Source organism: Rhinoderma darwinii, chromosome 3, assembly GCF_050947455.1.
Source record: "Rhinoderma darwinii isolate aRhiDar2 chromosome 3, aRhiDar2.hap1, whole genome shotgun sequence".
Classification (NCBI taxonomy): Eukaryota; Metazoa; Chordata; class Amphibia; order Anura; family Rhinodermatidae; genus Rhinoderma; species Rhinoderma darwinii.
The window spans coordinates 49,671,223-49,743,311 of NC_134689.1; the positions used below are offsets into that span (position 1 = coordinate 49,671,223).

Genomic DNA, 72,089 nt, shown 5'->3' on the forward strand with positions numbered 1-72,089 from the left:
CCGTGTATGGCGATACCAAATATGTGTGTCTAATCTATTATACGGACCCGTTATATGGCATATCATAGAAGGAGTGCATTTTGTCCTGCTAATATTCATCTAGGGGTATAGTGAGTATTTTTAATAGGTGGAAAGAAATAAAAAATAGTTTTTTCCAGAAAATACAGTATTGCTGCATTTTTACAGTGAAACATTATCCAATAAGCAACCCTCCCTTTTGGTTCTCCCTACAAAAACAGTGTAAAAGTGAATAATGTGGGTAATATCACGGTCCTTGCCTTCATAGATTCTATAGGCAGATGTGTAGCCTGTACCGCTCTCACAGAGCTTGTAGATTTTAACCCCATATTTTGCTCTCTTATAGGGGATGTACTGGTGGAATGAGGGCCTGCCTTTGTAACTCATCAGCAATTCATTCACCGCTAGGTTTTTTAGGGGTTGTACATCGGAATAAATAACTCCTCCAAAATTTTTATCAGGGGCCTTTTTTTATACAGGCGCTCACGGCCTGTATCACTACTGGGGGGGGGGGGCTGGTGTTTGTCGTTAAAACGAAGGAAGCGCATTGGCACCTCATATCTGCTTCTGGTCATAACGGCTGGAAAAACAGGTGTGGCATGTGTAGGGCTTGTTGCCCAATGTGACCGGATAGAGGGCTTTTTCACTAACCCCATGTTGAGGATGAGCTCCAAATTTTTTTTAAGTTCGCCAGTATTTGTGGGGTGCCCCTCCTTTGCATAGGAGGACGTTGGCTTTTCAGCAAAGAATTGGCGAGCATACAGACTGGTTTGGTTGACAACCAGCTCCAATAGTTCATCTGTAATGAATGTTTTTTTAAAAATCGAGGGCTGTAAAATTTTCCACATTAATATTTATCCCTGGTGTGGCAATAAATTCTGGGATATTAGGGGAAAATGACTCTGTGCGTACCCACTCAATATATTATGGGGGAATAGAGTAGGCCGTGTTTTGTGGTACTTCTGCGACATGCCCTGTGCTTGTGGACTCTGCAGCGACACTTGCATTTGCAGAAAGCGTATCACTGTCGTCGCTATCACTGGTAGACAACATTTTACCTCGGACGCGGTTTCTGTATCGCTTTCATCAGAGTCAGAAATTAACATGGCGTATGCCTCTTCCACCGTGAACCTTCTATGGGCCATTGTAATTACACATTACGTACAACAAAGACTGTAACCAGACGCACACGCAGACAAATTTTATTATTTTTTCTTTACTCTTTTTCACAAACAAAAATACACGGACGTCACAAAAGCACGCTCCACAAAAAACTGATGTCGAACAAACACGTAGACTATAAAACTTTTTTTTACCTTTTTTTTTTTTTTGCACAAAAAAAATACACAGACGTCACAAAAACCCTAGGCTAAACCTAGACTAAACCTAGGCTAACCCTAGACTAACTCTAGAATAGAACTAGAACAGAAGAGTAGATGGGATCCAGCGCAGTGAAATAATTCCCAAAGGTTATATTTAAAATGGAAACTTGTTCCAATTTTCTTAGTAACAGAGTAAAAACGGGAGTCAATATCCCACGGAAGAAAGGTGGATGTATGAAAAAATACGCTGCCAACGCGTTTCAGACGATCTCCTCGTCCTTAGTCATGGCTGAAGTGAGTGTTCTGACAACAGGTTTGGGGTTTATATCCGGTCCATCACAGGTGATATTTGATTGCGGTTCAACGGAGTTAAAGAAAGTAACTGGAGAGATATCGGCACGTGTCACACGATAAGAACCAACCACGTGTGCGATACAGTGCCGAAGATCATGGAGCGTGTTTGATAAGTAAAAAACGTTTTTGTATATTTGTTATTAACGGTTGGTTTGTTAAATGACGTTTAAGTTATCAGGTAATATATTATTCTTCAAACAAACTGGTAGTTTGCTGTTTGGACCGGAGATAAGCCCCGAGGTGATGAAAACCTGTGCGCCAGAAATGGTACTTAGGAAATTGTGTGAATACAACATGTTGGTAAATATTTAAAACTTATGTAAAATATGGGATAAAAAGTGACTAACATTGACACGTAGATATATGTACGATAAACAAATTCATTTGTGTTACATTGATTCGAAAATTGCAGGACCTACACAGTAATTGTGTGTATGTATAGGTATAATGTAAACATAAATGTAAATGTAGTGCCGAAGCGGAGGAAAGTTTGATGCCGTGAGCTAATAATTATTAGTCAGATAATTCGAAAGATTTATGTTATGGAGAAGGCTGACGTCTATGATTTATCTTTTTTGGTCAGAAGTTTACCATAAACTAGAATAACTTGGTGTACTTAAAAGAGGTATTCTGTTATGCTTGGATGAATCTCAAAGGTTCTATAATTATGAACTCGTTATTTATGTTACTCTTAAGAGCTTCTATTTCAAACCAACGTGTGCCGACACGAGGATCCGAGCGCATCAGGCAGCGAATTTTCTGCCATAAGGTGAGTTGGAGGTTTTCCTTCTACATACTTTCTATCTAGAATAGAACCTAGAATAACCCTAGACTAACCCTAAGGGCACGTTCAGACGAGTGGAATTCTCCAGCGGACGTTTTTTACATTTGTTTCTATCCTTTTTTAGGAAAGGTAGTTCAGACGTTGCGGAAAACTCTGCTGTGGACCATAGGCTGCGGTGCAGAATTTTCCCTCCGCAGCATGCACTGTCTGTTGCGGAGAAGCGGAGTTTCACTGCGGATTTCATTCTTTGCAATGCAAAAACTGAAATCTGTGGCAAGTTCGCTGTCTTTTCTGCAACGTCTGAATTACCTGTCAAATATGCAAATGTTGGTGCAGATTCGTTGCGTAATTGCCCCAAATCTGCACCAACATTTGCAGCGGAAAAACTCTGCCACGTGTGAATGTGCCCTAAGGATAACCCTAGACTAGGTATACAATTGAAGTTTATATCAAGTTTATATATTAGATTTTTTGTAATTTTGTGTCTTTGGTGTCACAGTAAAATTCTCTCTCTGTCTCTTCTCATACAGAGTAACAAGTGTGAGGAGAGACAGGTAGGAGAAACACTTCGTTTTTCATTTTGTGATCACTGTGAATGGTTCTCACAGTGATCACATGAACGGAGACCACTGTTATTGGTCTCCGATCATCACTCTGAAGCCAAGGCTGTTGCTAACAGCCTTGGCTTCAGAGGCAGATTACCCAATGACCGGGAAAACCACTCCGATGCGGCCCCCTCCCTCCCAAACCACTCAGATGTGGCGCTTGCTATTGAGTGCCGCATCTGAGGGGTTAAAACTGATCGGAGACCACAGCTAGTGCCCTGAAGCCTGAGGCTGTTACCAGCAGCCCGGACTTCAGGAGATCCCCGCGAAAACCACTCCGATGCGGTCCCCTCCCTCCCAAACCACTCAGATGCGGAACTTGCTATTGAGTGCCGCATCTGAGGGGTTAAATATGGTCGGAGACCACTGCTAGTGATCTCTGATCGTTGCCCTAACAGCCCGGTCTTCAGGAGATCCCCGCACGATGGCAGAAAAGTTCTTCTGAAGTGCCGACGTGAAAAGCCGACACTTCAGAAGAACTACCCTGAACGGCCGACGTAAAAACACTTTACGCCGGTCGTTAAGGGTTTAAATTTCATTGCAGAAAATCCACAGCGTTTTACAGTAGCAGCAGGGTGAATGACATTTGAACAAATCTCATCCACACGCTCATCCAAATTAGTAGAGAAATCATTCATAAATTAAACTGGGGTATGATTTTTCAATCCGCTCTTTTATTGCGGTTTTTTTCCCCATTGAATTCAATGAGGAGGTTAAACCCACAACAAATAGAGATTGTTGGGTTTTTTTGAGTTGGAAATGCTGCAATTCTGCCTCACAAATCAGAAAAAAAACCTTGTTTTTGTTTCAAATGAATAAAAAGTTTAATACATAGCCCCCGTGGTTTGCCATAGCGATGCATTTCTCTGTTCTCTGGCCAGGCCGGTCTCCTGGGATGACGGTTCATCCCATGTGACTACTGCAGCCAATCACAGACTGCAACAGTCACATGGACTGCAGGATCATCCCAGGAGGCCGGGCTGCACGGAGAACAGAGGAATGCGTCTCCCTGGCAATGCAAGTAAGTATTGTTTTTTTCTTTTTTTCAAACACAGTTTTCCGCAGCAAAGATTTCTCCTGAAAAACTGCACAACAATTTGGTGTGGCTTTTTGGTTGGAAATTCCTTTGGAACCAAGGGTGGATACGCTGTGTACTTTTACTGTTAGGGATCTGCCAGGTACTACGTCTAGGTATACTCCTGGGATTAATCAATCCACACCTGAGACCAGACCTGTTAGACTGACACCGTCTCCCACCAACCAGGGTGGCAGGCTCAGGAGTGGGAGAGCCTATCGCGGCCTGGTCAGTCGGAGTTAGCTCCGCCCCCTGTCCTTTATTACCTGCCGTGTTCTCTTCCTCAGTGCTTGTAATTCTTCTGGATTCCTGGCCCCACTGCTGCTTGCTCCAGCCTGCTTCTGCCGTGCTTCTGCCTTGCTGCAGTTCCGCTTAACCTGCTTCGCTTTGCCCCTGGCTTGCTTCCTTCTCCGTGCTCACGTTGGTATTCTCCACTTCATCCTGGTCCTGACTATTCGTTCACCGCTCCGTTTCCTCGCTGCGTTCCGTGGGCTACTGCCCCTTCCCTTGCGTGTTCCCTGTTTGTTCTCCCGTGCACTTAGACAGCGTAGGGACCGCCGCCCAGTTGTACCCCGTCGCCTAGGGTGGGTCGTTGCAAGTAGGCAGGGACAGGGCGGTGGGTAGATTAGGGCTCACTTTCCCTTCACCTCCTTCCTGCCATTACATAATTACAAGCCCATACCTAGTCTACCATTCTCCTACGCTGACGCTATCATGGACCCCCTTGAGACCCTGACCCAGCAGATGCAGGGCCTCTCCCTACAGGTCCAGGCCCTGGCCCAGAGGGTCAACCAGGGTGACGCTGCCTTAGTAGTACCCCTCACCTCACCTCTAGAACCCGACCTCAAGTTACCTGACCGGTTCTCAGGGGACCGTAAGACGTTTCTCTCCTTCCGGGAGAGTTGCAGACTGTATTTCCGCCTAAAACCCCACTCCTCAGGTTCCGAGAACCAGCGGGTGGGTATCATCATATCCCGACTCCAGGAAGGGCCCCAAGAGTGGGCCTTCTCCTTGGCTCCTGACGCCCCTGAACTTTCCTCTGTTGATCGTTTTTTCTCTGCCCTCGGACTCATTTACGACGAGACTGACAGGACTGCTTTAGCCGAGAGTCAGCTGGTGACCTTACGTCAGGGTAGGAGACCGGTTGAGGAATACTGTTCTGATTTTAGAAAGTGGTGCGTAGCTTCTCGGTGGAACGATCCGGCCCTAAGGTGCCAGTTTAGGTTAGGATTATCTGACGCCCTGAAGGATCTGCTGGTTAGCTACCCCTCTTCTGACTCCCTTGACCAGGTTATGGCCCTAGCAGTACGACTTGACCGACGTCTCAGGGAACGTCAGCTTGAACGTTTCAATGTGCTCCCCTCTGACTTTTCTGCGATCCCCCCCGAGGTCCCGTCCCCTCGCCCCTCCACGGAGGACTCGGAGGTACCTATACAACTCGGGGCCTCCATGTCCCCTCGACAACGTAGGGAGTTTCGCAGAATGAATGGTCTCTGCTTCTACTGTGGGGACGACAAGCATCTACTGAACACCTGTCCCAGGCGCAAGAATAAAAAGCCGGAAAACTTCCGCGCCTAAGTGATCATCGGGGAGGTCACTTGGGCGCACAGGTATTTCCCGTTAATGTGAAACGCAATAAAATTTTGCTTCCCTTTCAGGTCTCGTTTGCTGGCCGGTCTGCCACGGGCAGTGCTTTCGTGGATTCTGGCTCATCTGCTAATATCATGTCCGTGGAATTTGCTATGTCTCTAAAGATGCCTTTTATTGATTTGCCTTATCCTGTCCCGGTAGTGGGTATCGACTCAACTCCCCTTGCTAATGGTTATTTTACTCAGCATACTCCTGTTTTTGAACTCCTGGTTGGCTCCATGCATTTGGAGCAGTGCTCTGTACTGGTGATGCAGGGATTATCGTCTGATCTGGTATTAGGTCTTCCCTGGTTGCGGTTGCATAATCCCACGTTTGATTGGAATACTGGGGAGCTTACCAAATGGGGTAATGAATGTCTTATGTCATGTCTTTCTGTTAACTCTATTTCTCGCCGGGAGGAGGTAAACACGCTTCCTGAGTTTGTTCAGGACTTCGCCGATGTGTTTTCTAAGGAGGCCTCCGAGGTGTTGCCCCCCCATAGAGATTACGATTGCGCCATCGATTTGGTGCCTGGTGCCAAGCTTCCTAAGGGTAGGATATTTAATCTTTCATGTCCTGAACGTGAAGCTATGAGGGTGTATATCCAAGAATGCCTGGCCAAGGGTTTCATTCGCCCCTCGACTTCTCTTGTAGGTGCTGGCTTCTTCTTCGTGGGGAAGAAGGATGGTGGTCTTAGGCCGTGCATTGATTATCGTAACCTGAATAAGGTCACCGTAAGGAACCAGTACCCACTTCCTTTGATTCCGGATCTTTTTAATCAGGTTCAGGGAGCCCAATGGTTTTCTAAGTTCGATCTACGGGGGGCATATAACCTTATCCGCATCAAAGAGGGGGATGAGTGGAAAACTGCGTTCAACACACCCGAGGGTCATTTCGAATACCTGGTCATGCCCTTTGGGTTGTGTAATGCCCCTGCTGTCTTCCAGAATTTTATTAATGAAATCCTGAGAGATTACCTGGGTAATTTTCTTGTTGTGTACCTTGATGACATACTGGTGTTTTCCAAGGACTGGTCCTCCCACGTGGAGCATGTCAGGAAGGTGCTCCAGGTCCTTCGGGAGAATAATCTGTTTGCTAAGACTGAAAAATGTGTCTTTGGGGTACAGGAGATACCATTTTTAGGGCAAATCCTCACTCCTTATGAATTCCGCATGGACCCTGCCAAGGTTCAGGCTGTGGCGGAATGGGTCCAACCTGCCTCCCTTAAGGCGTTACAGTGTTTTTTAGGGTTCGCCAACTATTACAGGAGATTTATTGCCAACTTCTCGGTCGTCGCTAAGCCTCTTACGGACCTTACTCGCAAGGGTGCTGATGTCCTCCATTGGCCCCCTGAGGCCGTCCAGGCCTTTGAGACCCTCAAGAAGTGCTTTATCTCGGCCCCCGTGCTGATTCAGCCCAACCAAGAGGAGCCTTTTATTGTGGAGGTTGACGCATCCGAGGTGGGAGTGGGGGCCGTCTTGTCCCAGGGTACCAGCTCCCTCACCCATCTCCGCCCCTGTGCTTACTTCTCTAGGAAGTTTTCGCCCACGGAGAGTAACTATGATATTGGCAACCGCGAACTTCTAGCCATTAAATGGGCTTTTGAAGAGTGGCGGCACTTCCTGGAGGGGGCCAGACACCAGGTAACGGTCCTTACGGATCACAAGAATCTGGTTTTCCTAGAATCGGCCCGGAGGCTTAATCCTAGACAAGCTCGGTGGGCACTATTCTTTACCAGATTTAATTTCTTGGTTACCTATAGGGCTGGGTCCAAGAATATTAAGGCTGATGCTCTGTCACGTAGTTTCATGGCCAATCCTCCTTCCGAGAAGGATCCTGCTTGTATTTTACCCCCTGGTATAATCGTTTCTGCCACGGATTCTGATTTAGCTTCTGATATTGCGGCTGATCAGGGTTCAGCTCCCGGGAACGTCCCTGGGGACAAACTGTTTGTTCCCCTGCAATACCGGCTAAGGGTACTCAGGGAAAACCATGACTCCGCTCTATCTGGTCATCCTGGCATCTTGGGCACCAAACACCTCATTACCAGAAACTATTGGTGGCCTGGGTTGCCTAAAGACGTTAGGGCTTACGTCGCCGCTTGTGAGGTTTGCGCTAGGTCCAAAACCCCTAGGTTCCGACCTGCGGGCCTACTACATTCCTTGCCCATTCCCCAGAGACCTTGGACCCATATCTCCATGGATTTTATCACCGATTTGCCCCCATCTCAGGGCAAGTATGTGGTGTGGGTGGTAGTAGACCGCTTCAGCAAGATGTGCCACTTTGTGCCCCTTAAGAAACTACCTAACGCCAAGACGTTAGCTTCTTTGTTTGTGAAACACATCCTGCGTCTCCATGGGGCCCCAGTCAATATCGTTTCTGACAGAGGGGTACAATTTGTTTCCTTATTTTGGAGAGCTTTTTGTAAAAAGTTGGAGATTGATCTGTCCTTCTCCTCCGCCTTTCATCCCGAAACTAATGGCCAAACGGAAAGGACTAACCAATCCCTGGAACAATATTTAAGGTGTTTCATCTCTGACTGTCAATTCGATTGGGTCTCATTCCTTCCCCTTGCTGAATTTTCCCTGAATAACTGGGTCAGTAACTCGTCAGGGGTCTCCCCGTTTTTCTGTAATTTCGGGTTTAACCCAAGGTTCTCCTCCGTTTCCCCTGCTTGTTCCAATAATCCTGAGGTAGAGGATGTTCATCGGGAACTGTGCACAGTCTTGGCCCAGGTTCAGAAGAACCTAGAGGCGTCCCAGAGCGCACAAAAGATTCAGGCTGATAGTAGACGTTCTGCTAACCCCCGGTTTGTCGTCGGGGATTTGGTCTGGTTATCGTCCAGGAACTTGCGCCTTAAGGTCCCGTCCAGGAAGTTTGCTCCCCGATTTATTGGACCTTATAAGATCATTGAAGTCCTCAACCCTGTATCCTTCCGTCTGGAGCTGCCCCCATCCTTTCGCATACATGACGTCTTCCATGCCTCCCTCCTCAAACGCTGCTCCCCGTCCTGGTCCCCCTCGAGGAAACCTCCTGTTCCCGTTCTCACCCCTGAGGGGGTGGAATTCGAGGTGGCCAAGATTATGGACAGTAGGATGGTCCAGGGCTCCCTCCAGTACCTGGTCCATTGGAGAGGATACGGGCCGGAGGAGAGGACTTGGGTACCTGCCCGTGATGTTCACGCTGGGGTATTGATCAGGAGGTTCCACCTTCTCTTCCCTACTAAACCGGGTCCTCTTAGTAAGGGTCCGGTAGCCCCTCATAAAAGGGGGAGTACTGTTAGGGATCTGCCAGGTACTACGTTTAGGTATACTCCTGGGATTAATCAATCCACACCTGAGGCCAGACCTGTTAGACTGACACCGTCTCCCACCAACCAGGGTGGCAGGCTCAGGAGTGGGAGAGCCTATCGCGGCCTGGTCAGTCGGAGTTAGCTCCGCCCCCTGTCCTTTATTACCTGCCGTGTTCTCTTCCTCAGTGCTTGTAATTCTTCTGGATTCCTGGCCCCACTGCTGCTTGCTCCAGCCTGCTTCTGCCGTGCTTCAGCCTTGCTGCAGTTCCGCTTAACCTGCTTCGCTTTGCCCCTGGCTTGCTTCCTTCTCCGTGCTCACGTTGGTATTCTCCACTTCATCCTGGTCCTGACTATTCGTTCACCGCTCCGTTTCCTCGCTGCGTTCCGTGGGCTACTGCCCCTTCCCTTGCGTGTTCCCTGTTTGTTCTCCCGTGCACTTAGACAGCGTAGGGACCGCCGCCCAGTTGTACCCCGTCGCCTAGGGCGGGTCGTTGCAAGTAGGCAGGGACAGGGCGGTGGGTAGATTAGGGCTCACTTTCCCTTCACCTCCTTCCTGCCATTACATTTACATATCCGTCCTGTGTGAACATACCTTATACTGACAGGCTGTTAAGGATCTGCCAGGCACAGCTTCTGTATCACCGCCCATAGGTAATCAGTCTGCACCTGCTTCTATGTCTGGGAGACTGACTCCATCTTCCACCACTCAGGATGGCAGGCTTAGGAGTGGGAGAGCCTATCACAGCCTGGCCAGACGGAGCTAGCTCCCGCCCTCTGTCTATTTATACCTGCCTTTCCTGTTCCTCCTTGCTTGTGATTCTTCTCTGTTGGTTTCCTGGCCCTGCTGCAGCTTCTTGAACTACTTGTCCCTGCTCCATATTGACCCTGGCTTACTGACTACTCTTCTGCTCTGTGTTTGGTACCTCGTACACTCCTGGTTTTACTCGGCTTGTTCACTACTCTCCTGCTCTGCGTTTGGCACCTCGTGCTCTCCTGGTTTGACTCTGCTCGTTTACTACTCTTGTTGCTCACGGTGTTGCCGTGGGCGACTGCCCCGTTTCCCTTTGTTCTGTGTTTCCTTGTCTGGTTGTCTGTCGTGCACTTACTGAGTGTAGGGACCGTCGCCCAGTTGTACCCCGTCGCCTAGGGCGGGTCGTTGCAAGTAGGCAGGGACTGAGTGGCGGGTAGATTAGGGCTCACTTGTCTGTTTCCCTATCCCTGTCATTGCACAGGCACTAATACTTTGGTATATGAAGTATACCAAAGAATTATAGAATCCATCAAAGCATCTCATTGTAAAGTCCCATTGTGGGAGTAAAAGAAATAATGTTGAATAAAACTAATTAAAAAACTGCACAGTAAAAAAAATAATAAAATCACTTTTTATCATTAACATGGTTTTATTTTGTCAAAGTGTATAAAAAAAATACACATATATGGTATCGCTGTGATCAAAACTACCTGAACAATAAAATTAGCACGTTATTTAAACCGTATGGTGGACGGCATAAGAAATAAACGCCAAAACCTTCCCCCTTTCTCAAAATGTTTTATATAATTCAATCAAGAGAACTCTATGACGCTGATTGGACAGCGTCATACAGAAAACATCCAATCAGCCAATGGAAGATCAGCATTAGAGCGTTTTGGGCGGCCGCCCGCCCAGGGCCCCAGGCTCCTGGGGGGCCTATAGCCGCCCAAAGGACAATGCAGTTTTGGTGCGTTTTTGCAGCGAATCGCGGCAAATAATGTGACAAAACTCCATTGTGTGTGTTCTGAAAAATTACCTGCAAACATAAGGTCACATGACCTTACCTCTGCAGTAAGAACACAGTGAAAAGTTTAAAGTCACAACACTAATAAATACAATTTTTGTTTATATTTTATTAAAAGCAAAATAATAATAAAAAAAAAAAAACATGACACCTTCCCTTTAAAGATCTGCTGGTCACATGACTGCAGGTGCTAGAACAACAGCAAGACTCCGCAGAGAAGACTATGGTTAGCTGCTAGGTAAGTATAAGGTGATGGATTTCTTTAAGGGGTCTGTATTTAGGGGGTCTGTTCTGGGGTCTGTATTTAGGGGTCTGGTCTGGGGTCTGTATTAGTTTATGGGGTCTGTATTTAGGGTTCTGGTCTGGGGTCTGTATTAGTTTAGGGGGTCTGTATTATTTAAGGGAGTCAGGTCTGAGGTCATTATTAGAGTTAGGGGTCAGGTCTGGGGTCTGTATTTAGGGGTCTTGTCTGAGGTCTGTATTTATTTAGGGTGCTTGTTCTGGGGTCTGTTTTTATTTAGGGTGCTTGTTCTGGAGTCCGTATTTGTTTAGGGAGGTCTGGGGACTGCAATAGTTTAGAAGGTCTGGGGTCTGTATGTATTCTATGATCTAGGCTGGGGTCCGAAGTCTGAGTAAAAGTATTAGTCTGAGTAAAAGGGGTTGTCCGGGCACGTGGATAGGTCATCAGTTTAAAAAAAACTGGTCCGTTCCCGGACAACCCTTTTAATGCATGGTCCTGCGCTTTGGTGTCTGAATTTGTGTATTTCTATAGAGGCTGGAAATGGCTGCAGAAGCGAGCAAAATGAAAAAATAAAAAATGGCTGCGGCAGCAAGGGGTTAAGATAAAGGAGTAGTAGACCTTTCTGTTTACCATCCATATGCAATGAAGTAGCATCCATGAGACATCACATGATAGAGGCAGCCAATTGATGCCCAAAGCCATGACGTAACATCAATGCTCATATCATGTTATATAATTGTAAGTAGCTACCACAATGACGTAATGTGACCACTTATGGCCGTTACATAACAGCATTTAGATGGCAATCAGAAAAGCCCGTGGACAGGAAGACAATTTTGTTTATTTTTAAGTTCTATTGAAACTCATTTAACCCCTTCCCGCTGCAGCCACTTTTGATCTTCCTGACAGAGCCTCATTTTTCAAATCTGACATGTGTCACTTTATGTGGTAATAACTTTGTAATGCTCCTATCCAAGCGATTCTGAGACTGTTTTCTCGTGCCACTTTGGACTTTAAGTTAGTGGTAAAATTTAGTCAATGTATTCAGTATTTAATTGTGAAAAATACCCACATTTTGTGAAAAATTGCAAAAATTTGCATTTTTCTAAATTTAAATGTATCTGCTTGTAAGACAGATAGTTATACCACACAAAATAGTTGCTAATTAACATTTCCTATATGTCTTTAGATTGGCATCGTTTTTTGAACATCCTTTTATTTTTCTAGGACGTTACAAGGCTTAGAACTTTAACAGAAATTTCTAAAATTTTCAAGAAAATTTCAAAAGGCTATTTTTACGGGGACCAGTTCAGCTGTGGCTTTGAGGGGCATATACAATACAAACCCCCATAAATCACGCCATTTTAAAAACTGCACCCCTCAAAGTATTTAAAATAGCATTTGGAAAGTTTCGGAATCCTTTAGGCGTTTCACAAGAATTAAAGAAAAGTTGAGGTGAAATGTACAATTTTTTTATTTTTTTGCAGAAAATCATATTTAATAAAAGATTTTAAGAAGAAGGTTTTACCAGAGAAACACAACTCAATATGTATTTACCAGATTCTGCAGTTTTTAGAAATATCCCATATGTGGCCCTAGTGTGCTAATAGACTGAAGCACAGGCCTCAGAAGCAAAGGAGCACCTAGAGGATTTTGAGGCCTTCTTTTTATAAGAATATATTTTAGGCACCATGTCAGGTTTGAAGAGGTCTTGTGATGTCAAAACATAGGAAAGACCCTATTTTGGAAACTATGCCCCACAAGGAATTAATTTAGGGGTGTAGTGAGCATTTTGACCCCACAGGTGTATTCATAGATTTTATTAGAATTTGGACGTGAAAATTAAATTATTTTTTTTCTTCCAATAAGAGGTAGTTTTAGCTAAAAACGAAAAAAAAAATTCCACAAGGAATAAAGAAGAAAAAGCCCCCTAACATTTGTAAAGCAACTTCTCTAGAGTACAGAAATACCCTATATCTGGGCATAAACTGCTGTTTGGGCACACGGCAGGGCTCAGAAGAGAAGGAGCGCCATTTGGCTTTTGGTGTACACATTTTGCTGGATTGGTTTCATTAGATAACTACACCCATTGAAGAATTCATATAGGGGTGTTTTGACCACACAGGTGTTTCATAGATTTTATTAGAATTGGGCAGTGAAAATAAAAAAAATCCTTTTTCTTCAATAAGATGTAGCTTTAGCTCAAAGTTTTTAATTTTCTCAACAAATAAAGGAAAAAAAGAATCCCAACATTTGTAAAGCAACTTCTCTGGAGTACGGAAATACCCCATATGTGGTCATAAACGGCTGTTTGACACGGCAGGGCTTAGAAGGGAAGGAGCGCAATTTGGCTTTTGGAGTGCAGATTTTGCTGTATTGGTTTCTGGTCGCAATTGCAAAGCCCCTGTGGGACCAAAACAGTGGAAACCCTCCAGAAGTGACCCCATTTTGGAAACTACACTCCTAAAGATATTCACCTAGGGGTGTAGAGAGCATGTTAACCCCTTTGCAGAAATTAGTGTGAACTAGATGTTGCAGAGTGAAAATGGGAATTTTTCCATAGCTATGCCAATATGTGGTGCCCAGCTTGTGCCACCATAACAAGACAGCTCTCTAATTATTATGCTGTGTTTCCCGGTTTTAGAATCACCCTACATGGGGTACTAATCTTTTGCCTGGACATTGGACAGGGCTCAGGAGTGAAAGAGTACCATGCGAAATTGAGGCCTAATTTGGCGACATATAAAGTATTGGTTCACAATTGCAGGGCTCTGATGTAAAGTAATCATAGAAACCCCTGAGAAGTGACCCCATTTTAGAAACTGCACCCTCAAGGCATTTATTAAGGGGTGTACTGAGCATTTTCACCCCACAGGTCTTTTCCATAAATGATTGCGCTGCGGATTGTGCAAAGTAAAAATTACAATTTTTCCCTACATATGGCATTTCAGTGGAAAATATGTCGTGCCCAGCTTGTGCCACTGGAGGCACACATCCCAAAAATTGTTAAAAGGGTTCTCCCGGGTATGGCGATGCCCTATATGTGGAAGTAAACCCCTGTTTGGGCACACTGTAGTGCTCAGAAGGGAGGGAGCGCCATTTGGCTTTTGGAGCGTGGATTTTGCTTGGTAGTAGTATAATAATGGGTAAAAAAAACAATAAAACAATCCACACAATCCTTTCTGCACAGGCCAGTTTCGCACTGATAAATGGTGTCCTTTTTTTATCCGCCTTTTGGTCCACACTCCGCACTTTTGCAGTCTGGGGAATTTTGCTAGGAAAGTATTGTCCTGGTATAATACGGGCACCCTCGCTTCCAGCAGATATGTTGGGACTTTCCACTTCCTGGTTCCCTAATTTTAAGGCCTTGATAAATCGCCTCTTGAAACAGAAGAAATGTTCCCCTCGGGGCTGCACAACTGGATATTTTTATTTCCTGACTTATTGGAGCCCTAACTAATTTTTTTTTTTCATAGATGTAGTGACATGAGAGCTGTATTTATTATTGGTAGCATTTTGGGGTACATGCAACTTTTTGATCACTTTTTATCCTATTTTTTGGGAGGCAAGGTGACCAAAAACCAGCAATTATGGCATAGTTTTTTTTTAAGCCGCTCACCACGCGTTATAAAATTACTTTTGTAAAAAGAATGTATTTTTTTCTGTCGCCATGTTGTGAGAACCATAACTTTTTAATTTGTTCATCGACGGAGCTGTATGATGGCTTGTTTTTTTGCGAGACGAGCTATAGTTTTTGGATACATGCGACTTTTTGATCACTTTTCATTCCAATATTTGTAGGGCGAAGTGACCAAAAAACAGAAATTCTGGCATTGTTTTTTTTACGTCGTTTACCGCGTGGAATAAATAACATTATATCTTTTTTTAATTCAGGTCGTTACGGTCGCAGCGATACCAAATATGTATGGTTTATATTTTTTTTCAATAATAAAGGACTTGATAAGGGCGAATGTGTTTTATTTTATTACTTGAAACGTTTATTATATATTTTTTCACTTTTTTTTGTCCCACTAGGGGACTTGAACGTCCAACTGGCAGTTTTTTTTACACTGACAGCAAGCCAATTAGTCTTATCCTCCAGGCGGGGTCGAATTGGCTTCCGTAATGGCAGAGCAGGAGGCCATTGTTAGGCCTCCCTTTGCCATAGCAGCAGTCGGCAGACCTGGGATCTCATTGCCGATCTGCTACCAACCTCTAAGATGCAGTGATCGCTGCATCTAAGGGGTTAGTGGCAGGGATCGGAGCAAGCTCTAGTTTCTGCTGTTACAGGTGGATGTCAGCTGTAACATACAGCGGACATCCACCGCTGATGACGCCGCCTCAGCTCCTGAGCCGGCACCATCTTGCCGGCAGCAACGGAAGCCTTTTAGGCCCTGCCTCAGGGCGGGGCCTGAACGGCTACCGTACTAGGCAGACCAGTAGGCCACTATTGCTGGGGTGCCGATGAGCTGCAAACCCATTAAATGCAGAGATTGCTTTTGACCGCTGCATTTAAGGGGCTAATGGTGGGGATCGGAGCTAACTTCAGTCCCCGCCATTACCCCAGGGTGTCAGCTGTAACATGCAACTGACACCAGGGGATGATGACACAGGCTTAGTTCCTGAACCCGTGTCATCCATTTGTCGTATGGATACGGCAAAATGCGGGAAGCACTGGCTTTCCATGACGTATCCATACGACATATTTCACACAGAGTTTTTTGCAGGCATCCTGAAGGAATTTTGAGGCAGATTTTGACCTGCCTGCACTCTGTTTGCCGCGTTTTTTGCTACATTTTTCGGACCTGGCAATTGAGCTCCAAGGGCAAATAACGTGACGAATACTGCTTTCTCTGCCTCCCATCGATGTCAACGGGAGGTCAGAGACGGAAACGCCTGAAGAAAGAGCATGACGCTTCTTTGTCCCATTGAAATTAATGGGAGGCATTTTCTGACATTTTTTGGAATGATTTCCGACGTAGTTTCTACGTCAAAAGCAAAGCCAAAAAACTCAGTGTGAGTTGTATCTAAGGCAGTGGTTCCCAGTTGTATCTAAGGCAGTGGATGAGCGGCACTCCGCTCATCCACTGCAAAAAAAGAAATAAAAATGTAACTTTTTTTTTTCTTTTTGCTACAAGCTCCGCCCCCGACGTTGTAGCAGACGTGACGCGCGGATGTCTATTACGAGTACAGCTCACCGCTTTCTACTAGAAGCCTGACGGAGGTAGAGGAGCCATTAACGCTGGGCAGGGTAAGTGTTTTTTTCCTTTACTTTGTTAGCAGTTGTGTGAGAAATGGAGCCAGGGGAATGCCGGAAGTTGTAGTCCTCTCCTCTTATACCTCCTCTCTGTAATGTCCTCTGATATCCCATAATAACGTCCTGGACATGCTGGTAGTTGTAGTCCTCTCCTCTTATACCTCCTCCTTGTAATGTCCTCTGATATCCCATAATAACGTCCTGGACATGCAGGGAGTTATAGTCCTCTCCTCTTATACCTCCTCCCTGTAGTTGTAGTCCTCTCCTCTTATACCTCTTCTCTGTAATGTCCTCTGATATCCCATAATAACGTCCTGGACATGCAGGGAGTTGTAGTCCTCTCCTCTTATACCTCCTCCTTGTAATGTCCTCTGCTATCCCATAATAACATCCTGGACATGCTGGTAGTTGTAGTCCTCTCCTCTTATACCTCCTCTCTGTAATGTCCTCTGATATCCCATAATAACGTCCTGGACATGCTGGTAGCTGTAATTCTCTCCTCTTATACCTCCTCTCTGTAATGTCCTCTGATATCCCATAATAACGTCCTGGGCATGCTGGTAGCTGTAATTCTCTCCTCTTATACCTCCTCTCTGTAATGTCCTCTGATATCCCATAATAACGTCCTGGACATGCAGGGAGATATAGTCCTCTCCTCTTATACCTCCTCCCTGTAATGTCCTCTGATATCCCATAATAACGTCCTGGACATGCTGGTAGTTGTAGTCCTCTCCTCTTATACCTCCTCTCTGTAATGTACTCTGATATCCCATAATAACGTCCTGGACATGCTGGTAGTTGTAGTCCTCTCCTCTTATACCTCCTCTCTGTAATGTCCTCTGATATCCCATAATAACGTCCTGGACATGCTGGGAGTTGTAGTTCTCTCCTCTTATACCTCCTCTCTGTAATGTCCTCTGATATCCCATAATAACAGTCTGGGCATGCTGGGCGTTGTAGTTCTCTCCTCTTATGCCTCCTTCCTGTAATGTCCTCTGATATCCCATAATAACAGCCTGGACATGCTGGGAGTTGTAGTTCTCTCTTCTTATACCTCCTCCTGTAATGTCCTCTGATATCTCATAATAACAGTCTGGACATGCTGGTAGTTGTAGTTATCTCCTCTTATACCTTCTCCCTGTAACGTCCTCTGATATCCCATAATAACAGTCTGGGCATGCTTGGAGTTGTAGTTCTCTCCTCTTATACCTCCTCCTTGTAATGTCCTCTGATATCTCATAACAGCCTGGACATGCTGGGAGTTGTAGTTCTCTCCTCTTCTACCTCCTCCTCCTGTAAACTTTCTCTGATATCACATAACATCCTGGACATGCTGGGAGTTGTAGTTCTCTCCTCTTATATCTCCTCCCTGTAATGTCCATTGATATCACATAATAATAGCCTGGACATGCTGGGAGTTGTTGTTCTTATACCTCCTTATTTATTCTTTCCCCAGGGGTAAGCACCCCTTCTCTCTGTGATGGTCACTTTACTAGAGGGGCTGATGGTCATTTTACTGGGGGGGGGGCGATGGACGGAGGCTGATGGTGACTTTACTGGAGGGGGCTTATGGTCTCTTTACTGAGGTGTCATTATACTGTGAGTGGGGGGCTGATGGTCATTACTGTGAGTGGGGGGGGGCTGATGGTCATTTTACTGTGAGTGGGGGGCTGATGGTCATTACTGTGAGTGGGGGGGGGGGCTGATGGTCATTTTACTGTGAGTGGGGGCTGATGGTCATTACTGTGAGTGGGGGGCTGATGGTCATTTTACTGTGAGTGGGGGGCTGATGGTCATTACTATGAGTGGGGGGTTGATGGTCATTACTGTGAGGGGGGGGGGCTGATGGTCATTACTGTGAGTGGGGGGGGGGCTGATGGTTATTTTACTGTGAGTGGGGGATGATGGTCATTACTGTGAGTGGGGGGCTGATGGTCATTTTACTGTGAGTGGGGGGCTGATGGTCATTTTACTGTGAGTGGGGGGGCTGATGGTCATTTTACTGTGAGTGGGGGGCTGATGGTCATTTTACTGTGAGTGGGGGGCTGATGGTCATTTTACTGTGAGTGGGGGGGCTGATGGTCATTACTGTGAGTGGGGGGGGGCTGATGGTCATTTTACTGTGAGTGGGGGGGCTGATGGTCATTACTGTGAGTGGGGGCTGATGGTCATTACTGTGAGTGGGGGGCTGATAGTCATTACTGTGAGTGGGGGGCTGATAGTCATTACTGTGAGTGGGGGGCTGATGGTCATTTTACTGTGAGTGGGGGGGCTGCTGGTCATTACTGTGAGTGGGGGGGCTGATGGTCATTACTGTGAGTGGGGGGGGCTGATGGTCATTTTACTGTGAGTGGGGGGGCTGATGGTCATTACTGTGAGTGGGGGCTGATGGTCATTACTGTGAGTGGGGGGGGGGGGGCTGATGGTCATTTTACTGTGAGTGGGGGGGCTGATGGTCATTACTGTGAGTGGGGGGCTGATGGTCATTACTGTGAGTGGGGGGCTGATTGTCTTCGAGTGGTTTCCGCCTCTGACCTCCCATTGAAATTAATAGGAGGCGAAAAAAACCTGCTGCGCTCGTTGGGTGCTTTTTTGTCTGCGGTTTTTGCATTCGCTTCAACGGCTTAAAAAAAATATGGCCAAAAAACACAGAAAAAAAAAAAGTCAAACAACGCTGTCAATTCAAAATCCGGCTCAAAATTCCTAAATGAATTTGGAGGCAGATTTTTAGTTTCTGCCTTACAAAAAAACGTTGTGTGAACATACCCTAAGAGTGTAGTGCTTGTTTTTAGCCATTTTTTGTCATTTGGTAAACAATTTTTGGTAGGGGTGCCCTGAGAATGTTCACACAGAGTTTTTTGCAGGCAGAAAAATCCAGAAGAAATTTTGCCCTTCACGCACTTTCCTTACAGCGTTTTACGGCCGTGGCTATTGAGCACCGCAGGCGGAAAACGTTTTCTCTGTCCCCCATTGATTTCAATGGGAGGTTAGAGACAGAACCGTGGGAAGAAAGAACAGTGTTCCTTTTTTTTTTTTCTCATTTCTTTAGCAACTGGTGCGTGAAAAACACGGACATCACACAGATGTCGTCCACGTGTTCACCGTGTTTTTCACGCACCCATAGACTTCAATGGGCAACGTGGTCCGCAAAAACTGACCAAAATAGGCCATGCAATCAGTTTCACGCAACGGACACTCGCTGCATGAAAAATCACGCATGTGTGAACAGCCCCATTGATTTACATAGGTCCGTGTGTTGTCAGTTATTTCAACGGAAAGAACACGGACGTAAAGGTCAATTCACACAGAGCTCCCCGCACCTCTTCCCCCAAACGCCACCGATCGATTTCAATGGGAGGCAGAGTTTCTTTTGGCCGCAACGGAAAAAGAAGCGGCAAGCTCTTTCTCCAAGCGGTTTCCGCCTCTGATCTCCCAATGGGAGGCCGAAAAAAACATGGTGCTCGTTTTAAGTGTTTTTGGCCACATTTTCTACATTGGATTCAAAGACCGCGGCCAAATAATGCAGCGAAAGCGTCAAAACACAGGCAATTCAAAATCTGGCCGATTTTTTCTGCCTGTAAAAAACTCAGCTGTATAAATCTATGTTAATTGTAGGCCAATCGCCAGCAGACGTGAGGGGTCCGTCATCTACAAGGACAGTAAGCCCCAGTATTTTACTCAGCAACCAGCTCTATGGGTACCACAGTGTCCCCTGAGAAGGGCGGCAGCACTCGTCGCGATTTCTGATTGGAAGATGGCAGCAAAGGGGTGGAGTAGGGGTTATAAATACCGGCAGCCGTCAGCCGTCCATTCACTTCACATACAGACTCGCACAGTGTGGTTGCGTTGTAGGGTTATCTGACGTCACACAGCCTGGTTTCTGCCAGCACGATTCTTCCTAGTTCATCATGGCCGCCTTCAAGACGTCGCGGAGACTCGGGAGCTCCTGGCTGCTCTTTGTCATTGCACTCCTCTTCAACGTTGGTACCGTCTCAGCGGACGTTTTAGAGGAAGAAGAGCGTAAGTGTGGATATTGTTAATTTACTGCTGGTTATACTCACTGCGTTACTAGGGAGGAGTCAATGACTGGACTACATTTCCCATGACGCCTTAGGTGGATGCGCGTCAGACTTGTCTGAAGTTCTCAAATTGTTTGTCGCTTTTGTAATGTCTGACGTGCTGAAGATCGTTGATCGCCCGGATCGCAGGAGATCCCATAGTCCTTGTCACGGCCGTGTCTTTTCTCGTATTCCGGCTTTATAGACTTGACTACTTTATATAGTATGATCATTGGCGTAATCCCTGTGATCGCAACTTGTGTCTCCACGTAATGTTGTTAGGTGACCGTTCATATAGGCCAGATTGAGGTCGTTCCCTATAGACGTCGTGTCTACCAGGGCCGCCCGGGCAGTTGTACTGAGTCAAGTTTTGTCCTATAGAAGTCAGTGGGAAGGCGCTTGTCTCATGTAGCTACAAGCATTTTAACTGCTTGTATGGAATGACTATCCATTCAATAATTAGGTTGTATTCACACTTGCAGGTTAAGGTTATTTGATGCAGTTTTTGAAACCAAAACAAGGAGTGAATGCAAATAAGAGAAGTAGAATATGTCCTTTATACTTTTTCTCCATTAATGACCCACACCTGGTTTGGCTCAAACTGTTAACAAAAAAACCTCTGTGATTACACCCATAGAAATGCTGCATGGACAGTTCTGGCGCTACGTTAACCGCATTTACAAGGGTAGACCAAGGGAACCCCTTCTGCTCTGGAGTCTGTTACTTTTTACATTGGCCTTAGTCACAACTTAGAGGCCCTGTCACCACATTATAAGTGCCCTATATTGTACATGTGATCGGCGCTGTAATGTAGATTACAGCAGTGTTTTTTATTTCTAAAAACGATCATTTTTGACGGAGTTATGACCTATATTAGCTTTATGCTAATGAGTTTCTTAATGAACAACTGGGCGTGTTTTACTATATGATCAAGTGGGCGTTGTGGAGAGAAGTGTATGACGCTGACCAATCAGTGACCAATCAGCGTCATACACTTCTCCCCAATCATTTACACTGCAGATCACTATGTGCAGCCACATAAACACACTATAACGTTACTGAAGTGTCTGGACAGTGAATATACATTACCTCCAGCCAGGACGGGATGTTTAGTCAGAATCCTGACACTTTGCTAACGTTTGTGTGAGATTTACAGCAAGGTAAACTGTAAACTGTCATTTAAAACGAGATTACGCTTGCCTTGCTATAAATATCACACAAATGTTAGCAAAGTGTCAGGATTCTGAACAGACATCACGTCCTGGCTGGAGGGAATGTATATTCATTGTCAGGACACTGCAGTAATGTTAGTGTGTTTATGTGGCTACACATAGCGATATCGCTATATGCTGTGTAAATGAATGGGGAGAAGTGTATGACGCTGATTGGTCAGCGTCATACACTTCTCTGCAACGCCCACTTGGTTATATAGTAAAACATACCCAGCTGTCCATTTTGAAACTCATTAGCATAAAGGTAATATAGGTCATAACTCTGTCAAATATGATCGGTTTTCTAAATAAAAAAACACTGCTGTAATCTACATTACAGCGCCGATCACATCATGTACAATATAAGCCACTTATGTGGTGACAGACGCTAAAAATGTCTAAGTTTTCTGGTTTTTTTTTTTTTGTTTTTTTTTTTCCTCGCCTATTTTGGTTTTAAGAAGAAAAAAAACATTGGGGGAATTGGTCAAACTGGTGTAGAAACGTTGCAAAAGAGCCCAGAAGTTTGCGGTGTAAACTGCGACTTTTAGCCTTTTTTATGCCGCCCTCACTACTTTTGTGGAAAAGGGCGTGGCTTCACAAGAGCGTCACAGCGACCCGACAAATTTATTATAATTGACGACCCATAAGCTCCCCTCTTATTGGTCTACAGCCCCAAACCCTCCCCCTTTTAGACCATTAAATAAATGAAGACTAGATTATACTCACCTCACTGCTCCTGTGTGTCTCATGATGACGCGGCTCATTACATCCTACTGATGCCAACGTCAGGGCCTCGTATGAGCCGCAGCATGCAGAGGGGGACTGGAGGAGTGATGAGGTGAGTACAACTTTTTATTTTATTCCTGATTGGGGGAGGGAATGGATGGCGCATGGCCGCTCTCGCTGCGTCACAATTATGGCGCATCACCCTGATCACCGGCCAGCAGGAGGAGGATGCCACAGATCTATTAAGAGGTGTTAAGGTGTTAAAGGAGCAGGTAAACTGGAGAATGAAATGCCAGTCTTGGTAAATCTGCCCATTGTGTTTGTGAGTTGGCAAGATTATTAGAAGTTCTGACCTGGTCACGCATGGCTGCGTTTACTTCTATAGCATGTGGTTCATGTTCTCTAGTATAAGACGTGGATGATGCCGCTGCTTGGCACTAGCCGCACACTGGGCATGGTGGTGACAGTGGTTTTGTATTCTGTCATAGGTAAACGCTTACTAATCTGACTTTTCTGTGGGTGGTCTGTAATGTTTGTCCATCATGAAGCCACGGATCTGTTGATCGTTGTGTAGCTGCTTTGAATAGCCGGAGACCCTACATGTAGACAGTCTCTTTACATGAGATTACAGATCCTTAGTCTCTGTTGGTAAGTGCAGTCTCTTTTCTTCTTCACTTTCTGCTGATAACCAAATTACAGGTCTTTCACCTCCATTGTTTGGTTAAGACGACTGTAGCCCCCTACTGCTAAATAAAACAGTCCTGATGAAGTGGTGGTAAGGACGGGTTTAGACAGGTTTATTCTCGTGTTTAAAAGCCGCATAAAAATGAACAAACAAAATGGCTGCAGTCTCCTAAAGTTGTAAGTGTTTTTAATGCTTTTGGTTAAGGCATAAGTCTGCCCCCCCCCCCAAAAAAAAATAAAATATCCATTCTATGTCAGATTCTTCCCTAGAAGCAATGCTTGACGAAGCATTGTATGGCAGCATGCGTAGTGCCAGACAGCGCAGCATCATACACGTCTCATTGTTCCAGCCCAGCTTCCTTCACTGCACAATCACACTAACAATGGGCTGGAACAATAAAACGTGTATGACGCTGATTGGTCAGCGTCATACACTCCTCTGTACAATGTCCAGTTGGTAAAAAGTAAATACACGCCCAGTTGGTCATTAACCCCTTGAGTACCCAGCTCATTTTGGCCTTGAGGACCAGACCCATTTTTTCAAATCTGACATGTATCACTTTGTGGTAATAACTCCGGAATGCTTTTACCTATCCAATTGATTCTGAGATTGTTTTCTCGTGGCATATTGTACTTTAGTTTAGTGCAAAAATTTGGTCGATAAATTCATTGCTTATTTGTGAAAAACACCAACATTTAGCGAAAATATGAAGAAATTATGATTTTTCCAATTTTAAATGCATCTGCTTGTAAAACAGATGGTAATACCACACAAAATAGTTACCAATTAACATCTCCCATATGTCTACTTTATGTTTGCATCGTTTTTTGAACATCCTTTTATTTTTCTATGACCTCACAAGGCTGGGAATTTTAGCAGCAATTTCTCATATTTTTAAGAATTTCAAAAAGCAATTTTTTTCAGGGACGAGTTCAGTTCTGAAGTGGTTTTGAGTGCCCTATATATTAGAAACCCCCATAAAACACCCCATTTTCAAAACGGCACCCCTCAAAGTATCCAAAACAGCATTCAGAAAGTGTTTCAACCCTTTAGGCGTTTTACAGGAATTGAAGGAAAGTAGAGGTGAAATTTTCAAATTTCATATTTTTTTACAAAATTCATATGTAATACATTTTCTTCTGTACCACAGAAGGTTTTACCTGAGAAACGCAACTCAATATTTATTGCCCAGATTCTGCAGTTTTTAGAAATATCCCATATGTGGCCCTAGTGCGCTAATGGACTGAAACACAGGCCTCAGAAGCAAAGGAGCACCTCTTGGATTTTGGGGCCTCCTTTTTTCAGAATATATTTTAGGCACCATGTCAGGTTTGAAGAGGTCTTGTGGTGCCAAAACAGTGGAAACCCCCAAAAGTGACCCCCATTTTTTAAACTACACCCCTCAGGAAATTTATCTAGGGGTATAGTTAGCATTTTGACCCCACAGGTATTTTGCTATATTTTCTGGAGCTAGTCTGTGAAAATGAAAATCTACTTTTTTTTCTGGAAAAACGTAAAAATTTCTAATTTTTGCAAGAAATAAAGGAGAAAGCACCCCAACATCTGTAAAGCAACTTCTCGCGATTACGGAAATACCCCATATGTGGTAATAAACTGCTGTTTGGACCCACAGCAGGGCTCAGAAGGGAAGGACCCCCATTTGGATTTTGGAGCTCTGATTTTACTGGAATGGTTTTCAGTGCCGTGTCACGTTTGCAACACACTGGAGGGACCTAAACAGTGGAATCCCCCCAAAAGTGACCCCATTTTGGAAACTATACCCCTCAAGGAATTTTTCTAGTGGTATAGTTATCATTTTGACCCCACAGGTTTTTTGCTGAATTTATTGGAATTAGTCTGTGAAGATGAAAAGAGACTTTTTTTTGGAAAAAACACAGAATTTTCTAATTTTTATAAGGAATAAAGGAGAAAAAGCACCAACATTTGTAAAGCAATTTCTCCTGATTACGGAAATACCCCATTATGTGGTAATAAACTGCTGTTTGGACCCATGGCAGGGCTCAGAAGGGACGGAGCACCATTTGGATTTTGCAGCTCAGATTTTGCTGAATTGGTTTCTGGGGGCCATGTCGCATTTGCAGAGTCCCTGAAGTACCAGTACAGTAGAAATTCCCCAGATGTGATCCCAATTTGGAGACTATACTCCTGAAATAATTAAATTAGAGGTGTAGTGAGCATTTTGAGCCCTCAGGTGTTTTATAGATTTTATTAGAATTGGTCCGTGAAAATGAAAACCTTTTTTTTTTTTCCAATAACCTGTAGCTTTAGCTCAGAATTTTTCATTTTCACAAGGAATACAGGAGAAAAGACACCCCAAAATGTGTTACACAATTTCTCCTGATTACGGAAATACCCCATATGTGGTTGTAAACGGCTATTTGGACATACGGCAAGGGCTAAACGGACAAAGTGCAATTTCGTTTTTGGAGTGGAGATTTTACAAAATTTGTTTTTGACGCCATGTTGCATTGCGCTGAGGTAAGAGTACAGTGAAAACCCCCGAGAAGTGACCCCATTTAGGAAACTACACCTCAAGGAATTCATCTAGAAGTGTAGTGAGCATTTTGACCCCCAAAGGTTTTGCAGAAATTAGTGCACAGTGGATGTCGCAGATTGAAAATTGACATTTTCCACATATATGCTATTTCAGTGCCCAATGCGTTGGGCCCAGCTTGTACCACTGGAGACATACGCCCCATAAATTGTTAAGCGGTTCTCCAGAGTACGGTAATACCCCATATGTGGTCATAAACTGCTTTTTGGGCACACTGCCAGGCCCAGAAGGAGTGCCATTTGGCTTTTGGAGCGCAGATTTTGCTTGGTAGTAGTTTTGTTTAGTGTTTTACTGGTGTTTCAGTTTATAATGTGGGGGCATATGTAAGCTGGGCGGAGTGCATCAGGGTATATGTAATCTGTGCGGAGTACATAAATTTTTTGCGGGACAGTCGTTTTTATTGGTACCATGTTTGGCTACGCACGACTTTTTGATCACTTTTTATTCCATTTTTTTGGAAACAACGTGACTAAAAAAGGAAATTCTGCCATTGTTTTTTATGGTATTTTTTTTACGGTGTTCACCGTGCGGGATAAATATATTTTTTTAGGTCAGGCCGATACGAACGCGGCGATACCAATTATGTCTAGTTTTTGTCTTTTTTTTTTTTCATTTTTTTTCTAATTATAAAGGGCTTGATCAGGGAAACAAGGCGATTTTATTGTTTTTATTACGTAAAACTTGTATGTATTTTATCTAAAACTTTTTTTCACTTTTTTTTTTTCACTTTTTATTTTACACATACTAGGGGACTGGAAGATCTGATCTTCTGATCCCCTGTACAATACACTGCACTACTTCTGTATGTACTGATGTAGTGCAGTGTATTGTAACTGTCACTTTACAACTGACAGTTGAGCCTATTACGTCCTGCCTTGGGCAGGACCTAATAGGCTCCCGTACCTGGCAACCAGGAAGCCGTTGCTAGGCTTCCTGGTTGCCATTGCAACCATCAGAACCCCGCGATTTTTCGCGGGGGGGGGCAATGGGGTGCAGAGGGAGCCCCCTCCCTCTGTATCAATCACTTGAATGCCACTGTCGCTATTGACAGCGGCATTTAAGGGGTTAAACTACAGCGATCGGAGAGGACAGTGATCGCTGTAGTTGCAGTGGGATGTCTGCTGTATATTACAGCCGACATCCGATGGAGCGAGCACAGCTCCTGTGCCCGCTTCATCCTCAGGGCGTTACTATATGCCCATTTTCGGGAAGGGGTTAATAAAAATAGTGGTGTTTTTTTTTTTTTTTTACACCGCTTTCTCTGATCTCCTCACGTATCTCACAGAAGTGAGGAGATCAGAGAAAGTGACAGGAGCTTTCTCCTGCAGACGACGTCACAGACGGCTGTGATTGGTCAGTCTTCAGAGACTGACCAATCACAGCAATCGCCGGCATTGGGGACTGCTAATTGGTCCCCAGGCCGGTAGCAGAGACGGTTAGCTGTCAATGACAGCTGCCACCGCTATTCTGTCACTGTGATTTCACATAGTGACAGTTTATTCCTGAGCCGTAATAGTACGTCGAAGGTACGCTGGAATAAGCGGCCAGCGACGTACTATTACGTCGAAGGTACGCAAGGGGTTAAGAAAGTAATTAGCATAAATCTAAAATTGCTCATAACTTGCAAAAAATGATCGTTTTTCAAAATAAAAAACACTGCTGTTATCTACATTACAGCGCCAATCTGATTATGTAGGAGATAGAGCATTTATAATCTGGTGACAGCCTCTTTAAAAAAACTACTGTAAATCAGAGGCTGGATTCCCTTGAAAACCGTGCCGTATTTTCAGCCAGTTTTAGTTAAAGAGGCTCTGTCACCAGATTTTGCAGCCCCTATCTGCTATTGCAGCAGATCGACGCTGCAATGTAGATTACAGTAACGTTTTTATTTTTTAAAAACGAGCATTTTTGGCCAAGTTATGACCATTTTCGTATTTATGCAAATGAGGCTTGCAAAAGTACAACTGGGTGTGTATTATGTGCGTACATCTGGGCGTGTTTACTACTTTTACTAGCTGGGCTTTCTGATGAGAAGTATCATCCACTTCTCTTCAGAACGCCCAGCTTCTGGCAGTGCAGATCTGTGACGTCACTCACAGGTCCTGCATCGTGTCGGCACCAGAGACTACAGTTGATTCTGCAGCAGCATCAGCGTTTGCAGATAAGTAGCTACATCGATTTACCTGCAAACGCCGATGCTGCTGCAGAATCATCTGTAACCTCTGGTGCCGATGTGTCCTCGCTCGTCTGACACGATGCAGGACCTGTGAGTGACGTCACAGCGTGATCTCTGGAGAACACGGCTGTGTCTGCACTGCCAGAAGCTGGGCGTTGTGAAGAGAAGTGGATGATACTTCTCATCAGAACGCCCAGCTAGTAAAAGTAGTAAACACGCCCCGATGTACGCACATAATACACGCCCAGTTGTACTTTTACTTTTCAACACGCCCAGTTGTACTTTTGCAAGCCTCATTTGCATAAATACGAAAATGGTCATAACTTGGCCAAAAATGCTCGTTTTTTAAAAATAAAAACGTTACTGTAATCTACATTACAGCGCCTATCTGCTGCAATAGCAGATAGGGGTTGCAAAATCTGGTGACAGAGCCTCTTTAAGGGTTTGAACATAACCTTAGAGTTGTTACCTTGTGTAAGGTATATTTTTAGCGTTGGCTTGTATTTCTACCAGAGTAACAGATGGTGGATGACAACAAGTTAGTCTCCATTCACATGGATGCTGAACAGTGGCATTAGTCACCAACAGACTTATCGGTAGGGTCCAACCACTGGGACCCCCACCGATCAGGAGTACGATCTCACCTCGCTGTTCCTGGGAGCCCCATTTGAACAGTGGTACTGCACATGCTTGGCCGCCACTCCATTCAGTTCTATGGGGTTGCCGAGTGCTATCTGTGTAGTTGATAAATATTGATTATGGGATAATCCCTTTAACCCCTTAGTGACCACCAATGTGCCTTTTCACATTGGTCACTAAGGGACCTTAGGCTAGGCTGACGCCTTTTCATGTGAGCCTAGTCTAAGTCCTGCACAGGTCTCCCGTGCAGGCTGGAGCCGGGGCTCTGCTGTCTGACAGCCGGGCACCTGCTCCAACACCCGCGATCAAAGTTTACTTTGATCGTGGCCGTTTAACCTGTTAAATGCCGCCGTCAATAGAGACCGCTGCGTTTAACTTGTTTACAGAGGGAGTGAGCTCCCTCTGTCACCCTTAGGCGGCCCGCAAATGCAATCGCGGGTCTCCGATGGGGTGTCATGGCAGCCGGGGGCTTGATGAAAGCCCCCAGGTCTGCCCTGGACATATGCCTATTAGGACTCGCCGGAGGCACGTCCTAATAGATTGCCTGTCAGATTTACACTGACCGGCAATGCTCTGGTATACGAAGTATACCAAAGCATTATAGCAGCGATCTGAAGATCGCACAGTAAAGTCCCCTAGTGGGACGAATGAAATAAATAATAAATGTGAAATAAAGATTAATAATAATTACAGTAAAAAAATCTATTTTTTCCCATTAAAAGTGGTTTTATTTAGTAAAAGTGTTAAAAACAAAAGTACACATATATGGTATCGCAGCGACCGTAATGACTCAATTAATAAAGTTAATATGTAATTTAATCCGCAAGGTGAACACCGTAAAAAAAACCGCAAAAAACTATGGCGAAATTGCAATTTTTTCCCATTGCCCCCCCCAACAAAGTCATAAGAAAAATGAATCCAGAAGTCCCATGCAGCCCAAAACAGTACCAATCAAAACTACGTCTCGTCCCGCAAAAAACAAGCCCAAAAAATCACTACATTGATGGAAAAATAAAAATTACGGCTCTTGGAAAGCAACGATGCAAAAACAAATCATTTTAGTTCAAAAGTGTTTTTATTGTGCAAAAGTCGTAAAACATAAAAAAAACCTCTACATATGTGGTATCGCCGTAATCGTACCGACCCATAGAATAAAGGTAACATGTTACGCCGCACAGTGAACGGCGTCCATTTAAAAACGCATAGAACAATGGTGGAATTTCAGTTTTTGTATTTTTTTATAATCCCACCCAAAAAGTTAATAAAAAAATTATATGTACCCTAAAATGGTGCTATTAAAAAGTACAACTAATCCTGCAAAAAACAAGTCCTCATACAGCTATGTAGACGAAAAAGTTATAGCTCTTTGAATGCGACTATGAATAGAATGCCGTTTTCCTAATTTCAGGTGTGTGACTTCCTGCAGAAATATACGTTTATTCTCTATATGCAAATGAGCTATTTGGAGCAACAAGGGCGTCACCGCTCCTCCGAACAGCTCTATCTTCTCTCCCCAGAAGGCCGGTTTGTGGTGACTCTTAAGAGATCATTATTGCCTATGGTTAACGATGGCACTGTGAGGCATTTGTTACCGGCATCTGTCACAACATTGTTATCGGTTTAATGTATACATCATGGAAAGCCCAGGATGTATGTTAAACCGATGCCTGGGATGTAGGCTCCCATGTAGAAAAAAAATATATACATGTTTTCTTTAGGGATAACTTTGTATGGAAGAGGATAGTCTACTACGCTATTCCATACTTTTAAAAAAATAAAAAATTAGAAAAAAGTATGCCGATGTATTCAGATGGAGGTCAAAAGAACACACTTTTAGCCATGTCGGACTAATGGATCTCTATGGACACGTTAAGTGTGTAATTTGGGAACTTTCCCGATGTAAGCGCTAAACGTAGGGAAAGCACGTGGTTTTTAATGGCGCCTAAAAGCCATTACCAAGCTTTCCACACACTGAGTGACAAATTTCCAATATTCAATTACATTCCTCAACAATGCCTTGGGAAAGCAGAGTGACAAACCCTCAAGATGCTATTACAGGTTCCTGTTAGATGTCACCTAGCAGCTATAACAATGGAGACCAAAGTAAACAACTGAATCAATGTACACCGTAAGAATTTCTTTAATTTTTTATTAAATCCATGCATTTAGAGACTAGCCCCTTTTACACAGGCCAATTATCGGGCAAACAAGTGTTCACGAACGCTTATTCATTGGCTTATTGTATAGTTTTAAATGCCTGTGAAAACTGAGACGTGCCAACAATATGGTGCAAATTCATTGGACGAGCAATCTTATTAACCATCGCTTGTACTCCTACATAACCAGTCACTGCTTGGTGTGAGAGCAGCAAACAAGCGCCGATCAACGAGCTGAAATGTAAGGGGACGATCGATGGGAGTAACAAGCGCTCTTCCCCATACTAGCTGTCTCGTTGATTGTCGCTCATTTACACGGCCCACGTCGGGCCGTATAGAAGTACTTAGGCCCTATTCAGAGTTTTGACGTAGAAACTATCGGAATTGGCTCCAAAAAATAGACCCCTCAAAGTATTCGCAAACGCATTTAGAAAATTTATGAACCCTTCAGGTGTTTCACGGGAATTTAGAGCAAAGTAGAGGTGAAATTTACTTTTTTTTTTTTTTTTTTATAACACAAAAGGTTTTACCAGAGAAATGCAACTTAATACTTATTACCCAGATTCTGCAGTTTTGAGAAATATCCCACATGGGGCCCTAGTGCGGTAATGGACTGAAGCACCGGCCTCCGAAGCAAAGGAGCACTTAGAGGATTTTGAGGCCTCTTTTTTTTTATTAGGCACCATGTCCAGTTTGAAGAGGTCTTGTGGTGCCAAAACAGTGGAAAACCCCCAAAAGTGAGCCCAGTTTGGAAACTAGACCCCTTGAGGGGTCATGTGACTTTTTGATCAGTTTGTTTATTCTAGTTTTAAGTAGCGTGGTGACTAAAAAACAGCAATTCTACTATTTTTTTTTTTTATTCAATTTTTTTTTTTTTTTTTTACAGCGTTCACCGTGCGCTATAAATGACATATTCACTTTATTCTGTGTGGCGATACGATTACGGCGATACCAGATGTTTATAGTTTTTTTAGGTCTTATGGCGTTTGCACAATAAAATAAGTTTTGTAAAAAAACATTCACTTTTTGTGTTACCTTATTCTAAGAGCCAGAACTTTTTTTATTTTTTTCCCATTAAAGCCGTGCGAGGACTTATTTTTTGCGTAACGAACTGCAGTTTTGATCAGTACCATTTTTAGGTACATGCGACTTCTTGATCTCTTTTTATTCCATTTTTTGGGAGGTGAAGTGACCAAACAATTGTGATTCTGGTACGGTTTATTTTCTTTTACTGCGTTCACCGCACGGGATAAATAACGAAATAATTTTGTAGTTCAGGCCGTTACGGACGCGGCGATACCAATTATGTATAGTTTATTTGTTTGTTTATATATTTTTATTAATAATAAAAGACTGATAAGGGAAAAGGGGGAATTTTTACTTTTATCACTTTGAAAACGTATTTTCTTATTTTGACACTTTTTTTTTTATTTTTTTTTTTTTACTTTATTACTTTGTCCCACTAGGGGACTTGAGGGCAGGAGGCTCGGATCGCTATTCTAATACACTGCACTACATGCGTAGTGCAGTGACTTCGTCAGGACCCACTAGGCTTCCGTCGATGGCGTAGCCAGAGTCCATTGTTAGGATTCTGGTTGCCATAGTAGCCATCGCGGCCCGCTATCGTGGGTCGGGCCATCGATTGTGGCTTAACCCTTAAGAAGCCGCGGTCGCTAATGAACGCGGCTTCTAAAGGGTTAATCGGCGGGGGACCTCCGCGATCGGTCCCGGCACATTGAGCTGTGATAGTCTGCTGTCTGAAACAGCAGCTGTCACAGCTCATAAACACGGTGCCGTTCACGCGGGGCGCGTTCACTCCATGACCTACTATTAGGTCACTGAGCGCGAACACTAGTTAGCATGACCTAATAGTAGGTCATGGAGCGTTAAGGGGTTAAAGGAGTTTTCCCACAATTAAATTTTACCACCTATCCACAGTGACACTTGGTGACGTATTCCACTGTATGCCTATACAGTGAGATACGTCTGTGCCTTCTGTTGGAGGTATACATCAGGACTCCTCCCAGCGTATACCTCTGGAAGGAGGAAAACGAGATGTGAACAGGACTAAGGTGGAGATTGGTCAGGTCACCCATTGACAACTTGGTCAGTTGTTAGGCGACAGGCCAAAGTTATCATAGTTGCTGCTTTTGGTTATAAAAGCATAAAAATATTCATTAGTGTCAGAAGAACTAAATAATTTCACTGGAGTCTCTGCCTACTATCAAAGGATTGTTCTATAGAAAAGATATGGTCACTCTGAAGTAACTTTATTTTTATTTTTTTTTTTTTTTTTAATATAATACATTACCTGCCTTTTTCTTGGTATCAGATTTTGTTGGAACGATTTGTTGTACTTTGACCAACTATTCTGTGCGAGGAAGTTTAACCACATCTGAGGCCATGAAGCCCTCACCTTGACCACAAGGCAACTGTTCAAGAAAGATACAAACTGGTTCTGTACATGAATACAGTACAGCTGGAGATGCCTTTTTCCATGTACATGGCCACTTGTCCTTCCCAAACCACCATACATATTGTATATCAAAAACTATATAGTGGATATACAGATTTATTGCAATAATATCCTTTCTCTAATGGAAAAGGTACAAAGATCCCCTAGAACTTAGGGGAAAAAAAATCACTGCAGTAAAAGGGCCCTGTTGAAGAGGCTCTGTCACCAGATTATCAAATCCCTATCTCCTATTGCATGTGATCGGCGCTGCAATGTAGATTACAGTAAAGCTTTTTGTTTTTTAAAAACGATCATTTTTGGCCAAGTTATGAGCAATTTTATATTTATGCAAATGAGCTTTGAAATGGACAACTGGGCGTGTTTTTTCGTATTTCCAACTGGGCGTGTATTGTGTTTTTAACTGGGCGTGTTTACTTGTTTTACTAACTGGGTGTTGTGAATAGAAGTGTATGATGCTGACAAATCAGCATCATTCACTTCTCCTCGTTCCCACCCAGCTTTCACTAAAGACACACAGCGTGACGTCACCCACAGGTCCTTCAAACATGGTGTTAGAAATACAAAAAAAAAAGCCCAGTTGGAAATACGAAAAAAAAACACGCCCGGTTGGAAATACGAAAAAAAAACACGCCCGGTTGGAAATACGCAAAAAAACCACGCCCGGTTGGAGATCCGAAAAAACCACGCCCGGTTGGAAATACGATAAAAACCACGCCCGGTTGGAAATCCGAAAAAAACCACGCCCGGTTGGAAATCCGAAAAAAACCACGCCCGGTTGGAAATCCGAAAAAAACCACGCCCGGTTGGAAATCCAAAAAAAAACACGCCCGGTTGGAAATACGAAAAAAAAAACGCCCGGTTGGAAATACGAAAAAAAACACACCCAGTTGTCAATTTCAAAGCTCACTTGCATAAATATAAAATTGCTCAACTTGGCCAAAAAAAAACCACGTTACTGTTATCTACATTGCAGCGCCGATCACATGCAATAGGAGATAGGGATTTGATCATCTGGTGACAGAGCCTCTTTAAGCATGCTGTCAGTAACTACGCTTTCATTGACAGGTAGAATGACAAACCGCTTCACTGAAAAGAGTAAGGCTGGGTTCACACGACCCATTTTCAGACGTAAATGAGGCGTATTATGCCTCGTTTTACGTCTGAAAATAAGGCTACAATACGTCGGCGAACATCTGCCCATTCATTTGAATGGGTTTGCCGACGTACTGTGCAGACGACCTGTCATTTACGCATCGTCGTTTGACAGCTGTCAAACGACGACGCATAAAAATACAGCCTCGTCAAAGTGCAGGACACTTCTTTCAGACGTAATTTGAGCCGTTCGTCATTGAACTCAATGAAGCACAGCTCAAAACTTACGGCTGTCAGAGAAGCCTCGCAAAATGCGAGGAGGAGCAATTACGACTGAAACGAGGCAGCTGTTTTCTCCTGAACAGATGTAAATGCCGGCTATCGTGTCCACATACACTTAGGCCCTGTCCACACTGAGTTTTTTTTATTTTTTTTATTTTTATTTTTTTTTTTTTGCAGGCAGGAAAATGCCTCAAAATTCCATCTGGAATAAAACGCCTCCGCCACCCATTGAAATCAATGGGATGCGTTTTCGCGCTTTTTTTTGGTGCGGTTTCCGCATCAAACGTTTAGAGAATCTGTGTAAACTGCCCCTTACATGCCACTTCTTGACATGGTTTCCATAACGTATTCTGCCATGTAAGCAGCGTCTGAAGTCACAAGCCGATTATCCTCAATGAATGGTGATAATCTACATGTAAGAAGTCTGTAAACTGCCAAATAGCGGCAGAAATCCAAGGGTCCGCTTCTGATGCGAAATATCTGCAGTATACTTGTTGTGTGAATGAAGCCAAAAGTTTTTCCTGACTTACTAGTAGGGTTGGTCATAAACCTTGTTTTGTAGAGGGCCATAGAACAAGGCAGTTTGACTTTCAGTCTCTGTAGCGGAGCAGTGACCCCATGCACGCCCTGTCCCAATTATGCTGCTGAACATTTTCAAATTCTCAGCATGCTCGTTCTGTTCTGGATGTTCACTGCGGATTTCACCCTCTTTGATGTAGAACTTAGAACGTGCTACGTGTGGGTACCCTACCTAACTAATGGGATTTCCGTACTGCCTAGAGCTTCGAGACTTCCAAAAACGTTTATATGAAAATCTTCTGCGAGTTTGATGGTCTTAGTTCACATAAGCTTGAAAGTGTTAAATGCGTGATAAGTTGATCCTTGTACATGGGAGTGCCGTGTCTGTGTCACACAGCAATGCGTTAATATTATGCCATAAATAGTTGTAGCAGCAAGTACGGAAGTGGTGTGCCACCTACGTAAACCAGCACTGAAGGAGACAGGTTTGATCATGCTGGATAAAATAGACTGACACTTGCTCATTCCAGAACATGCCCAAGTTTTCCAATCTGTCAGCTTCTATTAGGTGTAATTCGTGGGGTAGATGCTGCGTTTCAGGCTGGACTTGATGGGGGACATTCCTTCACCTATTGTCTACGTCTGAAAGACCTATTCAGGCTTCCTGTCAGCAGCATTATAGGTCAGACTTTCAGATACGTCATCTGGTAAAACCCAAGCATCTGACCTCTTGCACCGCAATACAGTAATATTCCGTATATCTGGCATTGATAGTCCAGCACTTGTTTTCGGTATAGGTCATATGACAGATTAAAGAAATTGTGCTGTATTTGCTGCTAAAAGGAGAAAAAAAAACTTCGTACAGCTCAACAGATTCTCATTCCCTGTGTGCGTGCTACCCAACTTCCCAGACTTGGGGCTCTTATTACATGGACCAATAATCGGGCAAACGAGAGCTCATATGATCGCTTGTACCCAATCACAAGGCAACGATCAGTCAATGAACGAGCAAATGCTCGTTTATCGGCTGAGTCGTTTATGCAGCAAGAAATATTCTTTGTCGGCATCGCAGCTCGCTGTGTAAACTGAGATGTGCTGCCGACATGATAGAAATGTATGGGGAAGAGCGATCGTAATAATGGGCACTTGTCCCTATGCATTACTCATCATACCTCCTTTTGAAAGGAGCAAACCAGCGCCAATCAACGAGCTGTCTCGATCAGTGCTTGTTTTCCTGCGCGGTGTAAGAGGAGCTTAACCCCTTAATGACCAGCCTATTTTAGACCTTAATGACAAGCCATTTTTTTAATTTTTCCATCATTCAAAGAGCTATAACCTTTTTATCTTTGCGTCGACATAGCTGTATAAGGTCTTGTTTTTTGCGGGACAAGTTGTAATTTTTAATAGCACCATTTTGGGGTACATAGCATTTATTTCACTTAACTTTTTTTTTGGGGGGTGATAGAAAAAAAATAGCAATTTCACCACGCTTTTTTGCATCCTAAATTTACACCGTTTACTGTGGTATAAATAAAACTAACTTTATTCAGTGGGTTGTTGCGATTACAACGATACCAAATTTGTATAGTTTTTTTTTTTTTTGTCTTACGACTTACACAGTGAAAGCACTTTTTTTTTTTTTTTTTTTCCCTTGTCAAAATGATTTCATTTTGTGTCTCCATATTTGAAGAGCCGTAACGCTTTTATTTTTTCGCCGATGCAATTGTAGGAGGGCTTTTTTTTTTTTTTTTTGCAGGACTGCTTGTAGTTTTTATCGGTACCATTTTGGAGTAGATGCGAATTTTTGATCACTTAGCAATTTTTGCATGGTTTTATTTTTTACGACTTTCACATTGCTTGTTAAATGATGTAATAAATTTATAGTTGGGGTCGTTACGGATGTGGCGATACCAAATGTGTTTGTTTTTTTTAAACTTTATTTTGTTTGTTAATAAAGCAGTTTGTAAGGTGGAACGGGGGTTTTTCATGACCTAGCAGGCATTCACTACAGGCAGACCTGGGGGCCTTTATTAGGCCCCCAGCTGCCATCAGAGACACACACTCGGTGAACTTATCGCCTGGTGCCGGTGGGATGAGAGGGAGCTGCCTCCCTCTCTCCAAAACCCCTCAGATGCGGTGCACGCTATTGAGCACCGCATCTGAGGGGTTAAACAGGTGAGATCGATACTAATATCGATTTCACACATTCGAACAGGGACACCCCCAGCCCTGAGCTGCCTCTGGCAGCTGAGAGCAGGGAGATTTGACAGCTCTCTGCTCTTGTTTGTTCCGATGCAGCGATTTAAAGTGTCTATTGCATCGGAACAAAGCCTAATAGTGACCGTTGTAAAAACACTATGGGCCGGTTAAAATGGCAAAACTAGGTAGCTATGGAGCGGCACCTTTCCTTTTCCAGGTTGCTGCTTAAATGCCCTATCGCACTGGCCGATTTTTGGCTGTTGCAGCGAGCGCCGTTCAATGAAACCGCTCGTCAATCGACGCTTGTTTGCTCCAGTCACACTGAGTTATGGATGGGGACAAGCGCTCGTTACTACAATCGCTCGTCCCTGTACATTATCATGTCTGTAGCACGTCTCCCTTTTTACACAGCGAGGTGTTCTGCCTACAACATTTAACTTTTTTAGAACTATACGACCAGCAGATCGAGCGTTTGCTCTTTCATCTGATCGCTACGCTGTTTATACAGGGCAATTATCGGCAACGAGCGCTCTATGAACTATCGTTTGCCCGATAATTGCCCAGTGTAAATCCCCCTTTACTATGCATACACCAGTGTTGGAGCTCCGATAATATTATGAAATGACTAAATAGTTGGACAACTCGGACTTTACTGGTGACTTTCCATAGAAATGCTTTAATGTATGAATTAACTGCAGTAAATGTATCGAGGTTCTTCTCTTCCAGTCAGATGAGCGCACCAGTACATACATCCAGTAAAAAGTACCACTTGGTATGTCATAGATGCATAAGATATGATCATGTTCATGTAGCCTGCAATCTTAGACCACCACTGATTTCTAGAAATAAATTTGATGTGCTCCATAACTATTTTGTGGGGAATACAAGTATTTACTAAAACTGATGCGTCAGAAGAGCTGATGGTTCCCCTTTACGCACTTTTGCCCCAGAAATTAATGGTGGTCTGAGATCAGACTTCACCGATGTGATCATCTTATATGTATCATCTTTTATATACAGATGTAGCAAACTTACACTTGACATTTAACGTATTAAATACCATGACGCAGCTAACTTTAACCTGACGTTTTGGCATGTGATGTGTTAAGTAGACTTTTTCTGCATCATGGTATGTAGCTTGTTAAATGTCAAGTTTACGTTTGCTACATCTGTATCAATAAACTATTTTAACTGGATGTTCTCTTTAAAACACATGAAAACAAAACTATCCTATGTTCGGAGCCGTTTATGGTAGTGTTCGGATTGTAGTAATAGACTTCAATCGGCTTGTCACCACAGCTAAATATTGCTTGGTCTGTGGCTGCAGTATACAGTGTAATAGCCGTATATATCACTGTTATAACCAGTTTTATTAACTTTCTTTACCTGTACACACATTCTACACCTTACACTGCCTCTGCCATATGTATAACAGTCCCTGTCGAACAAATCACTGTTATTAGCCGTGTAGTAAGCACAAAGACCTAGTGCCGCAGATGGCACCGTTCAGCATCTGGAATTTTGTAAGAATGAATTTGAACATCTGGACGCACATAACCAATAGCTTGTAAAAAGGCCATTTAATAGCTCTGAGGGCCTGTTCACATCAGCGTTGGCTTTCTGTTGAGGGGTTCCGGCAGAGGTTTGTCGTGAACCCCTCAACGGAAAGGCAAACGGAAACCTTGCATCATTGGTGACAAACATTGCTAATGGCTTCGGTTTGTCACTATTCTGTCAGGTTTCCGTTTTTTTACAATAGCGCAGTCGACCGCTATTACTAGGAACTACTAGTTCTCTTGCTGGCTGTCAGCAGCATACTCACCGATGCAGCGCAGTCTTCAGGTGTGGTCTCGTCTTCACGGGTTCTGTAAAGGCGATGCGTCTGACATTGTTATGGGGCACTGGCTGGCATTGTATTGGGGCGCTTTGGTACCCTATTGTCTCAATATTACCCAGGAAATGTACAGTTAAAGACAACCTTTTTTTCATCTTTTATTCTACAATTTATGGGTGCATCTTATGGTCCAGTGCTTCCTATATTCAGTAAAATAAGGTAATTAACATATCAATACATATTTCGTTATGTTGTGTAGTTGGCGATGGGTCCCGGTGTCCTCACCACGGCAGTTTGTAGACACCGCTATTGCACATGTCAAATCTCCCCTCTCCCGGTTTTCAGTCAGTTGCTAGGATACCTCTACAGACATTGCTGCGCTTATCATATTCTCGAATTCCTGACCCTCAGCATGTTACTAGGATACCTCTAAACAAATCCTCTTATTGGCCAGACTTGATACACTTCTCATTGGCTCAATAGCTTACATTTTTGAAGCTCGACTTATCTTGTCAGAAAACAGAATTTGGGCATCACGGTGTGCTTCACAGCTGGGCTGCTATCATATCATATACTCCACATAGAAAATCCATCCTATCCTCTAAGCATCTATTTACCCACCTTCAAATAAAGGTGCATTTTATATTTTCCTATAAAAAAAATGAATTCTTTTAGTATTATAGAAAAATCACAATATGGGTCAAGATACATATTTAATGTGTAATCTACACGTGACACTACACAAATTCAGTTTCAGTATCCTGTCCCAATCTGATTATTCAGTTAAATACGTTCAGATTATATTCCAAATTTAATCCATTAGGTCATAAACGATCTAATTCATAGATCCATTTAGTCTTTGTTTCAGTTTGGGTTCCTGGTCACCACCCTGCCTTGGAATGGGCACAATATAATTCTAAAACCTAGCTGACACACGGTGCCCACATTCCACTAAATGTTTGACAACCGGTAATTCAACTCTCTTTTGATGTATTGTTTTGTGATTGGAAATTTCCATAGTGCTTTCCCAAATATAGATGAACCCACATGAACAATGAATCATATAAACCATGTACCTTGAGCTACGAGTAGTTTTCTGTTCTAGTGGTTTTTGCCCAACAGCGGATGGGCAAACTTATTTCCCTTTATTAAATTGTTGCAATTGCAACAATTTGAACACGAGTAATTACCCATTTTATCTGAATCTTATCTTGCTACCTATATATATCCAAGTGTGTCAAAGTATCTTCTACATTCTTCTTCCTCTTGTGTGCCACGACAGGTAGGCCACTGAATTCTACCGCCTCCTCTCCAAGGTTCCGCATAAACCAGCCCCACGCAATACGTATGATCTGTGAGATTCTTAAACGCAAGTGGCTTTTAGGCTTTGTATGTCGACCTCTATTAGATAAAGTATCCTTCCAGAATTAATTCTACCTGTTTCTTCAGGAGTTATCCAGTATAATACCGATCCAGGAATCGATTACATATTGGTGCAGCATTTGTTTTTGTAAATTTTATATCTTTACCTGTTATGGGATAAGTATGTAAAGGACTAATGGTGGAATAATGAATGACTACTTCACTGTGCGTGTATTTACTTGTATAAAGTGTCTTTAGGTGTCGCATTAATAAAGTTAACAGTAAGAAAAGAAAATGGCACACGCAGGAGACAGGGAGAATAATGTAGGAGCTGCTCCTAGACTGTGGCTACTGTGCTGGTATAAAAGGAATGTGAGCAGAATTTTAAACATATGTATATTAGAAAACTCATTCCTAGTCTATAAATACATCCAAAAAATTAAAAGCGTACAACTCCTTTAACCCCCTTAACGACATATCACATACCTGTAAGTATGAAGCAGGCTGAGCACGCTCCATATTCAGTGGGTGTGTAATACAGCCGACACCTTACTGCTAACACCTTAAATGCAGCGGTTGTGGCCGCAGCATTAAATCGTTAGAATCGGGGGGCACCCACCTCAGACATGCCATCCGCCCCCCTTGATGTAACCGGGGGGGGGGGGGGGGGGGTGATGGCATGGCTGAGAGGGCTGCCCCTGATTCTAACGATTTAAAGATGCTCTGTCACCAGATTATAAGTGCCCTATATTCTTCATGATGTGATCGGCGCTGTGATGTAGATTACGGTGGTGTTTTTTTATTTAGAAAAACATTCATTTTTGTTCTGACCTATATTCGCTTTATGCTAATGAGTTTCTCAATGGACAACTGGGCGTTTTTTACTATATGACCAAGTGGGCGTTGTGGAAAGAAGTGTATATCGCTATTTGCAGTCACATAAACACACTATGACGCTACTCGTGTGTCCTGACAATGAATATACATTACCTCCAGCCAAGACGTGACGAGTATTCAATCTCCTGACCACTTCTGTAGCGTCTCTGATTTACAGCACAGCAGGCGTAGTCTCGCGAGATTACGCTGTAAACTGTCATTTACAGCGAGATCTCGCTGTGCTGTAAATCAGACGCTACAGAAGTGGTCAGGAGAATGAATACACGTCATATCCTGGCTGGAGGTAATGTATATTCATTGTCATGACACATGAGTAGCGTTTATAGTGTGTTTATGTGACTGCAAATAGCGATATAGCTATATCTCCATCTGCAGTGTAAATGACTGGAGAGAAGTGTACGACGCTGATTGGTCACTCCTCTGTACAACGCCCACTTGGTCATATAGTAAAACACACCCAGTTGTCCATTGAGAAACTCATTAGCATAAAGCTAATATAGGTCATAACTCCGTCAAATGATCGTTTTTAGAAATAAAAAACACTGCTGTGTTATACATTACAGCGCCGATCACATGTACAATATAGGCCACTTATAATGTGGTGACAGCCTCTTTAATTGCTGCGGTTATGATTGACCGCTGCATTTAAGGTCTTGAAGGCCCCCAGGTCTGCCTTATTTGTACTCCTTTGAAACTCTGGCTATTTTTTGAAGCGGGCTCACGCACTGAGCCCGTCTGATACACTGCAGGTGTCAGCTGTGTTTTACAGCTGACACGTTGCTCGAACAGCCAGGAAGAGCGATCGTGCCTGGCTGTTGAACTAGTTAAATGCTGCGGTCAATAGCGACCGCTGCATTTATAAGAATTTTCCCATGAAGGACATTTATGAACTATCCCCAGGATATCATATCTGCATCTATCTAACACTTATGACCTATCCTGTGGATGGGTCATAAATGTCCTTCATGGGAAAACCCGACCGATCGTGTTGCCCTCCCACCCCTGACGGCCCAATGCCCCCCCGCAACTTCATCAGTGGATGCTGATGGTTGTCATGGCAGCTTTGGGGCCTAATAAAGGCCCCCCAGATCTGCTTTTTGTCTGCCACTGCTAATCCGTGGCTCTGGCAGGGCTGATCAGAAGCCTGTATAAATCGCCATATGTATTGCAGTGCAGTGTACTAGCATTCTAATGCTGGTTCAAGTCCCCTAGGGGAGCTAATACAATTTTTCCCAAAGCAAAATGTAAAAAATAACAAAAATTTAGGCTTCGCTGGTCTCCGCTGTTAGAGCGGGGCTGTGGCTGTGTAATACAGAATTTGCCCCGCTCCTGACGACAACAAGTGCGCGTGTGGTGAGGATGAGGTGATGCTGCCGATGCTGCACTAATGAGCGGTGCACGGCATCGAAATAGTACAGATAGTATCGATATTTCGATGCATCGTGCAACCCTACTTCACTCTGAAAGGGGTTATCTTATCGCATCTCAGACTTTAATATGAGCTCCTATTTCAATCCGCTGATCACCATGGGTCCAGTTGCCATTGGTGATTCCCATTTCCCTGCTACACAGGAAATTTAGTAGATCATGTCCGCCATTCAGATAAACAACTGTCCATGTAATTATACATGGTCCACCTGAGCTGAGCCGTTGTAGCTCGGGGTTCCTAGGTGGTCTATTCGGACAATATCTTTAAGAGCTATGTCCAGAAAATAACCACTGTGGGTGATCATTGCCCCTTATTGTGGTCCATGGGGTATATTTCCTGATGGGGCATCTTCATTTTCCTGAGTTCAATGCCCAGACCTATCTGACTATTTAATACTTCTGCTAGAGCTAAATAACAATCCACCCCCAACACTGCTGACTTGTACCAGACCATACATAACCCCTTGTTTTTTTTACTCCGCTGAGTGCAGTACATTGTGATTTTACGGCGCAAGTTCTTTGGGAAAGCATAATGTTATATCATTAACCCCTTAATGACTGCCCAGTCTTTTGACATTAGGCGGTGCAGGTGCTTTGTCTACAGCGACGTCTTCTGGCGTCGCAGTAGAAGAGGATGATGAGTGCTCATCCTTTAAGCAGGAGCTGTAACTAACCGCTCCTGATCTTAGAGCAGCCTGCTAAATACAGCTCGGGTCGGAAAACATTCAGACCCCAGCTGTTTAACCCTTTGATCACCGAGGTCTATAACCGCAGCATGAGCAAAGTAAATTCTCCTCTTTGATCGGGTCACTGGAAACCTGGTGACGTGATCGAAGAGCAGGGGATCCCTCTGCAGTCAGCCCTGGGGACCTAGAAAGGACCCCCATGGCTGTGTGTTCAGTAAGCCTGCTGTTAGGGCACACTATGTGCTACCTGAACAGCAGCCTGTCAGTGACCAGTATAATGTATTTGCATACAAGAGTATGCTAATAAATTAGAAGTACAAAATAAAGTTATCCCTTAATGGAATTTAAAAGTCACAAGAAAAGACTCGGTAATTTTGCATAAAATATCTTTTATTGCCCCTACATTAAATAAAAACACAACGTACACATTAGGTATCTAAACATCTGTAATAACCTAAAGAATTAATCTAACCGGTTATTTAGCATGAAACAAGAACAGTATAAAGAAACAAGAAACTGTTAAGAGCTGCTTTTTCCTTTTATTCACACTATAGAAATAATTTTTTATACCCCCAAACTGAAAAATAATACAATTTCTCCCGCATAAAACAAGGCCTCATACGGCCACGTCACTGAAAAAATAAGGTATGGCTGCTGAAAGGCAGAGGTAAAAATGGAAAACTGTAGCTGGTCATTAAGGCCTTCTCAGGCCCGGTTATTAAGTGGTAATGTATCTCTTGTTGCTGTAAGTGCCAAGTGCTCAAATAATTTTTCCTTTTCCATTCATATGCAATAAACTGATGCAGAACGTTTATGGGTTGGAAGAAGTGTTTTTCCTGTGACTCCTCTACTCAGTGATCCGTCATAAATGTTTTTATTCAAGTTCATTTAACACTTTCTTTGGTGCAGTTGTGGTCTGCGCAGGCTGTTTCATATTTTCCATCTGGTCAGCTGACTTTTCAGTTTCCATTGTTTCTGGGGTTATATACTGGTAGAGTAGGTTTTTGCTACGCAGTAAAAATAGTCCCAGTAAGTGTACCTATATAGCAAGAATCAGATTTTTTTTTTTTTTTTTTTTTTTTTTGTAGCACCTGTGACCTGGACACTAACAAGGGGCGGAATCTGTCAATCTCACTCTGCTTAACACTGATTCATCCAATTACTTTGTTTTCATTTGTTTTTTAAAGGCTTATTTTGTTTTGTTTTTTTTCCCCCATACAGGTGAATCCGCAACACCCCTATATTACTCTCTCGGCACACAGGATGACTCTTCCAGCAACAGTCCTTTTATTAATATTACAAGTTTGCCGACTGTACCTGGAAATGAAAGTAAAAATAAAGGCAATATAACCACCACTGTTGCTGCAATTAATACCACCATTCCTGCAAAAAAGGTTGCACCAGCGCAAAATGCAACACAAGCGGAGGGTGTCAACACTACACAAGTGGTGGACAAGAAAGTGGACTCGGTTACTTCTGCCTTCATTACCAAGCTTCTGAAACCTCAGACAACTACTGAAGCCGAGCCAACTGAAGACACTTCTATAGAGGGAAACCTAATATTTAAGGGCAAGGATACTGTCATTACCACCCTACAATCTGCCAAACCATCAGTGGCAGAGGATGAGGAGTATGTATTTGGAAATGATGAGTATGATGCAACTGGTAAGAGTAACGAGAAGTTGGCAAAAGAGGACATGTTGACACCAGGCTTGAACAACAAAGAGCCAGTTGATCTTGAATATGAAGACAATTCAAATGACTATGACATTAAACCCAATGATTCAGACACTGATGAAGACAGTCACTTCTTTATGCACTTGGTCATAATCGCATCATTAATCGCTATAGTCTATATTGCTTACCATAACAAACGCAAGGTATGTATTTCATTTCCTAGAACTTCCATAGCCCATGTGGGACAACTCAACATTGCAGCTTTTTTTATACATTAGTATTTTTTGTTTTAATTGTTTTTGTACAGGCTATATAAAGGGCATATATCAACTCCAACGTAAGCTGTGGAGCGCACCCAAGTAATAAAAACCTACAAGACGTAGTTCAAAGGTTCTCATATAGCTGTTGGCTGTCCTATATCTCTATTGCAATACAAATAATGAAAACTAATACTGTGGATAAAACCTCAATCCCACTGAAAACGGTCACCTACTGGAGTTAATAATCAATGCCGTGCAAATCGACATGACACAGTCCCTAACATACCTGGCGGGTGCAGAGAGATTAAACCATGTTACTAGTGCTGGCTAGTTCTCAAATGTCTAATAGGGATAAAATAGCATAGTAAAAGGAAGTATACAGAACCGTGGCGACTGTATGCTTAATGCGCATTGGGCACGTGTTTGACACTAGTCTGTATGCTAGTTTTATTCTATTATATTACTAATCGACATCTGAGAACAACGTATGCTAATCTAATGGTATACCTGATGTAAACTAACTTTGTAACTTACTTACTGTTAAAATGTAGTTGTTTCATACATGCAAATTCGGTGTGAAATGACTGCTACTAGGGGTCTCCCTTCATGTAATCTGCTGTCCACCTCCTGTTAAGCAAGAACAGTCCCTAGTCAGAGTAGAATTGACACCCTGCAAAAATTGACGGCCTGCCAATAGAAGTGTATGGAAAGGGGAGCAGAAGCAAAGTGAGAAACCAAGATGTGCTGCAGCTTCTTGGTATGTGTTTTATTTCACCCTAGTGCTGGATTCTCAACTACACTGCTCATGAATGTTGTGTAATGTCATCTGTACTGCTGCAGCTTGGATAGGAGAGCAGGATTCTCTTCCCTGTGCTGTGTATAGAAGACATGATAGCAGTTAGGTGCCACCCATTAGCTCAGAACTGAAGTAGAGAGCCTGCAGAGGGGAAAACTGCTTAAAATAAATACAGAATACAAGTAATGGCCAGAAAGTGATATCCCGCATGTACACACATGACCGCTTATTCTAAAGTCACCTGTAAAGCTAGGTATGCTTTAAAGTAGTGCATAATCTTTCTGTACCAGCCAGGTATGTTAATGACCTGTATTTTATGTCAATTTGCATGCCATTTATTAACTCTGGATGAAAACGGGAGATAAAACACTCGCACTGAAGGCAGTCACCTACACAGTATTTATTACTGTTTTAATGATGTGTTGCAATAAAGATGATAACTTGTAAGAGCCTTTGAACTGTGGCCAATTTTTTTTTTTTTTTTGAGTTTTTAAAAATCTTTATTTTTTGGATAAGTGGCATAGTTCAGTTTGAGGCGTACATGGTCATCGATGGAAACAGATTTGTTTCCTGAGTGTGCCTGACAATCATAGGAAAAAGCAGCTGAGAGGTTGACTACATCTTTTTAAATAAAAGCTGCAAAGCTGATCGCCACAGATCCAGCTTCTCTAACCGTCGGCAATCAGCTGTTCTTGTCTGGAAAGACTGGTCTGGCGATGCATTTCCCCCAAATAAACTGCCAACCATGTAATGCATGGTTGGGCTGAGTCCACCGGAGCGAAAGCAACTTTGAGCGGCATTCTGCTCTGTCTCTTAAAGGTGGTCTTGAGTGATGGGTTCATCTCTGATGCCCATTGACCCTAATATATAGCACATGGATAACCCCACTGAAGGGTAAATCTTATTAAAGGAGCTGCTCAAATAATAAGCTACTAAGACATTTTTGTGATGGAATTTGCTAGTTATAGCTATAGGAGAAGACTTAAGCAGCTGCCAAAAAACCTCCAGCTCTAGAAATCCTTGGGGATGAATGAAGAGATTAGCATAAAAAAATTTGTGCTTGACTGCCTTTTTTTGTTTTTGTTTTGTTTTTAAACTGCTTTTTATTTAAATTGAATTATCCAGGAAGTAAAAAGCAGAAGTGACCGTTTCCCTTTTTGGTGCATCAGAGGCATAAAGAGTATAATTAGTCCTAGATAACATGAGCTGCACAACCTTAAAACTGCACTGTGGTTAGTTGCTATAGGCAACAAGAAGTTTTATTTTTGGTTAGACCGTTTTGACAAATGAGGCCCAATGTATGCAGCTATATAGATGTGTATGTGTGAAGAAGACCTACAGCACACAATGTGGGAAATTAATCAAGGCGGATGCGAGAAAGTGGCGCAGTCATCTATAGCAACCAATCCGTTTCTAACACATTTTTCGGGTGCCCTGTGGTAAGTGAAAGCTGCCTCCATTTTGTTAAATCGCACTGCTAATTACTGCTGTATGTCTTCCATGTGGGATCTTTCAGACTAGATGCCGGAATGACGCACAATTTTATCAGATGTCTGGCTCGGGCATAAAGCCAACCTATAGACGTGAACTCAACCTTACTTGTATTGTGTTGAAAATAATAGAGATGCTAATGGTTTCGTCTTTTTTTTTTTTTTTTTTTTCCCAGATCTATCTTTTGATACAGCGAAGTAGATGGCGTGACGGTCTTTGCTCAAAGAACACAGGGTATCGTCGTCTAGATCAGAATGTGAACGAAGCTATGCCTTCCCTAAGAAACTCCAAAAATTATGCATTTTGAAGGACGTTAAGCATTCCCAAACTTTTTTGGGCCTATTTTTAGGCCCCTTTGCCATAAATATTTTACTTGATTGCTTAATTCCGATTAAAGATTTTTATAAGTCTATGAAGTTGATCTAGAGGAAATATGTTCTAGACAATTGTTTGTTTTTCCACTAGAAATTTTATTTTTCATTAATACAAGTGAATTAAAAAAACTTTTATATTTTGTTTTCGATAAATTTCATTATACTAGTGGGAAAATTCGCACTTGAATGAACTTGCTCGGTATAATCTACCTAAGGTTATTTAAGCCACACAATAACATTTTACCTCTTAAAACGGTCACACCCATTGGTTATATAACGCTCATTGGGTCACACCACGATTCGGGTACCACCAAATCTTGAAATATTTTCCCCTACTCAGCATTGCTAGAAGTGTTATAGCAGGACAGCTCACATGCAAAGGGGTTTTGACTAGTAAAATATTTCTTATAATTTTACCAATACTTTGGTTTAGGAATCCTATCTGTTGTGTGTGCTAAAACTATGCATGTGTGGGCTACAGGTAAATAGCCTTGGCTTGGATATTTGGGATAGTTTGGCTCAAACACATAAAATAATATCTCGACCTATAAACTGCAAGATTATAAAAGTAATGAATGGGGTTGTTCTTACTAAATTAACCCAAATGGTATGATGGGAATCATTGTATTGTGCACACATGTGGCTATTTCCCTCCTGTTAGTATAATTCTTTGGTTCTAGTCACACATTTGCAGTCTGCATAAGGTCTTTTGGTTTTGTCTCAAAAAATAATATAACTCCGATTCTCTAATAGTATCCAATCCAGGTTTTGCATAGACTAGACAGACCTCACGAGGACTGCACATATGGTCAAGTGAATGTACTCCTTTTAATACCATGGTTCGGAGGTTGTAGCAACTTTTTTTTTCCTCGTACGCAGCTCAAGATACCCTGACTCCCTTCACGCAACTAAAGAGATGTGTTTTAAGTTCTGTCTGCTTGCAGCTGTCATTAGGGGGTGCTTAGGAGCTGACTTTGTTCAATGTATGAATCTATATGCAATAAGCTCCCCCTAGTGGCTCCTTGTGAAGGAGCTTGATATTTTGTTTTCCTAAGTGACCAACTACTGTGACATGTTAAGAGTTTGATACCAGTCTCCCTTTAAGCGGTGTTCTTGTATTAGTCTAAGACAGGCCATCTTTAACCCCTTGAGTACCCAGCTCATTTTGGCCTTGAGGACTAGACCCATTTTTTCAAATCTGACATGTATCACTTTATGTGGTAATAACTCCGGAATGCTTTTACCTATCCAATTGATTCTGAGATTGTTTTCTCGTGACATATTGTACTTTAGTTTAGTGCAAAAATTTGGTCAATAAATTCATTGCTTATTTGTGAAAAACACCAACATTTAGCGAAAATATGAAGAAATTATAATTTTTCCAATTTTAAATGCATCTGCTTGTAAAACAGATGGTAATACCACACAAAATAGTTACCAATTAACATCTCCCATATGTCTACTTTATGTTTGCATTGTTTTTTGAACATCCTTTTATTTTTCTATGACCTCACAAGGCTTAGAACTTTAGCAGCAATTTCTCATATTTTTAAGAATTTAAAAAAGCAATTTTTTTTTTTTTTTTTTTTTTTCTTTCAGGGACGAGTTCAGTTCTGAAGTGGTTTTGAGTGCCCTATATATTAGAAACCCCCATAAAACACCCCATTTTAAAAATTGCACCCCTCAAAGTATCCAAAACAGCATTCCGAAAGTGTTTCAACCCTTTAGGCGTTTTACAGGAATTGAAGGAAAGTAGAGCTGAAATTTTCAAATTTCATTTTTTTTTTTACAAAATTCATATGTAATACATTTTCTTCTGTACCACAGAAGGTTTTACCTGAGAAACGCAACTCAATATTTATTGCCCAGATTCTGCAGTTTTTAGAAATATCCCACATGTGGCCCTAGTGCGCTAATGGACTGAAACACAGGCCTCAGAAGCAAAGGAGCACCTCTTGGATTTTGGGGCCTCCTTTTTTCAGAATATATTTTAGGCACCATGTCAGGTTTGAAGAGGTCTTGTGGTGCCAAAACAGTGGGAACCCCCAAAAGTGACCCATTTTTTTAAATTACACCCCTCAGGGAATTTATCTAGGGGTATAGTTAGCATTTTGACCCCACAGGTATTTTGCTATATTTTCTGGAGTTAGTCTGTGAAAATGAAAATCGATGGTTTTTCTGGAAAAACGTAAAAATTTCTAATTTTTGCAAGAAATAAAGGAGAGAAAGCACCCCAACATTTGTAAAGCAATTTCTCGCGATTACGGAAATACCCTATATGTGGTAATAAACTGCTGTTTGGACCCACAGCAGGGCTCAGAAGGGAATAACCCCCATTTGGATGTTGGAGCTCTGATTTTACTGGAATGGTTTTCAGTGCCGTGTCACGTTTGCAACGCCCTGGAGGGACCTAAACAGTGGAATCCCCCCAAAAGTGACCCCATTTTGGAAACTATACCCCTCAAGGAATTTTTCTAGTGGTATAGTTATCATTTTGACCCCACAGGTTTTTTGCTGAATTTATTGGAATTAGTCTGAAGATGAAGAGACTTTTTTTTGGAAAAAACACAGAATTTTCTAATTTTTATAAGGAATAAAGGAGAAAAAGCAGCTCCACATTTGTAAAGCAATTTCTCCTGATTACGGAAATACCCCATTATGTGGTAATAAACTGCTGTTTGGACCCATGGCAGGGCTCAGAAGGGACGGAGCACCATTTGGATTTTGCAGCTCAGATTTTGCTGAATTGGTTTCTGGGGGCCATGTCGCATTTGCAGAGTCCCTGAAGTACCAGTACAGTAGAAATTCCCCAGATGTGATCCCAATTTGGAGACTATACCCCTGAAAGAATTAAATTAGAGGTGTAGTGAGCATTTTGAGCCCTCAGGTGTTTTATAGATTTTATTAGAATTGGTCTGTGAAAATGAAAACTTTTTTTTTTTTCCAATAACCTGTAGCTTTAGCTCAGAATTTTTCATTTCCACAAGGAATACAGGAGAAAAGACACCCCAAAATGTGTTACACAATTTCTCCTGATTACGGAAATACCCCATATGTGGTTGTAAACTGCTATTTGGACATACGGCAAGGGTCTAAAGGGAAAAAGTGCAATTTCGTTTTTGGAGTGGAGATTTTACAAAATTTGTTTGACGCCAGGTTGCATTGCGCTGAGGTACGAGTACAGTGAAAACTCTCGAAGTGACCCCATTTAGGAAACTACACCCCTCAAGGAATTCATCTAGAAGTGTAGTGAGCATTTTGACCCCCAAAGGTTTTGTAGAAATTAGTGCACAGTGGATGTTGCAGATTGAAAATTGACATTTTCCACATATATGCTATTTCAGTGCCCAATGCGTTGTGCCCAGCTTGTACCACTGGAGACATACGCCCCATAAATTGTTAAGCGGTTCTCCAGAGTACGGTAATACCCCATATGTGGTCATAAACTGCTGTTTGGGCACACTGCCAGGCCCAGAAGGAGTGCCATTTGGCTTTTGGAGCGCAGATTTTGCTTGGTAGTAGTTTTGTTTAGTGTTTTACTGGTGTTTCAGTTTATAATGTGGGGGCATATGTAATCTGTGCGGAGTACATACATTTTTTGCGTGACACACTCGTTTTTATTGGTACCATGTTTGGCTACGCGCGACTTTTTGATCACTTTTTATTCCATTTTTTTGGAAACAACGTGACCAAAAAAGGAAATTCTGCCATTGTTTTTTATGGTATTTTTTTTACGGTGTTCACCGTGCGGGATAAATAATATGATTTTTTTTTTAGGTCAGGCCGATACGAACGCGGCGATACCTATTATGTCTAGTTTTTGTCTTTTTTTTTTCTTCTAATTATAAAGGGCTTGATCAGGGAAACAAGGCGATTATTGTTTTTATTACGTAAAACTTGTATTTATTTATTTATCAAAAACTTTTTTTTAACTTTTTTTTTCACTTTTTATTTTACACATACTAGGGGACTGGAAGATCTGATCTTCTGATCCCCTGTACAATACACTGCACTACTTCTGTATGTACTGATGTAGTGCAGTGTATTGTAACTGTCACTTTACAACTGACAGTTGAGCCTATTTACGTCCTGCCTTGGGCAGGACCTAATAGGCTCCCGTACCTGGCAACCAGGAAGCCGTTGCTAGGCTTCCTGGTTGCCATTGCAACCATCAGAACCCCGCGATTTTTCGCGGGGGGGGGGGGCAATGGGGTGCAGAGGGAGCCCCCTCCCTCTGTATCAATCACTTAAATGCCGCTGTCGCTATTGACAGCGGCATTTAAGGGGTTAAACTACAGCGATCGGAGAGGGCAGTGATCGCTGTAGTTGCAGTGGGATGTCGGCTGTATATTACAGCCGACATCCGATGAAGATGGAGCGAGCACAGCTCCTGTGCCCGCTTCATCCTCAGGGCGTTACTATACGCCCATTTTCGGGAAGGGGTTAATAAAAATAGTGTTTGTTTTTTTACACCGCTTTCTCTGATCTCCTCACGTATCTCACAGAAGTGAGATCAGAGAAAGTGACAGGAGCTTTCTCCTGCAGACGACGTCACAGACCGCTGTGATTGGTCAGTCTTCAGAGACTGACCAATCACAGCAATCGCCGGCATTGGGGACTGCTAATTGGTCCCCAGGCCGGTAGCAGAGACGGTTAGCTGTCAATGACAGCTGCCGCCGCTGTTCTGTCACTATGTGATTTCACATAGTGACAGTTTATTCCTGCGCCGTAATAGTACGTCGAAGGTACGATGGAATAAGCGGCCAGCGACGTACTATTACGTCGAAGGTACGCAAGGGGTTAATTTAGTTACCTCTTAGAGCTCAATTTAAGAGCAGGTATTTTTTAGTTTTATTCTTCCAGTTAAATTACTTGTGTAAACCATTATTTTTAAATATTTTATTTAATGTTAGGAAATTTCTAAGACTACAAACACTAGACATTTAATACATGCATTTGAGAGCCATGAAGTTTTGCTGACATAAGCTAAGGCTCTTACCATTGTGCTGCTCCAAATGTTTGTATACGTTTTATGAATAAATTAATAACCCTAACTTTTTAACTCCTTAATGACCGGGCATGTTTGTACCTTAATGACCAAGCCAGATTTGTCAAATCTGGTATGTGTGACTTTATCAGAGAATAACTCTGTGAAAGTTTTGAATATCCAAGTAATTCTGACATTGTTTTTTCGTCACATGTTGTACTTTATTTTAGTGGTAAAAGTAGACTGATACGATTTGCGGAAAGTAATTAAAAAATAGAGAAATTGAAGAAATTTTGTAAAAATTATCATTTTTTCCCTATTTTTAACTGCAATATGTCACACATGTACATACATACTGCACAATTTTTTTAATTAAATATATATTTCCATCTCTTTACTCTATTTTGGCAGCACTTTTGAAAAAATATTATTTTTTTTTAGCAATTTGGAAGACTTACAAATTTAGTAATCATTTTATACATTTTGAAGTACATTTTGTTTTCCTGCACCAAGCCAGGTTTTCAGAGGCTCATAGGTGTCAGAATGGTGGAAACCCCCACAAGTGACCCCATTTTGAAAACTACACCCCTTACGGTATTTATTAAGGGGTGTTGTAAGTATTTTGACCCCACAGTTTTTTTGTAAGAATTCATGCAAAGCAGGCGTAAAAAAATATAATTTCACTTTTTTCATAAAAGTATCACTTTCAAGACCGATTTCTGTGTAAAGTGACCATGAGAATGAAGAAACACACCCCAAAATATATCACCCTGTTTTCAAAAATACCCCCATTGTGACCCTAATGCATTGCTTGGACACACGACAGGGCCCGAAAGGGAGGGAGCACCCAGAGGCTTTCAGGACTCATATTTTGCTTGAAAATGTTTTAGGCCCCACTGTACATTTGGAGAGGTTTTGAGCTACCAGAGCGATAGAATCTCCCCATAAACTACCCCATTTAGAAAACTAGACCTCTTAAGGTATTTATCTAGGGGTGTAGTGCGTACTTTGACCCCACAGTTTTTTGCTAAATTTAATGCATAGCAGGTGAAAAAAAAAACAAAAACACTTTTTTCATAAAAGTATCACTTTGAAGACCGATTTCTGTGTAAAGCGACCATGAAAATGAAGAAACACACCACAAAATCTATCACCCTGTTTTCAAAAATGCCCCCATTGTGACCCTAATGCATTGCTTGGACACACGACAGGGCCCGAAAGGGAGGGAGCACCCGGAGGCTTTCAGGACTCATATTTTGCTTGAAAATGTTTTAGGCCCCACTGTACATTTGGAGAAGCTTTGAGCTGCCAGAACGATAGAAACTGCCCATAAATGACCCCATTTCGAAAACTAGACCCCTTAAGGTATTTATCTAGGGGTATAGTTAGCATTTTGACCACACAGGTTTTTCGCTAAATATATTGGAATTGGTCTGTAAAAATTAAAATGTACTTCTTTTCTGAAACAACATAGAAATTTTTATTATTTACAAGGAATAATGAAGAAAATGCACCCCAACATTTGTAAAGCAATGTCTCCCGATTACGACAATACCCCATATGTGGTAATAAACTGCTGTTTGGACCCACAGCAGGGCTCAGAAGGGAAGGAGCGCCATTTGGATTTATGATTTTGCTGGAATGGTTTTCGGTGCCATGTCGCATTTGCAATGCACTGGAGGGACCAAAACAGTGGAAACCCCACAAAAGTGACCCCATTTTGGAAAAACCTTCAAGGAATTTTTCTAGGGGTATAGTGAGCATTTACACCCCACGGGTCTTTTGCAGAGTTTATTAGAATTAGGGCGCGAAAATTAATATCTACATTTTTGCGACTAAAATGTTGCATTTTCTCATTTTCACAAGGGATAAAGGAGGAAAAAAACAACCATTTTTTATAAAGCAATTTCTCCTAAGTACGGAAATACCCCACATGGGGTCATACGGTTTTTTCATTAGAAATGAATTAACCCTTTCAGGACTGATCCAGTTTTTGCTTTCTTATTTTAGATTTTCCCTCCCCGCTTTCCAAGAGCCGTAACTTTTTTATTTTTCCATCAATAGAGTGGTGTGAGGGCTTATTTCTTGCGGGAGGAGCTGCAGTTCTTATTGGTACCATTTTTTGGTACATAAAAAGTGATTCAAAAGTTGTATTACATTTTTTTTTTAGAGCGAAGGTGACAAAAAAAAAAAAACTGCGATTTTGCCGGTTTCAATTATTACATTTTTTTAAGGTGTGCACTGTGCAAATTAAATAATGGTATATTGTAATAGTTCGGACTTTTACGGACGTAGCGATACCAATTTTGTTCATTTTTTTACATTACTTTAGAAGAAAAATGCGAAAAGGTGTTTTGTTTTTTAACTTTAAAAAAAAAAATTCTCACTACTAATAACTATAATTCTTCTACACATTTTATTAATCAATCCCCTTAGGGGACTTGAGCCAGCGATCATTGGATCACTGGTACAATACACTGCAATACTAATGTATTGCATTATATTGTTATTCTTACAGGCTTCTGTAACAGAGCGATCGCTGTTCCTGTACGTTAGTACCGAGGGGGCCTGCTGTAATACACAGCCGACACCCGAAGTGTATGGAGCGGGCTCAGAACGTGAGCCGGCTCCATACATCAACCGCCGCACCATGACGGGCAATTAAGTCATAGTGTGCAAAGGGGTTAATGCACAGCGGATGGTTCAAAGTGAAAATTGCAATTTTCCACCGATATGCCATTTTAGTGCATAATATGTTGTGCCCAGTTTGTGCCACAGAAGACAAATACCTCATAAAACGTTAAGCGGGTTCTCTCGGGTATGGCGACACCGTATGTGTGGGCGCAAACTGCTGCTTGGGCACACTGCAGGGCTCAGAAGGGAGGGAACGCCATTTTGCTTTTGGAGCGCAGATTTTGCTTGGTAGTTTTTCTGTTTTGGGTTTCGCTGGTATTTCAGTTTATAATGTGGGGGGCATATGTAATCTGTGCGGGGTACATCAGGGTATATGTAATCTGTGCGGGGTACATCAGGGCATATGTAATCTGTGCGGGGTACATCAGGGCATATGTAATCTGTGCAGGGTACATCAGGGTATATGTAATCTGTGCGGAGTACATCAGGGTATAATAAGAGGGTATAATAATGGGGTAAATAAATAATAATTCATAGATATATGACTGGTGTCACACTGATAAATGGCGCCCGATCTTATCCGCTTTTGGAACATTTTGCATCGCCATATTCTGAGAGCCAGAACTTTTTTATTTTTTCATCACCGTCATGTGAGGGCTTATTTGTTGCGGGACAATCTGTAGTTTTCATTGGTACCATTTTGGGGTACGTGCGATTTTTTTTTTTTTTTTTTTCTTTATCACTTTTTGTTCAATTTTTTTGAAATCCTGAGCAAAAAACAGGAATTCTGACCCCATTTTTTAGGTTTTCTTTTTGCGGCGCTCACCGTACGCTATAAATTTACATTTTTACTTTATTCTGCGGGTCGGTACGATTACGGCAATACCATATGTACATATGTGTGGTCCTTTTTTTTAGCGTTTGCACAATAAAATGACTTATTTATAAACCCAAAAAATTTCTGTGTCACCATATTCTGAGAGCCATAATTTTTTAATTTTTGAGTCAAAAAAGCTGTGTAAGGGCTTGTTTTTTGCGGGACAGATAGAAGTTTTTATTGGTACTATTTTTGGGAACATGCGACTTTTTGATCACTTTTTATTCTTTATTTTGGGAGGGGTGGTGACCAAAAAAATTGTGATTCTGTCGTCGTTTTTTATTGATTTTTTTTGGGGTGTTCATCGTGCGGGAAAAATAACATTATAGTGTTATAGTTGGGGTCGTTACGAACGCGGTGATACAAAATATGTGTACTTTTTTAACGTGTTCATTTTTTTTCTATAATAAAAGTCTTATTATAGGAAAAAAAGCATTTAGTGTTTATAGAACTTATAACTTTTATTTTTACACTTTTTTTTAAACATTTTTATTACTTTTTTTTACTTTTTTTACTTGTCCCACTAGGGGACACTTAGTCTTGCAGCTTTGATCGCTGCTAGAGTACATTACACTACACACGTAGTGTAATGTACTCTAACTGTCATTGTGACGTGACTGTCACACTGACAGGAAGCAGAGGAGGAACGGCCGGAGGCTGTTCCTCCGAGGCTTCCGTACATGGCAACCCGGAGGTCATTATCTGACCTCCGATTGCCGTGACAAGTATCGGTAGCCCCCACGATCACTTCGTGGGGGCTGCCGATGTGCTTCAAACCACTTAAATGCTGCGACGGCAATCCGTCGCCGCACTTAAGGGGTTAACTGCCGAAAGCAGCGGCGATGGTCCGCTGTCCGGCGAGACTGATGTCTCAGCTGTCTAGGACAGCTGTCAGCGCGGGTCTGTCACTCTGTGTTTACACAGAGTGACAGTTTGAAATGCGGACGAAAATGCACGTCCTGGTGCGGGAACTAGCAGCCGACCAGGACGTGCATTTTCGTCCTTGGTCGTGAAAGGGTTAAACTAATATATAGTCATTATTTTGGACTTCTATCCACGTGCACACTGAATCATCGAACGTAGATAACTGAGAATGGGCTCATTTGACTCTGCAGTCTGGCTGACCTAAAGCATTTTCTTTAAAGGGAAGGTGTCGCTAGAATTTTTTTTTTTATTTATTTTTTTATTTTTATTTTTTAGTTAAACAATTAATATTTGTCATTACAGTTTGAATTTTTTCACAAGTCAGGAAATATTATAAATTAGATTCTAGTTTATAACCTTTCCATGTACTGGCCACTAGATGGAGCAGTTACCAAAATTGCAGCATGGTCAATGTGGTAAAGCAACCTCAGCTGTGCTGCAAATTTGGGGTAGACACACTCTCTCGTTTCCTCACACAATCCCCCCTCCCTTATTCTGGCTAGTGCCAGGAGAAGGAGGGGTTTGAATCTTCAAACCTCCTACACTGTGTGCCGCCATTTTCTGAGCGACTGCACAATGTAGGAGGATTAGATACAGTGCTAAGCAGACAGTATAACACGAACATGCACTAACAAATTACCTGCTGCTGCTGCCTTCGCTCCTATTCCTTGCGCCTTCGCTTCCTTGAACATCTGGACAGAAGCTACGGCTGGAAGTCGTCATCTTACTGTCCGGCAGCGGCTTCCGGTCCACAAGAAAATGTCACTAGATTTCACTCTGCGAGCGAGCTTCGTTTTGGTCTGTGGGAGCAGCGCATGCGCCGTTCCCCCACAGACTGCGTACACTGCAGGGAATGGAACGGCTCCCGTTCGCATTCTCTATGGTGTTGTATGTGCTGTATTCTATCTCTGTATGTGTCGATAATCGACACATACAGAGATGAAAAAAAAAATGGCAGCCCCCATACAGAAGTAAAAGTAAGTACAAGGTAAAAAGTAGAACACGAGAACACAAATAAATACAATTTGTTATCATATTAAAAGCAAAATTATTAAAAAAATTACATTTATGACACCTTCCCTTTAAGGACATGGCTCACAACAGAACCCTGTCTATATATGCCCACATGGATGTCATAAAGGGGGTCCCCAGCTTGCAGACTCCCCCTTAAAGCGAGAGCTGATTTGTTTGATTCGTTTGCCTGTAATGCTACATGTGTCTGCAGGAGAAATGTATAGCTAGAGTGACTTCCACTGCTGTGAACGCCTGATTGCCAGCGGTTATAGTAGCTTGGCTGGGTGAGCCCACACCCAAGTATATTTATGTTCATTATTTAGATAGTTGATAAAAAGTCTACAAACCCCTGTTAAAATGCCCGGTTTTTGTCAGGTTACAAAATCGGTCCAGGATGAAAAGGTGGAAAAAGTTCTGAAATTAATGTCCCCTATTGTCTGTACAATTTTATTGAGGAAAAAATTTATTTTATTTTTCCGTCCTGGAAGATTTCAAAGAACAAAAATAATGTGGTTGCATAGATATGCACTCTCTTAACCCCTTCAGGACTGAGCCTGTTTTGGCCTTGTGGACGCAGCCAATTTTTTAAAATCTGACGCGTCACTTTATGTGGTAATAACTTGGGAATGCTTTTACCTACAAGCGATTTTGAGATTGTTTTCTCGTGACATACTGTACTTTAGGTTAGTGGAAAAATGTGATCAAGAAGTTCAGTATTTGAAAAACACAACTTTAGAGAATTTGCAAAAATTTGCATTTTTCTAAATTTAAATGTATCTGCTTTTCAAACATAGCAATACCACACAAAATCGTTACTAATTAACATTTCCCATATGTCTACTTTATGTTGGCATCGGTTTTGAACATCCTTTTTTTTTTTTTTTTTCTAGGACGTTACAAGGCTTAGAACTTTAGCAGCAATTTCTCACATTTTCAAGAAAATTAACAAAACCTATATTTATAGGTACCAGTTCAGTTCTGAAGTGGCTTTGAGGGCCATATATATACATATATCCCCATAAGTTACCCAATTTTAAAAACTGCACCCCTCAAACTATTCAATACAGCATTTAGAAAGTTTCTTAACCCTTTTAGGGGTTTCACAGGAATTAATGCAATGCAGAGGGGAAATTTACTAATTTCTATTTTTTGTCGGAAAATCCATTTTTTTTTTCTGTAACACAAAAGGTTTTACCAGGAAACGCAACTATTTTTATTACCAGGTTCTGCAGTTTTTAGAAATATCCCACATGTGTGGTAATGGACTGAAGCACAGACCTCAGAAGCAAAGACGCACCTAGAGGATTTTGGGGCCTCCTTTTTATTAGAATATATTTTAGGCACCATGTCAGGTTTTAAGAGGTCTTGTAGTGCCAAAACAGCGGAAACTCCCCAAAAAGACAACATTTGGCAAACTACAGACCTCAAGTAATTCATCAAGGGGTATAGTGAGCATTTTAAACCCAAATGTTTCTTTGCTGAATTTAGTGGAATTAGTCTGTAAAAATGAAAATCTAAATTTTTATTTTTTTTCCAATAAATCTTAGAAATGATTAAAGGAATAAAGAGAACCTTTTTTTTTTTAGTTAAACAATTGTTATTTAAGTGATTACACATTGTTTTAATTTTTTCACAAGTCAGGAAATATAAATTAGATTCTAATTTATAACCTTTCCATGTGCTGGCCACTAGAGGGAGCAGTTTCCAAAATTGCAGCATGGTCAATGTGGTAAAGCAACCTCATTGCTTTATGCTGCAAATTTGGGGTAGACACACTCTCTAGTGTCCTCACACAATCCCCCCCCTCCCTTATTCTGGCTAGTGCCAGGAGAAGGAGGGGTTTGAATCTTCAAACCTCCTACACCGTGTGCCGCCATTTTCTGAGCGACTGCATAGTGTTGGAGGATTAGACAGTGCTCAGCAGACAGTATAACACTAACATAATACACACATCACATACACAAACATAAATTACCTTCTGCCGCCGCCACCTCCGCTCCTATGCCTTGCGCCTTCGCTTCCTTGAACATATGGTCGGAAGCCGTCATCTTACTGTCTGGCAGCGGCTTCCGGTCCACATGAAAATGGTGCCGGATTTCGCTCTATGAACGAGCTTCGTTTTGATCTGTACGCTTCTGAGAAAGTACAGGCTGGACCTGGCAGAATGCCATAGGGGGAGGCCACCATTATCAGGGATGTTAGGAAGGGAAGGAGTTAGGTGGGGGTGGTTAGGAGAGGGCGTATGTGAGTGGGGCGAGGTCAGGTTACTTAAAGGGAATGTGTTGTTAGCAAAAAAATTTTTTAGTTAAACAATTAGTGTGTAGGTGATTAAACATTGTTCTCATTTTTTTTATTTTTTTCACGAGTCAGGAAATATTATAAATTAGATTCTAATTTATAATATTTCCCAGCACTGGTCACTAGATGGAGCAATTCCCAAAATTGCAGCATTGCATGTGGTAAAGCAACCACATTGCTTTATGCTGCAAAATTGGAAAAAAATCCCTCGCTCTAGTGAGCTCTCAGAATCCCCCCCTCCTTTATCCTGGCTAGTGCTGGGAGAAACGAGGGGATTGAACGGTCAAACCTGCTACACTGTGTGTCGCCATTTTTTGAGCTAACACACAGTGTAGTAGGTTTACATACACTAGTAAGTGAAGGAATAAAAGCAAAAAACGGGTGTCTTCCATGCGCTACTGATCGAGGTAGTCATCCATACCATCCAATTTATGCAAAGTCGGAAATTAGTCCGTGGTAAAAAGGATTTATTGAATATAACACTACTTTGTTGCAACTTCTTTTGTTTTCCATCAAAATTAATACGGCTCGGTGCCAGAAAATTCTTCATAGTTTTTGCTCTTTTAAAAGTTATTTTTGGTTTTATTGGCAGGCTATTTTTTAAAATAATGTGAATAATACAAATACAATTTCAAATCTAGAAACATTGGACACCATTAGACATACAGATCTAAAACCGGCATCTAAATTTTATCCTGTGGGAAACCAAGGAAATTTTATTAATACCTTTCATCACCTAGTCCTTAAGGATCTAGATGATCTAGATTCATATAAAATTCGAGGTAAAAACAACTTAACCCATAAAGAAAAAACAGCTCTAAAAAATTTGAAAAATAATGATCAAATAGTCATAAGATCAGCAGACAAGGGCGGGGGGACAGTAATACAAAATATTACAGATTATCATGCAGAAGCTTTGAAAATTTTATCAGACGAGAACTATTACAAGAATCTAGCAGATAACCCATTATCGACAATTATGGAGAACCTCAAAAATATGGTTAATCAAGCCTTTTCTAATAATATTCTAAATAAAAAAGAGAAAAACTATTTGATTCCAGAAAATATTAATATGCCCTTTTTTTACCACTTACCAAAAATTCACAAGAATCCAGTCAATCCCCCAGGGAGACCAATTATATCAGGCATGCAATCGCCTACCTGTCACCTCTCTCATTATCTGGATATAATTTTACAAAAATATGTGATGGAGTTTCCAAGTTTTTTAAAAGATTCAACACAGCTAATAGGAGACCTAAAGAAAATTTCAATGAGAGAAAATCTACTATTTATTACTCTAGATGTGACTGCTCTCTACAGCAACATTGAACATACATTGGGTTTGGAAAAATTGAAAATAAGATTGGAGAGAGATATGGATCTTCCACCTATACAAATTATTTTTTTTTGCAATTGCATGGAATTTATCCTCAAGAATAATATTTTTTTATTTAACCAGAAACTATATCACCAAGTAAAAGGCACAGCTATGGGGACACGGGTAGCTCCTAGCTATGCAAACATTTTTATGGGATTGTTTGAGGAAGAACATATCTGGCAACATTCATGGGCAACCTCTAATATTTTATTATTCAGAAGATACATAGATGATCTGTTCCTAATCTGGGAAGGTGATGTTACGACAGCGACAAAATTTTGTCAATCTCTAAATAACAACATTTGGGGGATAAATTTCACTTTTAATATTCAATCAACTGAAATTGATTTTCTGGATCTTACGGTTGTAAAAGCTACAAACAAAATCATCACCCGTACACATTTTAAAAAAGTGGATAGTAATAGCTACCTAGATTATAAGAGTAGCCATTACCATAAGTGGTTAAAAAACATTCCGTATAGTCAATACAAAAGAATTCGAAAGAACTGTACATTGGATAAAGATTTTAACGATCAGAGTCGTATATTGCAAAAAAGATTTAAAGAAAAGAATTACCCACAGACACTACTTAGGGATGCATATAAAAAAACAGTAACTCTAAGTCAAGAGGATTGCCTACCTCCTAAAAACATACCATTGAATGAAAATGAAATAGGGGACAAGACAGACTCAAAAAAAGTAAAGGAGAAACAACAAACGAACTCCTTTTCCCTCAATTTCATAACTAAATATAATGCAGCACACAGAAATATAAAAGATATCATGAATAAACATTGTCACATTTTACATACTGACCCGTTTTTAAAAAATAGCCTGCCAATAAAACCAAAAATAACTTTTAAAAGAGCAAAAACTATGAAGAATTTTCTGGCACCGAGCCGTATTAATTTTGATGGAAAACAAAAGAAGTTGCAACAAAGTAGTGTTATATTCAATAAATCCTTTTTACCACGGACTAATTTCCGACTTTGCATAAATTGGATGGTATGGATGACTACCTCGATCAGTAGCGCATGGAAGACACCCGTTTTTTGCTTTTATTCCTTCACTTCTACATTGAGACTTCATAGTCTAAGTTCTCAAATCGGCTCCTATGCTGCAAATCTGATCCTGACACCTGCATTGTGAAGCTGCCCACATCGTGGAGGCTATCGTTTTTTGGATTCTGTTACACTGGATGTTATGCTCCCAGCATAACCGCACCAGGTGAGCCATTTCAGCTCTTGTTCACACGCTGCATATCACAGTGTCATGCACTATTGTGCGCTTTGTGTTTTTTCTATCTCCTTCTACATACACTAGTAAACACACACTGAAACACGAACATACATAGAAATCACTTACCTGCTCCTGCCGCCGCCTCCGCTCCGTCTGCTGCCGCTGCTCCAAGTGCACAAGTCCGGAAGCCGCGACCGGAAGTAGTAATCTTACGGTCCGGCCGCGACTTCCGGTCTACAGGAAAATGGCGCCGGACGGCGCTCAGTTCAACTTGGACTGTGTGGGAGCGGTGCATGCGCCGTTCCCACACAGACGGCGTACACCATAGTGGATGGAACGGTCCCCGTTCACATTCACTATGGGACTGTAAGCTGCCGTATTCCATGTCTGTATGTGTCGTTAATCGACACATACAGAAATGGAGTAAAAAATGGCAGCCCACATAGGGAAGAAAAAGTGTAAAAATAAAAAAAAGTAAAACACAAACACACAAATAAATATAAAAGTTTTTAATAAAAGACTAAAATCAAACTGATGTTAAAATTATTTTTTTCGTGACACTGTTCCTTTAAGGGTAGGAGAGAGGAAGGTGTCGCCATCTTTAGTAACAGCACAGGGAAGCTTGTAGCATCACGGGAAGCTCGTCCAGGACTTTACAATGGATGCACTACTTACCCAGCTCCGGGCGGCAGTAGCAGAAAGAGGCATGGCCTGGCTAGCGGAGGGGCTGGGGCTTTCCGGCCCGCTGTCTGGGGCTCCGAGCTCGGCGGTGAGCGGACGAGAGGATGATTTTTCAGCCCCCTGGTTCGGGGGCGAGTACGGAGGATGCGGCTGTGTTTGGATCCGAGGCGCGGGCGGTGCCATACTCTCCTCCCCGGCGGCGGTCACGTCGCACGAGGCCTCCGGAGAGGTTGAGCCCGGAAGTGATGCCACGAGCCAGGCGCAGGGTAAGGAGCCCCACGAGGGACCCTCCAGGCCGGGCCCCTCGTTCGGCTGCCGTGAGCAGGACGGCCCGGTCTGAGGAATCCTGGAAGCCGGCCTGGCTCAGCGGAGGTGGTAGGGCAGGCGCCCGTGCAGCTGGGACCTCCCTCTGCCTCCAGACGACGGGACCCAGGACTTGCGGTGGGCCGTGCTGGTGATGCTCCAGTCGAGCGGCCCACCTGTACCCAGGATGATGCAACCAATTCCAGGCGTGTGCCGCGGTCGGTGGTGACACGGCGGGCAGGAGGGCGGCTACCTGCGGGCCGCGGGGTGGACGAGGCCCCCTACAGACGGGCGGAGAGGCCCAGTTCATCGGCGCAGGTCCGGAGCGCTCCATCAGAAGGTCAGGGATGTCATGCGTGCGGCGCTTGTCCTGGGCCGTCTGGGCAGGATGAAGTGGACGACTGCGAGATCGGTGACCAAGAGGGACGTCTGGATGGATCCTTCGCCCCGGCTAGTGGGGACACAGCACCTGCGCAGCCCGGTGAGTCGCTGTCTCCAACTTTTTCATTGCCTGCTGTATTTCGGTCCCCTGGGGTAGGGGTTCACTTTCGCCTACAGGGTTGCTGGGGTGTAGCGGGGGGATTACAGGAAGTACAGGTGGTGGGGGTGAGATTCAGGAATTGTGTTGTGTGCGTGACCTTTTGGCGCGATGCATAGCGGGGGGCGATGGGTTCCTCGTCCCCGGTTGCAGCGTGGGTGGGGCCATCGGGGCCTGCAGTGGTGGATAGCGTGCTATGTGGAGCTGGGGTGGTGTCTAGGGAATCGGGCGTGGCAGTGTCGGTGCAGACAGAAAATGATGGGGCAGTGGATGAGGTGCGGTTGGATGATAAGGCGAAGGGCGAGGTCTATGTTTGTTTTGAGTGCCCATTGAGGGCGCATCTGAAACCGGAAGTAAGGGAAAAAATATGGAGGGATGTGGAAATTTTTTCATTGTTGCCGTTGGAGAAGTTCAATTTAGATAAAGGGAAGTGGTTGGAAAGCAAGAAGGAGAAGGAGGAAAAACGTCGGTATCGGTTGATTCCCCAAACTTTTGTTAATTGGTTGCAGGCGTTTGCGATTTTGGCAAGCGTAATTGGACAGAAGACGCCGGAACATTGTTCCAGCCTCTTCTGTTATATGGATGCTATCGGAGAGGCTCATCGAGTTTACGGCGGGCAGACGTGGCTGCGCTATGATGAGCAGTTCCGACAGCGGAAGGCAGTGAGGCCTGACATTAGGTGGTATAACAAAGACATAGGGTTATGGTTGCGGGTCATGGCTCCAGTGCGTTTTGGCCAGTCCTTTCCAGGGTGGTGGGGTCGGGGTGGCCGGCCCCTCATTGCCTTCTGGGGGGGAGCAGGGGTGGCAGGAGGAAAATCCGGGTTCTGCTGGCAGTTTAATGAGGGCCAGTGTAAGTTCGGACCGGGTTGTAAGTTCAAACATAGCTGCTCCTCCTGCGGGGGGGATCTCTCACGGAGCGGTTAAATGTTTTCGGAAGGGGAAAGGACGAAGGGCTGGGGGCGCTAGTCAAGGGCCGGACACCGGTGAGGTGGGAAGACATGGAGCCCTTTCTAAATAGGTACCCTGATAGGTCCAGGGCAAGTTTGTTGTTGGATGGTTTTTGGGTTGGTTTCCGTATCCCTGACCCTGCATACAAGGTGCCGTTTACCTTGCGTAGTTTGCGTTTAGCGTTGCAGTATCCAGGGGTAGTAGGGGATAAGTTGCGGAAGGAGGTGGAGTTGGGGCGCATGGCAGGTCCGTTTGAGAGTTGCCCTTTACCGGATCTGGTGGTGTCACCGCTGGGAGTGGTGCCTAAGAAGGCGCCGAATAAGTTTAGGCTCATACATCATTTATCTTACCCGAGGGGGCGATCGGTTAATGATGGGATTTCTCCGGAACTTTGCTCGGTGGCTTACACGTCGTTTGATGCGGCAATTGCGTGGGTGCGCCGCTACGGTGTGGATGCATTAATGGCAAAAACGGATATTGAGTCGGCCTTTCGTCTCCTCCCTGTGCATCCTGAGAGCATACGGCTGTTAGGATGTTATTGGGACGGGGCTTATTTTGTGGATCGCTGCCTCCCTATGGCGTGTTCTATTTCCTGTGCCTATTTTGAGGCTTTTAGTTCTTTCCTGGAGTGGGTGGTTTGCGATGTTGCGGGTGTCTCGTCGGTCATACATTACTTGGATGATTTCCTGTGTGTTGGTCCGGGCGGGTCTTCGGTTTGTGCTACATTGTTGAGCACGATAGAGTGGGTGGCAAAGATGTTCAGTGTGCCTTTGGCCCAGGACAAAACGGAGGGACCTAGCTCCTGTCTGGTCTTTTTAGGAATCACCATTGATTCTTTGAGGATGGAGTGTCGGCTCCCGGAAGATAAATTGGTAGCGTTACGGGCGGAGGTTGACCGGGCTAGGCATTTGCGTAAGATCACTTTACGTGCATTATGCCCATGGGCCGGATATTCAGCAGGCGGCTGTCGGGAGCAACGGCTGGGGTGACAGCCCCTCATCATTTTATTCGTCTGACACAGGCGCTGAGGGCGGATTTGGCAGTTTGGTTTGAGTTTATACATCGTTATAATGGGAGGTCCTTGATCATGGTGATTGACAGCTTGGATTGGGAGTTGTTTACAGATGCTGCGGGGGGCGTGGGATTTGGGGCTTACTGTAGGGGTCAGTGGTGCGCGGCGCGGTGGCCTGAGGAATGGGCGGAGTTGGGTTTGGTGAAGAACCTGGCATTCCTAGAGCTGTTTCCCATAGTAGTGGCGGTGGAAATTTGGAGTGAGAGGTTTCGGGACAGCAAGGTACGGTTCCATTGTGACAACTTGGGCGTGGTGGGGGCTATTAACAACGTGTCAGCGTCATCCCCCCCCCCGGTCGCCCGGCTGTTGAGGCATTTGGTTTTACGTTGCTTGTCTTTGAACGCTTGGGTTGTGGCGGTTCATGTGCCAGGGATCAAAAATGACATCGCAGATTCTCTTTCTCGCTTGCAGTGAGAGCGTTTCAGGATGGTGGCTCCGGACGCGGAGGAGGATGGGATCGCTTGCCCGGAATGGCTGTGGGGGCTGGGTTACGAGCCGCAGGAGGTTTGATTCAGGCTTCGCTTGCTCAGGGTACTTGGGCTGCTTATGATTCGGCGTGGCGAGAGTGGGAGAGTTGGTTGGCAGTTCTGGAGGGTGTAGTGACGGATGATGATTGGGTGGTGGCGTTGTTGGTTTTTCTGGGGCAAGTCTCTATCGCGGGCTGGTCAGTGTCCAAGGTAAATCGTTTTGTGGCAGCCCTGGCTTTTGGTTTTAAGATCCGGGGGTACACGGATGTTACAAATAGTTTTTGGGTTGGCCAAGCCCTGAGGGGGTACAGGAGAGGGAGGACGTTGCCGGATGTCTTTTATGTTGTTGGAACAGTTGTGGGGGGTGTTGTGTGACATTTGTTTTTCCAGCTACGAGGTGACCCTGTATAGGTTGGCGTTCTCGTGGGCATTTTTTGGGGCCCTGAGGGTCGGGGAGCTGGTGGTGCCCAGCACAAGGAGACCTGGGGGGTTGAGAATGGAGGATGTGTTGGTAAAGGATCAGAGTGTGGAATTCTGGATCCGGCGGTCTAAGACGGATCAAGGGGGTCGGGGTAAGAAAGTGGTGTTGGGGGTGGCAAAGGGGGTCAGGATGTGTCCGGTCGCCTGCTTTGCGGGGTTCAGAGAGGTTTCAACGGTGCATAGGGGACAGTTGTGGTGTCATGAGGATGGGTCCTTTATGTTCCGGTATCAGTTTACGGGGGTTTTTCGTAGGTGTCTGCGGCAGTTGGGATTGGAGGAGGCTTTGTTTTCCCCCAATTCTTTTCGGATTGGGGCAGCGATGGAGGCGGTGGCATGGGGGTTGGGGGAGGAAGTGGTAAAGTGTATAGGTCGATGGGATTCCCGCCGTTTCCAGCTGTATGTGCGCCCCCAGTTTATATGATAGACAAGTCATAATCCCTCTTTCTCTACACTCCCTCCTGCCCCCTCGTAGTTTTTCTCTCCTCCTCCATGTTCCGCTTGCATCCTTACTCGTTTTGTTAATCAGTGGTTTTATTTTTCAGGACCCGCGGGCCGATTGGTGTGGATCGTCGGGCATTCCTACGTTCATTGGGGGGCGGAGCAGGCGGATGTTCGTCCGGACGGACGGGCGGCAGTTGGGTTTTCGGCGGGAGGATGTAGTCGTGCGGTGGCTGGGGAGTAGGGGGATGCTGTGGAGTCGGGTGTTGCCGGACGTGCATCGGTTTGCGCTGATGGACAGGGCCCCGGATGTCTTGGTGTTACACGTCGGGGGTAACGATTTGGGTAGTCGTCCTTTTCGGGAATTGATCAGGGATATAAAATACGATCTATTCAGGTTATGGTCCGTTTTCCCGGGTATTAAGGTGGTGTGGTCGGAGATTGTCCCGCGGAAGGTTTGGCGGCATGCAAGATCAGTGCCGCGGTTAAATAAAGCCAGGGTTAAGGTTAATCGGGCAGTTTCGGGTTTCGTGGTGAGAAACGGGGGGGGGGGGGGGTCTTCGTGCATCATTATGACTTCGAGGATGGCCAGGGTAATTATTGGCTAGGTGATGGTGTGCACCTGACGGCCGTGGGGATCGACCTGTGGACTCTGCGCCTGCAGGAAGGTATCGAAAGGGCCCTCTTGTTGGGTGGGGGCTCGCATACTTAAAGGTGTCTAAGTATGTTCGTGTGGCGGATTGGGGGTCCTTGGAGTTGGTGGCAAATTACTGTGGGGGGGGGATTCATAGGGGGTATGGTCCCTCCCCAATTTATTATGGTTGGTAGTCTGGTCAATTTGGGCTCCTGCTGGGTGGTGTCCCGGGGAGTGGTCAATGTGGGCTCCTGCTGGGTTGTGTCCCGGGGAGTGGTTGCGGTTGAGGTCAGCCAACTGCAGGTATAACGGTGCCCCTGAGCCAGTAGGGTGACGGCTGGGAGTAAAATACTATGCAGGTGGGCCCTTTCGTGACAGACTTTTGTAACTCCAAGGACTCCCCTGCCATTGTTATGATTATTATTTGTAAATTGTTGTTTTTGATGTTTGTTTGTAAATAAAATGGCTGCTGTGGCCAAATTTATCCAACCCAAGGGTCTGAGTCTTACTAGAGGGACGACGACGGAGGGGGGGGGGGGGGGTGGGGGGGTTTGGAAAAGGTATGGCCGTTAATGGGGAAGGGGGGTAGGTGAAGCCACGTGTCCCTGATACGAGTGTACACACTCTACAGTCCTCTGATCAAGTACAGGCTGGACCCGGCAGAATGCCATAGGGGGAGGCCACCATGATCAGGGATGTTAGGAAGGGAAGGAGTTAAGGAGCTAGGTGGGGGTGGTTAGGAGGGGGCGTATGTGAGTGGGGCGAGGTCAGATTACTTAAAGGAACAGTGTCATCACAATTTTTTTTTTCATATGTTAAAGATGTTAGTGCTTTATTAAAAACGGTTATATTTATTTGTGTGTTTGTGTTTTACTTTTTCTTATTTTTACACTTTTTCTTCCCTATGGGGGCTGCCATTTTTTGTTCCATTTCTGTATGTGTCGATTAACGACACATACAGACATGGAATACGGCAGCCACAGTCCCATAGGGACTGCGAACGGGTCCCGTCCCATCCACTTCTGTGTACGCCGTCTGTGTGGGAACTGCGCATGCGCCGCTCCCACACAGTCCAATTTGAAATTGGCGCCGTCCGGCGCCATTTTCCTGTGGACCGGAAGTCGCGGCCGGACAGTAAGATTACTACTTCCGGTCGCGGCTTCCGGACTTGTGCACTTGGACCAGCGGCAGCAGACGGAGCGGACGGGTCGGAGGGAGTCGCGGCGGCAGGAGCAGGTAAGAGATTTCAATGTATGTTCGTGTTTGTGTACGTTTACTACTGTATGTAAACCTACTACACTGTGTGTTAGCTCAAAAAATGGCGACACACAGTGTAGGAGGTTAGACCGTTCAAACCCCTCGTTTATCCCGGCACTAGCCAGGATAAAGGAGGGGGGGGGATGCTGAGAGCTCACTAGAGCGAGGGCTTTTTACCCAATTTTGCAATGCTGCAATTTTGGGAATAGCTCCATCTAGTGACCAGCAATGGGAAATATTATAAATTAGAATATAATTTATAATATTTCCTGACTCGTGAAAAAAATAAAAAAAATTTGAACAATGTTTAATCACCTACACACTAAATGTTTAATTAAAAAAAAACAAACATGTTTTTCTGGCAACACATTCCCTTTAAGGGTAGGAGAGAGGAAGGCGTCGCCATCTTTATTAACAGCACAGGGAAGCTTGTCCCACCCTCCCTCCCAAAATGTTGTGTTCATCTGTGTTACTATTTTGGTATTTTGCTTTGTTGCTCGTTGTTTTTATTTTTCCGCAGGTACCGGAGGATGCTGTGGAACAGTTTTGCAATGTCGCAGCAGTTGTATGGCGGATTGGGGGTCCTTGGAGTTGGTGGTAAATAACTGTGGGGGGGATTCATAGGGGGTATGGTCCCTCCCCAATTTATTATGGTTGGTAGTCTGGTCAATTTGGGCTCCTGCTGGGTGGTGTCCCGGGGAGTGGTCAATGTGGGCTCCTGCTGGGTGGTGTCCCGGGGAGTGGTTGCGGTCAGCCAACTGCAGGTATAACGGTGCCCCTGAGCCAGTAGGGTGACGGCTGGGAGTAAAATACTATGCAGGTGGGCTGTTTCGTGACAGACTTTTGTAACTCCAAGGACTCCCCTTCCATTGTTATGATTATTATTTGTAAATTGTTGTTCTTGATGTTTGTTTGTAAATAAAATGGCTGCTGTGGCCAAATTTATCCAACCCAAGTGTCTGAGTCTTACTAGAGGGACGACGGGGGGGGGGGGGGGGGGCTTGTTTGGAAAAGGTATGGCCGTTAATGGGGAAGGGGAGTAGGTGAAGCCACGTGCCCCTGGTACGAGTGTATGCACTCTACAGTCCCCTGATCATGCAACGGCTCCCGTTCGCATTCTCTTTGGGGTTGTATGTGCCGTGTTCCATCTCTGTATGTGTTGTTAATCGACACATAAACAGATGAAAAAAAAAATGGCAGCCCCCATAGAGAAGTAAAAGTAAGAACACAGTAAAAAGTAGAACATGAGAACACAAATAAATACAATTTATATTAATATCATATTAAAAGCAATATGATAAAAAAATAATAATATCATGACACCTTCCCTTTAAAGTTTTTGTAGTCCGGTTGGAGACTTCTATTGCACTCGTTCATTATCTATACGCTCTGCAGTATTAAATATTGGTTGCTTTGGCCCTCATGGAGCCTTCAAAATAACACTGACCTTAAAATTAAATCCCAATCTAAGGTGACATTTGGTGGTGTGCACTATTACAACAGCAAGAACGCACTCCTTTTAACCCCTTCCCGCACAATCACGTTACTGTACGTGACAATCGGCGGTGCTTTCCCGCATTCTCATTTACAGTAACGTCCCGACGATAAACTGTCACCATGACCAATCACATCATATTGAATGACCAATCACATCATATGTAAACAAAAGACAGAGCATTCTTCTCATCGCCGGCTCTGACAAGCTCATTTCTGTCAGAGATCTTGTGAGAGTCTGTGTGTGAAGCCCTGTCAGAGGAAAAAGTAAAAATAAAGTGAATAAAGATCTCTTCTAGATCTCCCCAGATCTCCTCAGATCTCTCCTGTCCCAGTAGTTATAAAATAATCCCCAAATCGCCCACCCATTACCCCAGTGAAAATACTGCGCCATATTACGTTAGGCGATAGCCTAAATACCCCCAGATCACCCCCTCACTGCCCAGTGAGAGAACATTGATCCGTGTCAGTGT

General features: G+C 43.3%; 1 protein-coding gene across 1 annotated transcript; it reads left to right on the forward strand.

Annotated features, from left to right (window-relative positions):
- Positions 1-20,155: 20,155 nt before the first annotated feature.
- Positions 20,156-47,989, forward strand: C3H5orf15 (chromosome 3 C5orf15 homolog). Its single transcript, XM_075859959.1, has 3 exons — positions 20,156-20,372; positions 44,575-45,233; positions 47,753-47,989. Exons 1-3 carry the CDS (start codon positions 20,261-20,263, stop codon positions 47,882-47,884), a joined length of 903 nt encoding a protein of 300 aa, XP_075716074.1. The 5' UTR covers positions 20,156-20,260; the 3' UTR covers positions 47,885-47,989.
- The last annotated feature ends 24,100 nt before the right edge of the window (positions 47,990-72,089 follow it).

Excerpts from the sequence above, each read along its gene's own strand:
- C3H5orf15 (XM_075859959.1), top strand. The coding sequence starts at position 20,261 with ATGGCCGCCTTCAAGACGTCGCGGAGACTCGGGAGCTCCTGGCTGCTC. Across the intron at positions 20,373-44,574 it reads CGTTTTAGAGGAAGAAGAGC|GTGAATCCGCAACACCCCTA; the intron begins GTAAGTGTGGAT and ends TCCCCCATACAG. Across the intron at positions 45,234-47,752 it reads CTTACCATAACAAACGCAAG|ATCTATCTTTTGATACAGCG; the intron begins GTATGTATTTCA and ends TTTTTTTCCCAG.